The sequence below is a fragment of the Jaculus jaculus genome, chromosome 6 (genome assembly GCF_020740685.1).
Source record: "Jaculus jaculus isolate mJacJac1 chromosome 6, mJacJac1.mat.Y.cur, whole genome shotgun sequence".
Classification (NCBI taxonomy): domain Eukaryota; kingdom Metazoa; phylum Chordata; class Mammalia; order Rodentia; family Dipodidae; genus Jaculus; species Jaculus jaculus.
Window position 1 is genome coordinate 100,475,869 of NC_059107.1, and position 65,408 is coordinate 100,541,276.

At 47.4% G+C, this 65,408-nt stretch overlaps 3 protein-coding genes and 1 pseudogene across 4 annotated transcripts; 2 read left to right on the plus strand and 2 right to left on the minus strand.

The window, feature by feature from the left end:
• Nucleotides 1–22,139: 22,139 nt before the first annotated feature.
• Nucleotides 22,140–32,093, minus strand: LOC123461582 (retinol dehydrogenase 7-like). Its single transcript, XM_045152614.1, has 4 exons — nt 31,623–32,093; nt 25,321–25,579; nt 23,207–23,370; nt 22,140–22,683 (listed from the first exon to the last, which is right to left on the minus strand). The coding sequence occupies exons 1-4, from the start codon at nt 31,933–31,935 to the stop codon at nt 22,466–22,468; spliced, it is 954 nt and encodes a 317-aa protein (XP_045008549.1). The 5' UTR covers nt 31,936–32,093; the 3' UTR covers nt 22,140–22,465.
• Nucleotides 32,094–37,707: 5,614 nt separating this feature from the next.
• Nucleotides 37,708–46,375, minus strand: LOC123461629 (retinol dehydrogenase 7-like). Its single transcript, XM_045153053.1, has 4 exons — nt 46,054–46,375; nt 40,839–41,097; nt 38,728–38,891; nt 37,708–38,204 (listed from the first exon to the last, which is right to left on the minus strand). Exons 1-4 carry the CDS (start codon nt 46,364–46,366, stop codon nt 37,987–37,989), a joined length of 954 nt encoding a protein of 317 aa, XP_045008988.1. The 5' UTR covers nt 46,367–46,375; the 3' UTR covers nt 37,708–37,986.
• A 1,164-nt stretch (nt 46,376–47,539) lies between these two features.
• On the plus strand, nt 47,540–55,309 carry LOC101609226 (annotated as a pseudogene).
• A 6,296-nt stretch (nt 55,310–61,605) lies between these two features.
• Nucleotides 61,606–63,736, plus strand: Gpr182 (G protein-coupled receptor 182). Of its 2 annotated transcripts, none has more exons than XM_004650498.2 (2): nt 61,606–61,754; nt 62,219–63,736. In XM_004650498.2, the coding sequence occupies exon 2, from the start codon at nt 62,235–62,237 to the stop codon at nt 63,432–63,434; it is 1,200 nt and encodes a 399-aa protein (XP_004650555.2). In that variant the 5' UTR covers nt 61,606–61,754; nt 62,219–62,234; the 3' UTR covers nt 63,435–63,736. The 2 variants fall into 2 exon arrangements, with proteins under 2 accessions (XP_004650555.2, XP_045009185.1); XM_045153250.1 differs by having other exon boundaries at nt 61,619–61,730.
• Nucleotides 63,737–65,408: the final 1,672 nt, after the last annotated feature.

Below are 65,408 nucleotides of genomic sequence, written 5' to 3' on the forward strand. Positions count from 1 at the left end.
ATCAGACAAGGTTCAAGGGCGGTGCAGACCCAAGGGTAGACAGGCATCACAGGTCTTGGGACTAAGTGAGATCAAGGGCTCTATTCCCTGGAGAAGAATGACTTGAATTAACCCATTGCAGCCCTGGACTGGATCTGGCCACTTGCTGTGCTTCTCTGCTGACTCGAGCCAAAGCAGTGGTCCCTGGGACTCACATGGAAAATGCAGGCAGTAGTACCATAAGCTGAGGGTTATGGGGTCACATACAGGGCCAGGAGTGTCTACCACGTCTCCCCACTGGCTGGCACTTGAGGACTACATTAGACTAGTGGGTACTCTCCCCTATGCCCACCCTGTTAGAGTCAGAATAACTCCATCTTTGGACTCTGAACCTGGACCATCCACTACCACATTCCTGGAATGACCCAAATTACCTAAGTATCACCACCCCTCCCCATTTCCATGAATTTCTGGCTTTAAAATGATATGCCCCCAAAACTAATACATTCACATTCCCCAATGAGGGCCTCAACCTGAACTCCAGAAACAATCTTTAACTGTAAGATATATTTGTCTGTCTTCCTCAGAGTATCAGGACTGCATAGGTTGAAGTCTGTACTACGAGTGCGCACACATATGAAAACCCGCTACCTTTAAACCCAGCTATCTGGGGTGTCTTCTGCCAGCTATCATGAGTTCTCAAGTATCTGCTCTCTGGCTGTCGTTTCTTCTTCAAAATATTGAGGGCTTCAACCCAACACTCGGGAGGCAGAGGTAGGAGGATCGGCGAGAATTTGAGGCCATCCTGAGACTACATAGTGAATTCTAGATCAGCCTGGGCTAGAGAGAGAACCTACCTTGAAAAACCAAAATAAATAAATAAATAAAACTACCTTTTGGGGCTAGGATACAGCTCAGTGGTAGAGAATTTACCTTGTATGCACAGAGCACTGGATTTGATCTCCAGCATGGAGGTGGGACAAGCCTTCCTTAAATCTAAATACCAGAGCAAGTGTCTGGAGTTGGCTTTCAGTGGCTAAGGCCCTGGAGCGCCTATTCTCTCTCTCTCTCTCTCTCTAAAAAAAATAAAATATAAAAATTAAAAGTTAAATGAAATTTAAAAACCACAGGCTATTTGCTATTGGCTGCTGTTGTGTAGCAATTTCCTCCCTATTGAAATATTGCTTCCCCCAGCTGGGTGTGGTGACACATGCCTTTACTATCCCAGCACTCAACAGGCCGAGGTAGGAGGACCACTGTGAGTTCAAAGCTACCCTGAGACTATTCCAGGTCAGCCTGGGCTGGAGTGAAACCCTACCTCTAAAAGCCAAAAGAAAAAAAAAAGAAAAGAAAAGAAAAACAAGTCAAACAGAAATATTCCGTCCCGGAGGGAGGCTCTTGAGGTAAACAAGTCTAGAAAGCTGAAACTGAAAAAGTTGCAAGACTCCTCCCCAGAGGCGCTATGAAAAGAGTAAACAAGTGCTTGGAAGGGAACTCAGCCCAGCAGCTTGCGGGGTGTGCTCCCGTGTGCTCCCGAGCAGTAGCTTCCACCTATGCTGGGGTGGGCTTGCTTTGCGATACAGGGGCCTTTGAGCCATTCGTGCTCATTAAGCAACCCCTTGTCCTGTTCTGTAAGTAACCCCCATAAACTCACTGGTTCACCAAAACTGGTTTTGGTGCAATCATGCTCTTTGGTCTGTCATTTGAGCCCTGTCTGGGCTGAATAGATACTTTCTTGTGTCATCCCAGGGGAAAAGTTTCACACAACAGTTGCCCACCAGAGCCAGTTGGTAAAATGGTAATACCCCATTGCTGAAGGCACCACATGCTTTTGTTGTAGGATACTGAGAAATCAAGCTGGAGCTTCTCACTCTTGGAGTCTTTTTTGTTTGTTTGTTTGTTTTTTTGAAGCAAGCCTAATAGACTGGCCTTTCTTATTTTATGCAAGAGATGGAGGGGATTGGCATGCCTGGACCTCCAGCTATCATAATCGAACTCCAGATGAGTGTCCACCTTGTGTGCATGTGTGCACTTGTGTGTGTCATCTTGTGTGACTGGCTTACGGGGGATCTGAAGAATTGAACATGGGTCCTTAGGCTTCACAGGCAAGCACCTTAACTGCTAAGCCATCTCTCCAGCCCAACTCTTGGAGTCTTTTATCCAAAAGTGGGCAAGTTGCTTCTAGGAGCAGAGCCCGAGGGATAGGAACTTAACCCTTGGGGTCATTTATACCCTTTTATCCAAGAGTGTGCTAACTGCTAGCTATAGCAGGGCCCCGGGGAAGAAAACTGTCCCTTGCAGTTATCCAAGAGTGAGCTTACTGCCTCCTGCAGCAAGCCTGTGGAAAAGAAGCTAAGTCTTTGGGTGAACCCACTGCATCTTTCATCACTGCTGATGACAGGAACTGTGGCTGTGGCTTTTCACACACAAGCACTCTTTCCTATCTTTTTTTTTTTTTAATTTATTTATTTGAGAGCGACAGACACAGAGAGAAAGACAGATAGAGGGAGAGAGAGAGAATGGGCGCGCCAGGGCTTCCAGCCTCTGCAAACGAGCTCCAGACGCGTGCGCCCCCTTGTGCATCTGGCTAACATGGGACCTGGGGAACCGAGCCTCGAACTGGGGTCCTTAGGCTTCACAGGCAAGCACTTAACCGCTAAGCCATCTCTCCAGCCCTCACTCTTTCCTATTTTTATTGAACAGCCAAAAAACAATAATATGTGAAAAATTAGTATTACATGGACAGAGGACAAGGAACTTTTGACTCTGAATAATGCTTAAGTATTTGTTAAAGGAAGGAATCTGGGATTATGACCTGTTGGACTCTGCTAACCGGGAACACACGTGTGTACACACACATGCCATTCATGTCACCACAGTGAGCCCACCTGTTGGCTTCAGGTGATCTGTGGCAGTTCTGTGGGCAAGTTGTCCCTGACCTCTTTGTCTTTGGCATTGCAGTCAGCACTTCGCACATGTGCACACTTGTTCTGGGTCAAGAGTCTCACCAGGCCACTGAGGAAATTGGACAAAGAGAGCAGTTTAAGATCAGTCAGCAGTTTAAGATCAGTCAGCACCTCTCCACATTGTCAATATTAGTCACCTGGGCTGCTCAGGCCAAAGGTAAAACAAGGCAGAGGAAACTTGTCTCATTGCTTTAAGTGGATGGACTACATGGTTGTAAGCTTAACTTCTGGACAAGTTACAAGTCAGGAATTCAGCATAAAGCAGCTCACAGTGATATTCTCAGAAAAGTTATTTGTAAGGTCCATAAGAAATATTCCAAACAGTTCTTTCCCACACATCATTCCCATATTTTGTTTTTTAATATTTATTTATTTATTTATTTATTTATTTATTTATTTATTTATTTATTTATTAGAGAAAGAGAGAGGGGGAGAGAGAGGGAGGGAATGGCCACACCAAGGCCCCTAGCCACTGTAAAAGAACTCCATACGCATGTGTCACCATGTGCGTCTGGCTTACGTGGGACCTGGAGAATTGAACCTGGCTTCTTAGGCTTTATAGGCATGTGCCTTAACCACTAAGCAATCTCTCCAGCCCCATATTTCATTTTTTAAAAAATTATTAATTATTATTTATTTATTCATTTGCAAGGAGAGAGAGGAGATAAATAATGGGTGCGCCAGGGCCTCTAGCCACCGCAGATGAACTTCAGATGCAGCTAGTCACCAGGGAGGTTTTCAGCTCGGCCCCAGCTTATTTCTCAGTGACCTGCAGCCCGAGCATGTGGAGTCTTCAGCAATAGGGTCTTACCTTCTAGTTCTGGTGGGCAACAAGAGCCTTGGTAATGGACTGTAATGTTTTGGAGGCATCAGGGGCCTCCCTGGCCAACAACTCCCTGGAAGGTATCCCACCCCTAGCACTGAAATGTTTCTATGTGGTCTCTGGAGCTGGCTTTGAACCCGTGGCAGTCCTCCTACCCCTGCTTCCTTTGCAGGATTAAAGGCATGTGCCACCATGACCAGCTTTGAAAGTTTTCCAATAACAATCTACGGCTCTGGGTGCATCATTTTCTATTTTTACTTATTTATTAGAGACAGAGAGGGAGAGAAAGACAGATAGAATGGGCACATCAGGGCCTCCAGCCACTGCAAATGAATTCCAGACGCATGTGCCACCATGTGCGTCTGGCTTATGTGGGACCTGGAGAATTGAACCTGGGTCCGTAGGCTTCACAGGCAAGCAGCTTAACTGCCAAGCCATCTCTCCAGCCTGCCTCCAAACTTCTTTTTTTAACATATGTATTATTGGCTAGCAAAGAACTAGGTTTCCATACAGTTTATTTCATATTTCATTCTTACGGTTCAAACCCACAGAACTGGATACCTCCTCTCTGCTAGTGAACTAAAAAGTGCTATGTAGGCTTCTAGGGAAAAAAAAGTCATCAACAGGCTAAACCAGTAATGAACCTTGCAGGCTATACAACTGGCTAGCCAAAAGAGATGTTTCCAATGGCGTAATAGTGGCATGTCTGTTATGGAGGACTGTCCTCTGAAGAGAGGGAATTCTTGCCTGGTACTACAAAATTAGTCAAAAACTTGTGGCTGGAAAGCTACTACCATTGTGTTGCTAGATATGTTGTGCCCATCAAATTACAATCAAATATTTATACTTATACCCACAAATTAGTCTCTCACTTTTGGTCAGAGAAGCTTCTTCTTGAAGGTGGTAGTGGCTACTGGGGAAACTCATCAAAGTGCTGAGGATGAGTGATGCAGGAATGCTCAGTACTAAATGATACATCTCTATCACACCCTCCAAGCCTCAGGCAACATTATGGAAGAGTGGCGGAAAGAACGTAAAAGCCTGAGGATGGGGAGGAGTGTTTGGGAATGTTGTCCTCAAGACAGGAAATGATCATTGTGTTCATGCCCTCAAAACTTTTGTCATTATCTGCACAATCCCAGATATTGGGCCTATTAACATGTTAACAAAATAAACAAAATGACACCAAAACAGAAGGAGATGTACTAGACAGCCTCACATTACTGGGATGAACGTCCAGAAGAGGCACAGTTATGGAGGAAGGGATTTATTGAAGCTTACAGATCCATGGGAAGCTCCATAATGGCAGAAGAAACTGACCCACTTCCACGCTGATTTCAGAGGAGGGGCGCCATCTCTGTGCTGCAATATGGGGTAGACCAGGCAGAACCCAAACTTCCCCTAAGGAGGAGGGCAGAAGATAAGGCATCCCCATCTGCTCAAAACCAGGGTCGCTAGCGCACACAAACATGTAGTTGACACTTTCTAAACTACGCGGTAGTTACATGCACACAGATAGGTGGTGGCTTTTTCTCTGTTCTGGGAGGGCTCTTTCCAGAGACCTTCTATTCCAAAACACCAAGCAAGGGCCATTGCATGTCCTGCGCATGCAGTACACCACTGCACTTTGTCCCTGTCACCTCCCTCTCACTCCTGGTGTCCCTCCTGTCCAGAGAAGCTCTCAGGACAGCTCCCACCTGGGCCTCTGCGGATGTCTTCGGGGAGTAGTCCCAGAACCCACACTCAGAGCCATCCCGCTCCCTACAGCCACCAGGAATCTGGCCAGAGCGGCTCCCCGATTCAACCGTTCCAAGGGCTGCCCTGCCACTGGCATGACGTACAAGCCTGCCTAGGGCTCTCATGCCCACCACAAGCCCACCAGTGCCCTCCTGTCCAGCCTGCCTCCTGTCCAGTCAGGTCTATGCTTTTCCCAGGAGGACCCAGCAGTGAGACACTCATCTGTGCTCACACTGGGCTGCTGGTGTGTTCCCACCAGGATGTCCCTCCTAACCAGGCTGCCATGTCCTCATGCTCACTCTCAGCTCAGACCCCTTCTATAGTACCCTTCCACGAATATAGTGGCTACCACGGCTGTCTGGTCATGGCCACTTGAATAGTTGACCCTAGTGTTTCTCTTCCCTCACTCTCAGTTGCCAGAGATTTAGGTTAAGGACTAAACACTTTTTGTTTGCTTGTTTGTTTATATATTTGAAAGCAACAGACACAGAGAGAGAAAGAGACAGATAGAGAGAGGAAGAATGGGCATGCCAGAGTCTCCAGCCACTGCAAAAGAACTCCAGACACAAGCGCCCCCTTGTGCATCTGGTTAACGTGGGTCCTGGGGATTCGAGCCTTGACCTGGGGTCCTTAGGCTTCACAGGCATGTGCTTAACCACTAAGCCATTTCTCCAGCCCAGGACTAAATATTTTTTGTTATGTCATCCTGAGGTCACTGCTCTCCAACCAGAGCACAGTACCCATCTGTTGTATTAAGTAAGATGCTCAGCATCACCCCCAACAGGTTGACTTCAAGTACGTTTACAAAGTCCTGTTTGGTCAGCCACTCATTGTCAGTGGAAGGGACAGAGATGCCAGCGTTATTCACCAGGCCCCAGAGTCCTGAGGAAAGGGAAGGTGAGAAGGGCACACTGTATAATGCCTTAATTCACATTCCACCAGGTAGAGTGCATTCAGACATGTGTTGGACAAGGAATAGAGTACAACAAATAAAAATGTGGCATCTGGGCCTGGCGTGATGGCTTAGTGGTTAAGGCACTTGCCTGCAAAGGCAAAGGACCAAGGTTCAATTCCCCAGGACCCATGTGAAGCTAGATGCACAAGCTGGCACATGCATCTGGAGTTCATTTGTAGCAGCTAGAGACCTTGGCATGCCGATTCTCTCTACTGCATCTTTCTCCTGTCTCTCTCTTTCTCTCGCTCTCTCTCAAATAAATAAATAAACACAGAAATTATTCTTTTTTAAATTTTTAAAAATTTATTTGACAGTGACAGACAGAGGGAAAAAGAGACAGAGAGAGAGAATGGGCACGCCAGGGCCTCCAGCTACTGCAAACAAACACGTGCGCCCCCTTGTGCATTGGCTAACGTGGGTCCTGGGGAACTGAGCCTTGAACCCACGGCCTTGAGCTTCATAGGCAAGCGCTTAGCCGCTAAGCCATCTCTCCAGCCCCAGAAATTATTCTTTAAAAAAACGTGGTGTCTGCAGGGCTCAGCTCCTGATCCCAGAAGCTGCTGGCTGACAGCATCACCAATACCTTCCTCTTCCGTTGTCTTCATAGCCAGCTCACTGCTGGGAAATAACAGGAAATCGTTAATATTTGCTAACAGCCAGGACAGATGCTAAAGAGATTCTGGAAGCATGGGAGCAACTGGGTGCTTAGAGAATAGCGTCATCCTTGCAAATATTTTAGTCTTCTTTCACCTCCGTTTTCTGGGCACTTTATACAGAGTGCTGCCCTCTGTCTCTGAAAGAGCAAAGAAAGAGAGGAGAGAGGGAGGAAAAGACAGTGAGGGAACGGAGGAAGGGAAGACATTGGGGGGGGGAGCGAGGAGGAAGAAAAGGCAAGGCAGAATTTGTTTGGGTGGAGTGTGGTTGAGAAACAGAGAGCAGATATCCTGGTAGAATGAGATTTTGGAAACAGTGATTTGTGCTCCAAAGAAAGCTGGTCTGGGAATGAGCACAGGGCTGCAGAAGGAAGCAGGTCCCTGCTGGCTGTCCCTCACAGTTGCTGGACCAGTGCTGTGTGAGCTGCTGAGAAAGAGTGAGACCAAGTGGGGACAAGCCAGGGATCTCACTAACAATGAAATCAACCAGCCAGGCAGCATGCTCATACCCATGCAATAGTTTCACAGCTTGCGGGTGATTAACTATTTTCTGATTGGATCTGAGTCCCGCTCAGTGGAAGACAACACATACCTGGTACTGGGAACCAAGTCAGACTCCTGTGGATAAGCAACACATAGTGTCCAGAGAGGAGCACCCACACAGGCCCTCTAACTGTGCTTGTCTCCTTTAATCCATGCTACTTGCACTCTTTTTATTAAAAATATTTCATTTATTTATTTAAGAGAGAGGAAGAGGCAGATAGAAAAAGAATGGGCACACTTGGGCCTCCAGCCACTGCAAATGAACTCCAGAAGCATGCGCCACCTTGTGCATCCAGCTTACTTGGGTACTGGGGAATTGAACCTGGGTCTTAGGCTTCACAGATAAAAGTGGCCTCACCACTAAACCATCTCTCCAGCCCAATTTGCACTCTTGGTTGAAAAAAATTCTTCTTTGGTTTTTTGAGGTAGGGTCTTGCTATGTAGTCCAGGCTGACCTGGAATTAGTCTCAGGATAGCCTCAAACAGCAATTCACCCACCTCTGCCTCCCGAGTGCTGGGATTAAAGGCATTCACCACCACACCCAGGCTGACCTGAAATTCACTACGTAGTCTCAGGGTGGTCTTGAACTCACGGTGATCCTCCAACCTCTGCCTCCCAAGTGTTGGGATTAAAGGTGTGCACCCCGACTCCTGGCCCTTAAGAATTTTTTTTAATGGCAGTGAATATTGAGGAGAACCAATGTCCATCCATATGAAAAATTAGGTGACTGCCTAACACTAGACAAACCACCTCCATCACATCTGTCAGGGCCCAGGAGACATTACAGAGGACATGCAACTTAAACAAGAGTGTTGGCCTGGAGAGATGGCTTAGTGGTTAAGGTGCTTGCCAGAAAAGCCGAAGGACTCAGGTTCAATTCCCCAGTATCGACGTAAAGTCAGATGCACAAGGTGGCACATGCCTGTGGAGTTCATTTGCAGTGGCTGGAGGTCTTGGTGCTCCCCTTCTCTATCTGCCTCTTTCTCTCTCTCAAATAAGTGAATAAAATAAAATATTTCAACATGAGTGCTGCTCTCAATGATAGCATGCAACCTGCTCCAGGGAAATGTCAACAGACGCCAAGGACACTCAGAACTCATCAAATCAGCAATTCAGGGGTTGCGGAGAACTTAGCACTAAAAGAGACTTATAACCCACCCACCAAGGCTCAGGGGACAGTGCAGAAGAGGGGGCATAAGGATTGAAAGAACCAGATGTGTGACAGGGTTATGTTTTATGGAGTTTTAGGCAAACCCCAAACCTGAGCTCATGTCTGTTTTTAACCAAATAATTGGCTAAAACAAGACTGAGAAGGATATTTATTAGATTTTTTTAATCCAGAAGACAGGATGGGTGGAGAGTTCGTGACCAAAGAAGGGGGATGGATGCACCCACATGGTCTAAGGGCCCGTGTAAAAAGTCCACGAGCCTAGAGAAAAGCTAAAATACGCTCTCCCACCCTGGCAGCTTAGCTGTACAAAATTTTACCAGTGGTGAAAGCGTCAGGTGCTGGGAGATGAACAGACCACGAGCCAGAAAAGAGGAAGAAGGAAGCCCCACTTGTGGGCTCCAACGGGGCTTTTTATTACGGGTCCGGGGCTCAATAAGAAGCCAACATGGATGGAGCATCGGAAAGGGCTGGGCTTGAACTCCCTGCATGCCTGAGTAATTCCAGCTCTGAGCAGCTGGTGCAGACAGCAGGGAGGTAAGCCGCTGCATTTGTTTATGCTCCACTCGGCAGACAGGTATCAGGATTAATATTTCTCTTATGGGCCTTCCTGAGTGCCTCTCCCAAATGCTACCTATCTGCCTCTCACATAAGGTGGAATGGAGTATTCTGAGGCACTGTTCACCCCCAACAAACACTGACTGATGCATTCACGACCCCACCGTGAATGCCAGTGACCCCACTGAAGAGTGTCCTCAGTGGAGGGGGGTTGCGAGAGGAGGGATATTGTGGTGAAAGAAATGTGACAGAGAAACAAGACCCAGACGATGCGCTAAAGCCCTTTTGTCCCGAGGCCACATCCTGCCTTTGGTTTCTATTGTGCAAGTCTTTGCCAGGGAGACAGCATGACCCTGAGTCTCTTCCCAATCTACGCAGCTGCATCCTGCTTGTAATATGTTATCTGGTTAGTGCAGCCATTGAAAAACTTCCCTAGGCTTCTGTAACTTTCCACTTGTGGTCCCCAGTCACAAAGACCAGATGTGTAACCCACCAGTAATGCGAAGATCTCAAGGTGATATAAAACCGCCTGCCACACTGCCTATAAAACCTCCTAGCCAGCATTGCTCAGTGCTCAGGTTCGGAAGAGATGGCCCTGGGCCCGCACTGCAGTGATAATAAATCTTCATTGTGATTCTCCAGTCATCTCTGGTACTGGGCCTGTGTGCCTCAGTTTCCTGTTATATTTGGTGCACTGAACTGGGAAACCCTGTTGTGCACTGTGCCCACAGACAAGGCTGGCCCTTTGAGCCACTGTCATTACAGGACTCTTGTGGCAGGGATAGGCCCAAGGACAACTGGGAGGTGCCAGCCAGCTTTTGTTTGGGATCCTGGGGCTGTGCATGGCTTGTGCTATCAGACCACATTCTGCCCAGCAGACCTGATGAGGAGCGTGGACAATGATCCAGAACATGAGAAACGAGGTAAGACCCCAGGGTCACAGGGTTGAACCCATCCCAGTGGGTGAGACTGGGGGGAGGTTGACCCCCTCTGTTCAGGTCCCTCCCTCAGGTGTCCGAAGAGGCTAGCCCCCTCTTGTTCAGTGGCAGAGGAGTTTCAAGAATCCACTCCTCTTGGTCAGGCCCTGCCTCTGGGTGGAAGAGGTATACTGGAGAAAGTGGGGAAGAATGGTAAAACTTGGCACTGAGTCCCAAACGCATGAATACATGAGTAAGGGAGAAGGCTCAGTAAACTGGGCACCTTTCTTACTTCAGACAGAATTGTTAGGAAAGGGTCAAGGCATTGTGACAGCCACTGAGTGAATGTGGTGTGTGTGTGTGTGTGTGTGTGTTTTTGTGTAGGGTGTGTATATGAAGTGTGTGTGTGAAGTATTGTGTGGGTGTGTGTGTGGGGGGGGACAGTGTATGCATGCCCTGGGTCTGCAAAACTATTTCTGTCCTGAGCTGGGCCTTTGCATTTGTGTCTTTGTGTCTGTTCGGCAACACCAATACAGTGGGAAATTCATCATGGGGTGGGGGTCCTCCACCAAGCCTACTGTTCTAGACTGTATGATCAAAAACTTCAGAAAGGAAGCCAGGCGTGGTGACACATGCCTTTAATCCCAGCACTTGGGAGGCAGAGGTAGGAGGATCACTGTGAGTTCCAGGCCACCCTGAGACACCATAGTGAATTCCAGGTCAGCCTGGGCTAGAGTGAGACCCTACCTCAAAAAACCAAAAAAAAAAAAAAAAAAAAAACCAACTTCAGAAAGGGCCTGGAGAGATTAAGCCCTTGCCCGTGAAGCCTAAGGAGCCCAGTTCGAGGCTCCATTCCCCAAGACCCACATAAGCCAGATGCACAAAGTGGTGAATGCATCGGGAGTTTGATTGCAGTGGCTGGGGCCCTGGCGCATCCATTTTCTCTCTCGCTATCTGCCTCTTTTCTCTCTGTCGCTCTCAAATAAATAAAAATAGACAAAAAAAAATTTTTTTCAGAAAGATTCCAGGTCAGCCTGAGCTTGAGTGAGAACTTACCTCTGGGGTGGGGGGGGGGAGCTTCAGAAACAGGGCTGGAGAGATGGCTTAATGTTGAAGGCACTTGCCTGCAAAGCCAAAGGATCCCAGTTCGATTCCCAGGACCCACCTAAGCCAGATACACATCTGGAGTTCGTTTGCAATGGCTGGAAGCCCTGGTGCACCCATTCTCTTTCTCTCTCTCTCTCTCTGCCTCTTTCTCAAACAAATAAATACATTGTTTTCAAAAACTTTAGATGGGCTGGGGAGATGGCCTAGCGGTTAAGCACTTGCCTATGAAGCCTAAGGATCCTGATTTGAGGCTTGATTCCCTAGGACCCACGTTAGCCAGATGCACAAAGGGGTGCATGCATCTGGAGCTCATTTGCAGTGACTGGAGGCCCTGGTGCACCCATTCTCTCTCTCTTTCTCTGTCTGTCGTTCTCAAATAAATAAATAAAGATAAACAAAAAAATTTTTCTTAAATAACTTCAGAAAGAGATATTCAGATTATGAGAAATTAAAGACCCTGTGTAAATTAAGATGGCCAGCTTTTAATATTGAATGGCCCCCAGAGGGAACTCTGGATGTAACAGATTATAGGCAGGGAAAATACAAGATTCTCCTACCAAAAAAGAAAAGAACAAAAACACTGATCTCCAGCAGGGCTTGTCAGGGGGAGAGGAGCCTTTGTTATCACCTCACAACTCTCCACCAAGGCCAAAGGCCTTCCTGCTTGTTACTGAGAGCCAGCTGCCTCCATGCCCGGGAAGCTGGGCGCAGAGGAAGGGGAGAGGCGGGCTGGCTAGGCTGCAGAGAGGCTGGGTCCAGGCCCACGGGAAGCGGGGACACTGCTGTTGGGGCTCCGGGGAAAGGGCTGGGAGATGGGAGGAGGCAAGTCCGGGGGAAGTCTCGCCCAGGGTTTATGCCAAGGGCTCTGGGCATGGGGGGCACAGGCGGGCTCTGCTGCGAAGCCTGCCTGCATGGAAGTAGGCTGATACCACGAACGCTAGCCTTTGTCCCTCCATGGCATTGGGCCCAGCTGCAGCCCTTCCAAAATTGGCTTTGTCTTCCTGGCTCTGTGGATCTGCCAAAAGGGAACGCAGCTTAAAATTCATTACACTTAGCAGGGCGTGGGGGCGCGCCCCGTCTCTCCCTCAGTCTCTCTCAAAATACATAAATAGCGGGGCGTGGTGGTGCACGCCTTTAATCCCAGCATTTAGGAGGCAGAGGCAGGAGGATTGCTGTGAGGTCAAGGCTGCCCTGCGAGGACATAGTGAATCCCAAGTCAGCCTGGGCTAGAGCCAGACCCTACCTTAGAAAATTAAAAAAAAAAAAAAAAACCTAAAAAAAGTTTTTTTCAGGTAGGGTCTCACTGTAGCCCAGGCTAACCTGGAATTCACTATGTAGTCTCAGGGTGGCCTCAAACTCACAGTGATCCTCCTACCTCTGCCTCTCCAGTGCTGGGATTAAAGGCATGTGCCACCATGCTCTGCTCTAAAAGTTTCAATGCTGTTTTAACCTGCTTCCATACTCTAAAAAATATATTTCAGAGAACTTACTTGAAAGAACATTCCAAAATTCAACAAATGATAAAATCTATATGTGTACACTGTGTAACTATTATAAAACAAGTCTGGCTATTTCCCTGGATTATTACTTTATAAACATTTATTTTGTTTTTAATTTTTTTCTTTATTTATTTGAGAGTGACAGACAGAGAGAGAAAGAGGTAGAAGGAGAGAGAGAGAGAGAATGGGCAGCCAGGGCTTTCAGCCACTGCAAAGGAACTCCAGACGCGTGCGCCCCCTTGTGCATCTGGCTAACCTGGTTCCTGGGGAATTGAGCCTTGAACCAGGGTACTTAGGCTTCATAGGCAAGCACTTAACCGCTAAGCCATCTCTCCAGCCCTTAACATTTATTTTAAAGAGCTTCATAATGATATTAGTGAAGAAGAAACTTTAAGCACTCATGTTAAGATTTTTTTTAGAGACTTCCGGGTAAGATGGTTGCATAGTATCCATGCCAAAGCAACCTAGGAAGGAAAATAAGCACAAAAGCAGCAAGATACACTTCTACAGAAAAGGGATAAGTTATTATCAACTATGGCAGAGAAGCATGAGCGCTTCTGCCAAAACTACCAGCTGTGGAATTAGAATGCCTCATCCACCATCCTACGATCACCTAGCATTGCTTCTGGTCAAGGAACTCGCTTAACAGCTGTAGCTGTTACATCCTTGTTTTTTTTTTTTTTTTTAATAGGATTTTGCTGGGCACAGTGGTGCACACCTTTAATCCCAGCACTTGGGAGGCAGAGGTAAGAGGATCGCCATGAGTTCGAGACCACCCTGAGACTACATAATGAGTTTCAGGTCAGCCTGGTCTAGAGTGAGACCCCACCTAGGGGGAAAAAAAAAGGAAAAAAATAGGATTTTATTTGAGGGAGAGAGATGGATGTGCCAAGGGCTTCTTGCCACGACAAATGAACTCCATGTGCATGTGCCACTTTGTGCATCTGGCTTTATCATCCCGTACGAGAAGGCTTTGTAAGTGATTTTAACTGCTGAACCATCTCCCCAGCCCCACAGTTTACCTTTTTATTGCTGGCGGGGGGTAGGAAAAACACCCAAACAGAAGCAACTTATGAAAGGAAAGAGTTTATTTTAGCTTAGTTTTTGTTGTTTTTATTTTTATTTATTTATTTGTAAGCACACACATACGCACACAAAGGGGGGAGGGCAGAGGCGTGCCAGGCCCTCTTGCCACAGTAAAGGAACTCCAGATGCATGTGCCACTTTGTGCATCTGGCCTTATGTGGGAGCTGGGGAATTGAACCTGATCCATCAGAATTTGCAAACAAAGACTTCAACTGCCAAGCTATCTCTCCAGCCCCAGTTGAGAGTTTTTTGTTTTGTTTTGTTTTTTAGTTTTTTTCTAGGTAGGGTTTTACTGGAACCCAGGCTAACCTGGAACTCACTCTGTAGTTCCTCCTTCCTCTGCCCCCTAGTTGACAGTTTTGAGGGTAAATTTCATCACGGCAGTGGGAGCATGGCATGAGAGGGGCTGGGGGGGGGGCTCACCTATCAGCATCAAGGAAGTAGAAGCAAGAGTGAGCTCTCTCTTGGCTTAGTGGTTAAGGCACTTGCCTGCAAAGCCTAAGAACCCAGGTTCAATGCCCCAGTATCCATGTAAGCCAGGCACATTTGTCAGGAGCTTTTTTTTTTTTTATAAAGGCTGGAGGCCCTGGTGTGCCTATTCCCTCTCTCTCTCTCTCTCTCTCTCTCTCTCTCTCTCTCTCTCTCTCCTCTCTCTCTCAAATAAATAAATTAAATTAAATACTTTTTAAAAAATTTAAAAAGAGTGGGCTATCTCTGGCAAGTGGAACTGAACTATAAAACCCAAAGATCTTCCCGCAATAACAGACCTCCTGCAGCAAGGCTCCACCTCCCACTGATATCACCAGTTGGGGATCAAGTCTGAGACCTTATCACAAGCCCATGGGGCTATGGGGGGCATTCAAACCACAATAGCAGCCAAGGAAGTGTGGCAGTGGGATCATGCTTATGGAATTCATTGGTCTTACCAAGTTTCCCAGCATCCTGAAGCAGCTAACTGGATAGGTTGGCTGAATGGCATTTTAAAGAGACAGTGGCAATAGCCTGGAGGGCTGGGATAAGCTTTTGTTTGTTTGTTTTTCAAGGTAGGGTCTCCCTCTAGCCCAGGCTGACCTGGAATTCACTAGTTAGTCTCAAGGTGGCCTCGAACTCACAGCAATCCTCCTACTTCTGCCTCCCGAGTGCTGGGATTAAAGGCATGCACCACCACATCCGGCTTGGTTTGTATGGTTTTTGTTTGTTTGTTTTAAATATTTCATTTTTACTTATTTATTTGAGAGAGGGAAAGAGGCAGAGAGGGAGAATGGGCGCACCAGGTCCTCCAGCCACTGCAAATGAACTCCAGATGCATGCACCCCCTTGTGCATCTGGCTTATGTGGGTACTGGGGAATCGAACCGAGGTCCTTTGGCTTTCCAGGCAAGCACCTTAACCATTAAGCAATCTCTCCAGCCCCAGTTGGTATGTTTTGATTCCAAAGTGGGGAGTGCTTTTCCCAGGGAGTGCCTTTTCCTTTGAACTGATAGCTGAGGGCTAGAGAGATGACTCAGTGGTTGAAAATCCTGCTTGTCCCAGTTCAATTCCACAGCACTCACACAAAAAGCAGACACAAGCCGGGCGTGGTGGCGCATGCCTTTAATCCCAGCACTCGGGAGGCAGAGGTAGGAGGATTGCCATGAGTTCAAGGCCACCCTGAGACTCCATAGTGAATTCCAGGTCAGCCTGGGCTAGAGTGAGAACCTACCTTGAAAACAAAACAAAACAAAAAAGCAGACACAAAAGTGGAACAGGGCTTGCCTGCAAAGCCTAAGGACCCATATTTCAACTCTCCACGTAAGCACAATGGTGAGGCAAGCGCAAAGTCGCACATGCCCACCAAATGGCATAAGCGTCTGGCAGTCAATTGCAGTGGCTGAGGCCCTAGTGTGCCAATTCTCTCTCTCTCTCTCCTCTCTAAAATAAAAAATAAAATTAAAAGTGGAACATATATCTTAGTGTCAAGAGACTCTGGTATGCTCATACACAATCACACACAGCCCACACAGGAGCAAATAAGTACAAATATGTTAAATGCTTGGACTTTCCCTTGGCCACTTTGGACTCCTGAGGCCCTTGAGTCAATAGGCTGAGAAAGGAGTTACAGAACTAGCAGGAGGAGTTGATCCAAACTACCAGGGTGAGACTGAACTGCTCCTCTACAATGGAGGCAAGGGTATTAGTCAGGGGTCTCCGGAGGAACAGAACTGATGCAATAAATAGGTATTACAAAGAGGATTTATTAGGGCTGGAGAGATGTCTCATCAGTTACAGCACTTGCCTGCACAGCCTAAGGACCCAGATTCAGTTCTCCAGTACCCACATAAAGCCAGATGCACAAGGTGGTGCATGTGTCTGGAGTTTGTTTGCAGTGGATAGTTGCCCTGGCATGTCCATTCCCCACCCCCATCTCTCTGCCTCTTTCTCTATCTCAAATAAATAACTATTTTAAAAGAGTGTATTTTTCCAGACGTAGTGGTACACACCTTTAATCCCAGCACTGGGGAGGCAGAGGTAGGAGGATCTCTGTGTGTTCGAGGCCACCCTGAGACTATATACTGAATTCCAGGTCAGCCTGGCTAGAGTGAGACCCTACCTCGAAAATCAAAAAAAAAAAAAGTCTATTTTAAAGAGGCTTCGTTAGACTGGCTTACAGGATAGGGACCAGGCTTGGACATCAGAGAATCCAGTAGCTGTTCAGTCCACAGGAGTGGATGCCTCAGCAGTCCCCGTCTGCCACTGACGGCCTGGACTATTCCTGGAGAGCCACTGGGCTTCTGTCCACACTGGAAAGCTGATGATGTTGAGTTTCAATGTCTATGAAGGGTTGCAGCAACAGATGGGTGCCCACACCAGGGAGAAGCACGGGCAGCCAGGCAAGATGATCTGTGATCTCTTAGAGCTTCTGCTTATAGTCCATCACCAGCAGGACCCCTGAGGAAGGACTTCCTCCCTCAGTTAGTCCTTCCTGGACACGCCCTCTCAGCCCTGCCAGTAACATGTCTGGAGTGCAAGAGAACCCTTAGGTGCTTCTTCTTCTTCTTTTTCCTTCCTTCTTTCTTTCCTTTTTACTTTTCTAAAAGACAACTTCCATAAATATAAACAATATACCATCATCATAATGGCAGATTGGGACTGCTGAAGCAATAGCCTCATGGACTCAGCAGCTACCTGGTCCTCTAGCCTGTAGGCAGCCATTGCTGGACTGCCCCACCCATGTGCTGTAAGCTAATTTAATAAGTCCCCTTCATCAGACATATTCATTCTATCTGTTTTGTTCTTCTAGGGAACGCTGACTAATATATATGATAAACTGGAGATTCTCTCTAAAAACCAGTCCAAGCCAGATGGCCACTTCTCCTGATCAGATATATCTAAGAACCTACTTGAATGGAAACTAACCACAAGAGGGGGAGAAACTAATGGTCACTAGGGGAGGATACGCTTATTGCATTATTTGTGGTGGGGTGTATGAGCAGGTCCATGCAGTTGGGGATCCCAAGTTGCCAGCACATTGCTAGATGCATTGTGAAGTGAAAGGGCATATTTACTGCCCATGCCAGGTGGCATCCCAGCTTGCTAAGCTGTCTCCTGTGCTTGCCCGTCTCATTCGGGCAACTCTTCGGGCCAGTGCTGGGCTCCTTCCTGCCTCCGGCTCTGTCCACGTGCGCCTGGCCCTTCCACCTCACCTGCTCAAGCCTCTGCGCCCAGCCTCCTCCTGCCCACGTCCTCGTCCTGGTTCTTGTTCTCCTGCCGTTTCTTCACCAGCTCTGCTCCTCCTCCAGCCTGATCCCTGCTCCTGCACTTGTCCTGGTGCTGTTCTGTCCCTGAGCCAGGCTCTTCTCCCCCTCCTGCGCCTGCTCTGGAGGGTGTTGTCCCAACCCTCCTTCATAGACTTGTTAGAACAATGGAGATAAACGGTCTCGAAATAGTCTCAGAGACCAAAGTGCTGGCATTCATTCTGTAAAAGGAAGACCCAGGCTTTCTTGGCCTGGAACAAATTTCAGACATTTTTCTCAGTTACTGCCTTTTCCTTCCATTATAAATTCCCATCCATGCATGGCAACATTACCCAATTCTCACACGACGGTTCCCTTCTTTCTCATCCGGACAGCACTATGCACTCATGCTGAGATCCACAGACTTTCAGAATACTCCAGGATCTGGGGAGCCCCTGGAAGTTCCCAAACCAAAGTGGACTCTGGATCTGATTCCCTCCCACTGAGACACAGGACTGAAGACAAACCTCCCGCACATGGCCTGTCTGTGGACAGTGGCCCGGTGCCATGCTTCCTTGCTTATCTCTCTCTTTCCTTCCTTCCCTCCCTCTCTCCTTACCTCCCTCCATCCTTGGAAGGTAAATACAGGTGGAGAGAATTTTTTGAGTTTTCCTTTTTAAAAATCTATTTTATTAGCCGGGCGTGGTGGTGCGTGCCTTTAATCCCAGCACTCAGGAGGCAGAGGTAGGAGGATTGCCGAGTTCAAGGCCACCCTGAGACTCCATAATGAATTCCAGGTCAGCCTGGGCTAGAGTGAGACCCTACCTCGAAAAACCAAAAAAAAAAAAAAAAAATCTATTTTATTGACAATTTTATACACATGTATATAATTTATTTTGATCATTATCTTCTCTTATCTCCCCCCCCCACCAACTGAACTCCTGCTTCTTCCCAACTAATGCCAGTTCTACTGGGATGTCCTTTTATGTGATGCATTGAGTGAATTAGGTTTACTTGCATAAGGATGGATGGGATGGTATTTACCGGAGCATAGGCATCTTACTAATGAATACGCCCCTGAAGAAAATGTGTCTCCTCCCCCAGGCAAACATTACCTGCCAGGAGCACCTCAGGGTGGGGTGAGGGCTTCATGAGATCCTGTACCGTGAATGACAGAAAGTGGATGGCACTAACTGCCTCTTGACAATTACCAGTTGCTCCTCTTCTCTGTGATGGTGAGGGTGGGTCAGGCCCTGCAAGAGGGCTGAACTGAGTGCCACAGCGTCTGTGCAGAGCCACCTGCTGGGATCAGGGCCCCAGGGAGTCCAGGTCACCCACATGGTAAAGCCGCATTCTCTCCAGAGAAGATCTGTGTCACCCCACACATTCCCCCATCTCCACTCAGGAAGGGGATGAATGAAGACAAAAAGAACTGGAAGGGCAAGAACTGTGGGCACATTGTGCCAGTCTATTTCTAGTTATGGGCACGCAGTGCCTACTCAATTATATCTGAGTGCCCAGAAAGGATGAGAAATGTGTGTCCTTGAATGGTAAAGATTTCGGGGTTGGAGACCTGAGGTTGGGACTCAATGACCCTGTTCTCAACACTAAGGACCGTGACACCAGAGTGAGGTGGTTTCTTGTGACATGTGATGAATTGGGCTCTAGTTCCTGCACAGGTCCCTCTCTCTCTCTTTCTCGGTGCACTCACTCTGCCCTTTACCCAGGAAGGACAGCTAGAAAGGAGAGGAAAAAGGATCCGCCAAGAGTCTGGGATATGGATTTGGACCACTTTAAATGGCACTTATTTTTGTTTGTTGGTTTGTTTTGGTTTTTTCAAGTTGGGGTCTCACTCTAGCCTAGGTGAACCTGGAACTCAGTCTGTAGTCCCAGGCTGGCCTTAAACTCATGGTGATCCTCCTACCTCAGCCTCCTGAGCACTGGCATTGAAGGTCATGCATCTCTGTGCCTGTCTCATGGTTCTTAATTTTAAAGCCATTAGTATTCAGGCGTGACCATGAGAGCCTTGAGTCACTATCCATGCTAACAGCAATAAGCTGGCCTGGGTACAAACCTAATCCCCAACACAAGAGACGGTGACTTAACACCTCACAGCTCTCTGCTCCTCTGGAGAGGACTCTTGGGGACAGAACAAACCTCCCGAGCCCCTACCTCACCAGGCCACAAACTGAATGGGTGGGTAATCATTATTTTTCCTTCAGGAGCTCTGTGAGAATGTGCAATTGAGCTTCTGCAGAAGGTGCTGTTCTTGTGTGTGCGTGTGTACAGACAGTTATACAACTCGGGAGGCCTCAGGTTGAATACTGAGCTCTTGTTCTGCTATCATCTGCTTATTTTCAAACAGGCCTCAAAGTCATGATGAGGCCACTGCTTTGCTTGTTCTCCTCAGTTTGCTGGGATGACAGGTGTGCACCGTTGTGCATAGCTCTTAGTCTGCTTTTCCGAGGACAAGATGGCTGGACCTCGGTGACGTGCACGAGAGCATTCAGAGGCGACAAACTGTTTGAGAACCGTTTTCAGTCCTTCGGTTTATTCATCCATTCAGATGTTGGAGCCAACACTCACTGTAAGTTCTCAAGTGAGCTGGGCGTGGTGATGCATGCAGGATAGCCCAGGCCTCCAGTCATGGAAGCAGTGGGATAAAGACAGCAATGTGTATTGTCACTGATCTCTCATCCTCTGGAGTGAACTCCTAGGGATAGTCCAAATTTCCTAAACACCTGAACTCATCCTGTCTTGAAAGAAAGAGACAGAGAGAGAGAGAGAGGGAAACAAGAAAGGAAGAAAAGGCTAGGCGTGGTGGGCACATGCCTTTAATCCCAGCACTCAGGAGGCAGAGGTAAGAATATCACCATGAGCTTGAGGCCACTCTGGAATTTGAACCAGAGTGAGACCCTACCTCAAAAAAAAAAAAAAAAAAAAAGAGGGAGAAGGAGAAAAGAAAAGAAAAGATGGCCATGGTGGCATGGGGCTTTCATCCCAGAACCAGAGAGGGCAAGGTAGAAGGATCAATATGAGTTCGAGACCAGCCAGAGCTACAGAGTGAGTCCCCAGGTCTTCCTGGGCTAGAGTGAGACCCTGCTTCACAAATTAAGAACAAAACACAAAACCAATAATAAAATCAATGGTCTGTGACATTGGGTATCACAGAAATCTCTCCTTTCATTGTGGACACTGGTCATTGTTCAGCTAAAACACATTCCCTAAAGACATCATATTCTCGATTTTTTTCAATTGAGGGAAGAAAACGAAGACATCTGGGGAGTCACTCCCAAGGCTAATTTTGTCCTGAGCCCAGAACTCTCTACCACTTCCTACAAACGCTCTCTCTGTTTAGAACATTATCACAAACCTGGCAACTTAAGCAACACAGAGAGCCGGGTCCCAGAAAGTCAGGGGTAATTCAAGGGCATCCCTGTCCTTAATCGACAAACACGAAGCAGAAAATACAAGAGCAGAGTCTAGAAGTGACTCTCACTCCATTCCCCTTGACGGCGTGTGGGAAGGGAGCAGAGGGAGGAGGACCTGAGGACAGACACAAGACAGAATCACAGTGACGTGAAATGGGTGGTCAGTGAAGCTGAGGGAGGTGCCGCAGGGGAGGAGCGCTTCAGCTCTCCAGAAAAGAGATCTGGGCCGGCCCGTCCCCTCTGGACATCGGGTAAACCCGTTGTTCTCCCTCACACTGTGGGGTGTGTTATGTGCAAGTATTGGAAGGGGAGCATTTGGCCTCCAACTCTGTGGCAGGAAGCCCTGAGAGACAGCAGGGTTAATCCCGTACTAACCCTCTTCAATTCGTTCCTCTCCTCCGTCTCCATTCACTCATTCCTCTCCTTCCCTGACGCTTCCTCCCATGACACAGGACATGATTCAAATCACAGGGCGAAGGTGTCCTTTTCAATATTTATTCTAAAGTGAAGTAATCTATAAGAATTAGCCAAGCAAAATTCATTTCTCTAGTCTGTACAGAGAACTAGCTGAGGTGGCACCAAAGGCCTGAGGCCCAATATCATGGGCCAGGTGATTTCAGAGAAGGGGCTCCATTTCTATAATAAGGGAGGGGTAGACTACCCAGATCCTATGCTTCCCCTGAGGAGGGCAAGATCCGGGACACCCACCCCCCACAACTTGCTTAAAACCATCCTACTTGTGGGGATTCCTCATGATGGACCATGACTCTCAGAACTCTGGGGATCTGCCCATCTGGCCATCTGCAAGTGCTTTTAGATTCTGAGTTCCGAGGCTGGAGAGATGGCTTAGCAGTTAAGGGCTTGCCTATGAAACCTAAGAACCCCAGTTCAAGGCTCGATTCCCCAGGCCCCACATAAGCCAGATGCACAAGGTGGGACATGCATCTGGAATTTGTTTGCAGTGGCTGGAGGCCCTGGCACGCCCATTCTCATTCTCTATCTATCTATCTATCTATCTATCTATCTATCTATCTTCCTCTTTCTCTCTCAGTCAGCCTGTCTCTCTCAAATAAATAAATAAAAATAAACAAAAATAAAATTTTTAAGGATTCTGAGTTCCTACCCCTTAACAGAATTCCTGGTTGCCTTCCTCCTGACTTCACCAGTATTAACTAGTGTCACAGCAGAATTCTTTGCATGAAGAACGTGGGCTGGGTCCCTGATGGCATGAAAGCACCTTTGTTCCACCATACTGCCCTTTCCTACAGAATTCTCTCCCCCAATACTGTATTCATTTTCTTCTAACCGTGCATCGAACCCAAGTGTTGGTTCACAGAGCCTTGGCTGGCTTGACAGAGCGCCAACCGATGATGACATCTACCAGGCAGGTGGGCAGGTAACTCAAGGGGAGGTAGAAGAGCTTGGCATCCCAGCCAGGTGAGTAGCGGGTGCGGGGACGACAGGCAGTCAGGGCGTGCTCCATGCAGTCCGTCACCAAGGACAGGTCCCCTGTGGACTCTTCACTGAATGATTTTACTCCTGTCAGGTCTGTACAGAATAAACAATGATGAGCACCTCCTACCACTCCTGCTCTAGTATTAAGGTAGGGGGGAAAGATTCTCTAAGAATTCAAGCTTTTCCCCCTCTGAAGCCACAACCCAAACCTAATCCATCCCAATTCTTCAGTAAGTGCCACAACCCAGCCAAAAGGGCAAACTGCTCCACACCGAGCCACCTGTCCCTTGCTCATAGGAACATCTGGGCTGTACCGATCAAAGATCTCTCAAACAGCGGAAGCAAACCCAGCACATGGGAGGTGGCTGTCCTCAAGCCCCCACTCTTCTCTGGCTTCACTCTCCCCCTCATGGTAGTGAGGGGTTCTGATGAAACAGGGCACCATGTTCTAAAGAGCCAGGTCGCTTCCTCGTGTGATCAGATGCCCACGCACCACCGAGGTAAGGGAGCTGAATGGCCCTACTGTGAGGAGGCAGAGCCTGGGAGGACTTTGGACTATGTGCAGCATGAAGGATTTTGCACTGGACTTTCCTTTGTTTGCCCATAGCTCACTTACAGGATGCCAGAAAGTTCTCGCCATAGACGTGCTTGACCTCCGAGCTGGCCTTATCCCACATCCTCTTTAAGCCCAGTGATAGTGTGTCAGAATTGGTCACAGCGGTCTTGAAATAGCCAGGCTCTATGATAGCCACCTTCACTCCAAAATAGGAGAGCTCTCTCCTGTGAGGCAGACAGGCGGAGGTCAAGGATTTCAGAAGGAAAAAAAAAAAAAATCACATGATAAATAGTACAGTAACATACCAAAACAAGATTGAGATAAGAAATGTTCCTGTGTTAGTTTGATTCAGATGTCCCCCATAAACTTACATGTTTTGAATACTAGGTTCCCAGCTGATGGAGATTTGGGAATTAACACATCTCAGAGGCAGTGTATTGTTGGGGGTGGGCTTATGGGTGTTATAGCCAGTTTCCCCTTGCCAGTGCTTGACACAGTCTCTGTCCTGTTGCTCACCTGATGTTGGCCAGGAGGTGATGCCCACCCTCTGCTCATGCCATCATTTTTCTCTGCCATCATGGAGTACCCCCTTGAGTCTGTAAGCCAAAATAAACCCTTGTTTCCCACAAGCTGCTCTGGGGTGATTTCTGGCAGCAATGCAAACCTGACTGCAACAGTTGGAAAGCTTGAATCTGGCATGACAGCAGATGGGCTAAAAGTTTTGATAACGGCATTTGCTCTGCACCTTTGAACATGGCTCCAAGTATTTGCCATATTCCAGATCACTGATATAAAATGACCTTATGTTCCAATATACCAAGTCAGAGCCATTCCATGTCCTGCACATGCAGTAGATCACTGGACTTTAACGCTGTCACCTCCCTCTCACTCCCAGTGTCCCTCCTGTCCAGGGAAGCTCTCAGGACAGCTCCCACCTGGGCCTCTGTTACAGTCAGCTTTGCATTGCTGCCAGAAAACACTTGACCAAGAGCAGCTTGCGGGGGGGGAATAAAAGGATTTATTTTTTGGCTTACAGGCTCAAGGGGAAGCTCCATGATGGCAGGGAAAAAAAATGGCATGAGCAGAAGGTGAACATCACCCCCTGGCCAACATCAGGTAGACAAGAGCAACAGGAGAGTGTGCCAAACACTGGCAAGGGGAAACTGGCTATAAAGCCCATAAGCCCGCCCCCAACAATACACTGCCTCCAGGAGGCATTAATTCCCAAATCTCCATCAGCTGGGAACCTAGCATTTATGGGGCACACCTGAATCAAACCACCACAGCCTGTGTGGGTGTCTTTGGGGAGTAGTCTCAGAACCCACACTCAGAGCCATCCCGCTCCCTACAGCCACCAGGAACCTGGCCAGAGCAGCTCCCCGATTCAACCATTCCAAGGGCTGCCCTGCCACTGGCATGACGTACAAGCCTGCCTAGGGCTCTCACGCCCACCACAAGCCACCAGTGCCCTCCTGTCCAGCCTCCTCCTGTCCAGTCAGGTCTATGCTTTTCCCAGGAGGACCCAGCAGTGAGACACTCATCTGTGCTCACACTGGGCTGCTGGCGTGTTCCCACCAGGATGTCCCTCCTAACCAGGCTGCCACGTCCTCATGCTCACTCTCAGCTCAGACCCCTTCTACAGTACCCTTCCACGAATATAGTGGCTACCACGGCTGTCTGGTCATGGCCACTCAAAGGGTTGACCACAGTGTTTTTCTTCCCTCACTCTTTTGGCTGCCAGAGTTTTAGGTGAAGGTCTACATTTTTTTGTCATGTCATCCTGAGGTCACTGCACTCTTACAAGAGCACAGTACCCATCTGTTGCATTGAGTAAGAGGCTCAGCTCACATCAAGGACTTTTTTAAGTGAGCCTCATAGATCTCATAGGACTGGACTCATGACTCTAATCATCCCACTTCCAATGTGGCCTCCAGATAATTTCTAAGTGTAGACCTCCTCCTGGCAGGGCAAGTTTAAATGAACGCACACCTGGGTCCTTCCTCTACAAAAGACATGGAAAGTGGGTCCCAGTGAACGCCCACCTAAATCCAGAAACGGGACTGTATGAGAGTTACAAAAGCTAGCCCAGATGCCCCTCTGTGATGGAGTCTTTCAAGCTGAATTCAATAAGCCTTCCAAAGGCTCCCCCAGAGCATCCCATTCCTGTTCCATACCTGAGGGAATCAGAGAAGGCCTCTACGCCATACTTGGAGATGCAGTAACCACCTCCAAAGAGCGACACCCTGCCCATGACGCTGGAGACATTGACCACGCGGCCCCTCGCCTTCCTCACTAAGGACAGCATGCTCAGTGTCACCTCGATCACCCCCAACAGGTTGACTTCAAGTATGTTTACAAAGTCCTGTTTGGTCAGCCACTCATTGGGAGCGGTAGGGACGGAGATGCCGGCGTTATTCACCAGGCCCCAGAGTCCTGAGGAGAGGGAAGATGAGAGAGGCGCACTATGTTATGCCTGCACAGTGGGGTCACCACTACGCCTTAATTCACATCCCACCAGGCGAAGAGCAGTCACGCGTCCACCGGACGGGGAGTAGAGGACAGCAAATAAAAATGTGTCTGCAAAGCTGGGCTACTGATCCCAGGGCTGCTGGCTGACTTTCCCCTTCCCTTGAATCTTCACGGGCAGCTCACTGCTGGGAACAACAGGAAATCCTTCATATCTGCTACCAGCAAGGACAGATGCTGAAGAGATTCGTGCCTCCGCTTATCTGGAAGCATGGGAGCGGCTGGAGAAGAGCGCTGTCCTCGTAGACATGTGGTTCTTTCACCTGTGTTTTCTGGGCAGTTTATGCAGAGTGCTGCCCTCTGTCTCTGCAAGAGCAAAGACAGAGGAGAGAGGGAGGAATACACAGTGAGGGAACGGAGGAAGGGAAGACATGGGGGAAAGGAAGAAAAGGCAAGGCAAGAGCTGAGCGTGGCACACAACTATAATCCCAGCACTCACGAGGCAGAGGTAGGAGGATCGCCACAAGTTCAAGGCCACCCTGAGAGTACAGAGTGAATGCCAGGTCAACTTCGGCTAGAGTGAAACCCTACCTCGAAAAGAACAAAAACAAAACAACAATAAATAAATAAATAAGGTAAGGCGGAATTTGGTCGGGTGGAGTTTGCTTGAACAATGCAGAACCGATGTCCTGGTAGCAGATTTTGGAAATAGTGCTGTTTGCGCTGCAAAGAAAGCTGACATGGGAAACCGTCAGCATCAGCATTGAGCAACTTTTCTGAGGTAGAGCTTGCAAAACCCAGCAGGCCGTCTGAGGGAGGAGGCAATGCTTCCGTCCCCACCTACAGCATGAGCTCCACCCTCTACCCAGAGTATAGTTGCCCCTCTTCCTTCTCTCAGCCAGTGTCGGTGTCGAGGTCATGGGTGTTGAGGTAACCACTCTGGCAGACCAAACACCAACTTTGGACTGAACAGCCCTTTCTACACTGTTGACTGCACGCAGCGGGAGCTGGAGGCTGGTGATTCAAAGCAAGGGGCGCCTTGTGATCTGGAAGAAGGGGCCCAATAAGTTGGGTGCCTACTCTGCTCTAAACCATGCCCTGCTCCATGGGGATGCATATTTTTTTAATTCATTCAATTCTTATTTGCATGCGCGAATGCATGTGTGTGTGTCTTTTTGCCCACTAGGTCCTCTTGCTGCTGGGCTTGCACCGCTTTTTGCTTCTGCCTTACATGGGAATGACTTGGGAATTGAACCTGACATGTCAAGCTTTTTATGAAAGTATCTTTAACTGCTGAAACATCCACCCAGCCCCCCAGATGTACATTTTTGGGGGGTCTCACTCTTGCTCAGACTGACCTGGACTTTTTTTTTTTTGGTTTTTTGAGGTAGGGTCTCACTCTGGTCCAGGCTGACCTGGAATTCATCTCAGGGTGGCCTTGAACTCAAGGCAATCCTCCTACCTCTGCTTCCCGAGTGCTGGGATTAAAGGCATACGCCACCACACCTGGCTTTGACCTGGAATTTGCTATGTAGTCTCAGGGTGGCCTACAACTCACAGCAATCCTCCTTACTTCTGTCTCCCAAGTGCTATGATTGAAGGCATGTGTCACCATGCCCAGCTAGATGTCCTTTTTGTTGATGTTGTTTTTGGTTTTTTGGTTTTGGTTTTCAAGGTATAGTTTCACTCTGGCCCAAGCTGACCTGGAATTCATTATGTATTCTCAGGGTGCCCTCGAACTCCTGGAGATCCTCCTACCTCTACCACCCAAGTGCTGGGATTAAAGGCATAGATGTATATTTTTTAACCAAGATATTTTATTTCTCAGAACTAACCATCAACATCCTAGTATAGACTGAAGTCAATAGAAGTTTACCAGACAGTTGTTGTATGGCATTTGTTTTTTATCTAGGCATAACATCATGCCATCTTGGAGAAGAGAAGACTTTGGCCACACAGCCATGGCAACTTTGGAGCAGACCAACACAGTGATGGCCAGATCTCTTGCTTTAGTAACGGTGCTACTGATGCTCCCTAGTAGATAGAGGATGGAAGGGTCACAGGCCGTTCACCTGGGAGCCCAGCTATTGATCCCCCCTGCCCTCCTCCAGCTGCAAGTGATCTTGGAAGAAGCTGGACTACACAGGAGGTAGAAGGTGAACCAGAGGGGGACTTGGTAATACAGCTTCCGTGAGGTCACCATCCAGGATTAAATGGGACTTTGTGGCGACACAGCTGCCTCTGATTCACCCACGCGCCTGTAAGCACCCCATCACCTGTGCTCTGTAGGGACCCAAACAAACTTATTGGTCCACTGACACTGGATTTTGGAGCAAATCACGCTTTGGTCCGTCATCTGAGCCTGTCTGGGGCAAACAGATACTTGTTCACATCTCCCCAGCTAAGAAGTTTTATGCGACAAGTATTTATGACAATTAATATAGAAAACAAGTAAGGCATGATGCCACATGCCAATAAATAACCCACCACAAGGGAGGTTGAGTCAGGAGGATGATAAGTTCAAGGCCAGCCTGGGCTCCATACCAGAACTTGTCTAAAAAAAAAATAAATCTTGGGCTGGAGAGATGGCTTAGCAGTTAAGGTGCCTGTGAAGCCTAAAGACAGAGATTGGATTCCCCAGTACCCACGTAAACCAGATGCACAAAGTGGCGCATGTCTCTGGAGTTTGTTTACAGTGGCCAGAGGCTCTGGATCACCCATTCTCTCTTGAGTGTCTCCCTTCTCTGTATCTTTCTCTCTGCTTACAAATAAATAAATATTTTCAAATCCCAGATCAAATGTGCTGAAAATAAGTAATTGCTGAGTGCCCAACCCTAATGAGACAAATATATCATCGTCTCCAGGGCTCTGGGAACATCCCAGAAGATGGGATAGAAAGAATGAAATAGCTGAAGGATGGGGCGGAATGCTATGGAACTTAAGCATCTGGACGTGACAAGGCCACTCACTATACTCATTAACTCACAGCAGATGTGGTCACCTGCACAAGATGTGCACATGATGGGACTGGTAAACATTCTGGTTATAAACAAGGGCGGGGCTTAGGCAGCCCTGCCCCTCCCCAATGAGCTAGTGGCAAGGGCGGGTTGCCTGGAGGAGGAGTTCTCATCTACAGCATAGCCGCTGTTGAGGGATGAGAAGTTCAGAGAAACTGAAGAGAACAGAGTAGGGTAATGCAGGGTACATATGATCAAGATGTAATATTTGTGTGAAAATGCCAAAAATAATTAAAGCCAGGAGTTGTGGTTCACACCTTGAATCTCAGCCCTTGGAAGGCAGAAGTAGGAGGATCGCTGTGAGTTCCAGGTCAACCTAAGCTAGAGTGAGACTCTACCTGCAAAAAAAAAAAAAAAAAAAAAAAACAAATAAAGATAATTTTGAAAAATTAAATAAATTAAGTTTTAAAATTCCAAACCAAAGAAGAAAGGGTTCCATGAAAGGGTATGGGGAAGCAAGAGAATATAATGGGAGATTATCTTCAAAATATGTTACATATATGTATACAAATTGTTAATAAACAATACACTTAAAAATTCCAAACCAAAAGGTAGGAGGATCGCTATGAGTTCGAGACCACCCTGAGACTACATAGTGAATTCTAGGTCAGTCTGGGCTAAAGCGAGACCCAACCTCAAAAAACCAAAACAAAACAAAAATTCCAAACCAAAGCCAGGCATATTTACACACACCTTTAACCCCAGCAGTCAGGAGGCAGAGGAGGTAGAAGGAGCACTGTGAGTTGGAAGCCAGCCCAGGATTACAGAGCAAGTATTAGCTCAGCCTGGGCTAGAGTAAGACTCTACCTAAAAAAAAAAAAAAAAAAAAAAATTCCAGAGCCAGGCATAGTGGCACATGCCTTGAATCCCAGCACTCAGGAGGCAGAGGTAGGAGGACTGCTGTGAGTTCGAGGCCAACCTGAGACTACACTGAGTTACAAGTCAGACTGAGCTAGAGTGAGACCTTACCTTGAAAAAAAATCCAAACCAAGCAAACAAACAAAGTATACAAAACAATTCCATTATCCAACCACTAGGAATGTTTAATAGGATTTTGTTTAAATAATAGATTATTCTAAATCATTGAATACTATCATTTGAAGAAATTTTCGCTTGTGGGCAAAATTAAGCAATTTTTTTGGGGGGGGGGGACAGAGCCTCTTGAGTCTCCGATTGATGTCAAGTTTGCTGTATAACAGGAGAAAGCCTTGAATTCCTAATCTCTTTGCTTCTAGTTCCCCAGTGCTAAGATTACAGGTGTGAGCTGCCGTGTTCAATTTATGTGGTGCCGAGGGTAAAACTCGGGGTCTTGTCCATAGCAGACAAGTCTTTTACTAACTAAGCTGCATCCCAAAACTACACACTTTTTTTTGTTGTTTGTTTGGGTTTTGTTGTTGTTTTTGAGCTAGGGTTTCACTGTAGCTCTGGCTGACCTGGAATTCACTATGGAGTCTCAGGGTGGCCCTGAATTCACAGTGGTACTCCTACCTCTGCCTCCCCACTGCTGGGATTAAAGGTGCGCACCACCACATGCAACTTGTGTTTTATTTTATTTTATTTATTTATTTTGATTTTTTAAGGTAGGGTCTCGCTCTAGCTCAGGCTGACCTGGAATTCACTACGAAGTCTCAGGGTGGCCTGGGACTCACAGTGATCGTCCTACCTGTACCTCTGGAGTATTGGGATTAAAGGTGTCCGCCATCACTCCTGGCTCTTTTTCTTTTTTTTTTTTTTTTTTTTCTGAGGTAGGGTCTCACTCTAACTCAGGCTGACCTGGAACTCACTACATAGTCTTAGGGTGGCCTTAAGCTCATGGCAATCCTCCTTTCTTTGCCTCTGAGTGCTGGGATTAAAGGTGTGTGCCACCATGCCTGGCCTACACATTTTTGAGTGAAAAGGATAAATATTTTCTAATCCCATGTAGGTCAAAATGTTAGCAATTTTTATTTCTGGTAGCTGAAATGATAGATTAATTTGATTGTGATTTTACATCAGTATTTCTCACAAAAATATTTTACATTTAAAAAAATCTTTATTTATTTGAGGTGGGGGAGAGAGAGAGAGAGAGGATGGCTATGCCGGGACCTCTAGCCACAGCAAATGAACTCCAGACACATGCACCACCATGTGCATCTGGCTTATGTGGAGAATCGAAGTCTGGGTTCTTAGGCTTCACAGGCAGGCACTTTAACCACTAAGCCATCTCTGCAGCCCTACATTTATTTCTAATACATTAATCATTTATTTAGTTCAGCTAGAGTAAAAGCGCAGTAGTGCCTCCTGCCATTGAAACCGAGTGGCCAATGCATGTGTCACTTCGTGCATTTGCTTTCTAGTGGAACTCGGGAATCAAACTCTGGCCAACAGACTTTGCAAGCCGCCTCCTGTAAACTCTGAGCCATCTCTCCAGCCCTACATTTATTTTATGATACACAAAATGAATGTTTTCTTCCCCCATGATAATTCTGACAAAACAGTGTATTCAAATAAAGAAAATATGACCCCTTCCTACTTTGGCTCTTATCTAAGCCAATCCTTAAGCTCATCAGGTCCCTCACTTAGCATGGAATGATCTTGCCTGATGACAGGTGACAGTAAGAACAGGTTACTGAGCTGAGACAGGAAATCCACTGCAGCACGGTCGCAGGCCCTCCGCACACTGTAGCCCAGGGCCCCTCTCCTGTCTCCCCCATCTCAAAAGAGTGCCCTGTTAAGAAGCCAGTCAGCCTGTAGCAGTCCCGATGTTCAGCACAGAGAAGAGGGAAAAGGACAGAGAGGAGTGTTCAAGACAACCTCTCACCTGGGCACCTGCTCTGCAAGCGTAGAGAGCTCCCAGGACAGAAGACGGGCCTCGGCCTCTGTGCGGGGAGGAATCCTGCTGTTATTTTGGGCCCCTGAGGCCCTCTAGGGATCTCGACAAGGAGCACGCAGGAGGTGTCCTCCTCACACACAGAGAGAAAAGCAACAGACACAGACAGGAATGCGGGTGATACCTCTGTCTCCCACGCGTTCCTTCACCCACTGGGCGGCTGCAGCGACGCTCTCTGTCTTGGTGACGTCCAGGATCACCGTCTCCAGCCGGTCGGACGTCTTGCTCCTCAGCTGCTCAGCCCCCTTCTCCGTCAGACAGGCAGCCAGCACCCTCAAGCCTCGCAAGTCCAGCTGTCTGGCTAGCAGGTTCCCAAAGCCCGAGTCACACCCCGTGATGAAGACATACTTGTCTTGCAGGTGGCTCACCACCTGCCTCTCACGGTACCAACGCAGGAGGTACCATAAGCCCATCAGGGCTGCCAGGTAGAGCCACATGGCTGGCAAAGGGCAAGCAGGAGTGCACTGGGTGAAAGCGACCCTGGCTTTGGCTCTCGAAGGAAGGAGTAGGGACACAGAGGCCTGAGGTAGGCGCAGCCTGCAGGTTTCTGGAATGGAGAGCTCCCTCTCCCGTGTGATCGCTTTCTGGAAGTGTTTGTTATCATGCCCCACCTCTGTGCTCTTTGGCCTGCTTCTGGGTGCTAATGTGCAAATGCCCTTGTTAATCTTCTACTCAGCATCACCTCCCTAGTCCATCAGTTCTTCTCCCTTTTCCTGTCCCCTCATGATCTGTACATGCCATATAACACATGCCCCAGCCTGATCAAAATCCAGGCTCAGTTTGTGTCTTTGCATCTTGCATGCCAGCATCCATGTAGCGGGGACTTTCGGAACACAGGCACACACCACTGGGATAGCACATTAGAGAGGAATCCCATTCTGTATGCAGGTTTCCTCACCAGGCGCAGCTCAGCTCCATTCCTCACACTACGAAGTGACCTCATTCTCTGTAGCACTATAGGAAAAGGGCAGAAGAGAGGGCAGAGGACTTTGGTGCCCTCCACGTAGAGTAAGTATCTGGAGAGGAGTGAGGGACCCTGTCGCAGTCAGCTCCACACAGCTGGGATGAACCTCCAAACCAGACCCAGGTGCAGGAGGAACGGGATTTATTCGTGCCTTGCAGATCCAGGGGAAGTCCCGTAATGGTGGAAGATGCTGGCTCCCTTTCACAGATCCACACACACAGAGAGAAACCACCAGCAGCACCACCAAGCGCAACGCTGAACACCAGCGGCACCAGGCAGGACTCACTCTGCATGCCTTAGGCTGGAGTTCAGATGCACCCCAAACACAACTTGGGGCTGGACCCCAGGATATGCCCCCATGGACATGGCTTCCAGCCAGGCGGCTGGAAATCCAAGTTACAAGCTTTAATAAAACACCTACAGCCGGTTGTGGTTGTTCACGCCTTTAATCCCAGCATTCAGGAGGCAGAGGTAGGAGGACTGCAGTGAGTTCAAGGCCATCCCAAAACTACACAGTGAATTCCAGGTCAGCCTGGGCTAGAGTGAGACCCTACCTCAAGAAAAATAATAATAATAATAATAATAATAAACTCCAGAGGTGAGAGAGGAGGCTTAGTGGTTAAGGTACTTGCCTGCAAAGCCTAAGGACACAGGTTCTGCTCCCCAGAACCCACATAAGCACGATGCACATGGTGAGGCATGTGTCTGGAGTTCATTTGCAGTGGCTAGAGTCCCTGGGGTACCCATTCTCTTTCTCTTTTTTTTTAAAACTTTTTTTTTTTTTTTTATTTGAGAGTGACAGAGACAGAAAGAGGCAGAGAGAGAAAGGAATGGGCACACCAGGGCTTCCAGCCACTGCAAACAAACTCCAGATGTATGTGCCCCCTTGTGCATCTGGCTAACACATGGGTCCTGGGGAATCAGCCTCGAACTGGGGTCCTTAGGCTTCACAGGCAAGCGCTTAACCGCTAAGCCATCTCTCCAGCCCTCTCTCTCTCTCTCTCTCTTAATAAATAAATAAACAATATTTTTGAAACTCCTGAGTCTATTGGGGGACGTATATTCAAACTAATACAAACCCTAAACAGGACATGTGATCTCAGAGTGGTGGGAGCTGGGAACCCTGGAAACAAAACTCCAAGTTGCTGGGAAGGACGTACCCCCTCAAGATGCGCTCTCCAAGCTGTATGATTCAACTGGACATGTGCGCAGTCATTTTGAGTTGTGACTGCCCAGACCAACCTGAGCCACTTTTCCTTCATAGTTTCCCAGCAAACCATGAGCACACAAAACCGCTAGCATGGAACGTAGAGGTGTTCAACTGGCTCCTGGCCATAGGGATGTGCGTGACTGATTGAAGCTTAAAACAAACAAACCAGGTACCCAGGTAATTCCAGCCAGGATAAAATCTTTTTTTTTTTTTTTTTTTTTTTTTGGTTTTTCAAGGTAGGGTCTCACTCTAGTCTAGGCTGACCTGGAATTCACTCTGTAGTCTCAGGGTGGCCTCGAACTCACGGCGATCCTCCTACCTCTGCCTCCCGAGTGCTGGGATTAAAGGTGTGTGCTACCACGCCCAGCTTGGATGAAGTCATTTTTATTCTAACCCATCCTTTACACCCTTTTTAATTTTTTTTTATTTATTTGACAGTGGGGTTAGGCAAATAGAGGACAAGAATGGTTGAGTCAGGGCCTCTAGCCACTACAAACAAACTCCAGATGCACATGGCACCTTGTAGAGGCGGCTTACAAGTGTACTGTGAAATTGGGCCTAGGTTCACAGGCTTCCCAGGAAAACGCCTTCACCGCTAAGCCATCACTCCAGCCCCTTCCCACCCTTTTCTGAACCAAATTAAAGCAATCAAACTCTTTATTTATTTATTTATTTATTTATTGATTTGGCCAATGACCACACTTCTGTCAGCAAGCCTCCCAACAAATTGTACTCATGCACCCTGATATCTGTCAGCCTTGCTTTCTTTTTTTGTTTTGTTTTTCGAGGTACAGCTTCACTTTAGCCCAGGCTGGCCTGGAATTCACTATGTAGTCTCAAGGTGGCCTCAAACTCAGGGCAATCCTCCTACCTCTGCCTCCCCAGTGCTGGGATCAAAGACGTGCACCACTACACCTGGCTCATCTTGCTTTCTTAGTACTCTTGGTGCTGTGGAGCTGATCCTCCTATATATTGCTATATTCCTCAAGGGCCACAGGAAGTTGCAGGGTGTATTTTTTTTTAGGAGCTCTGAAAAGGAGGGGTAGTTGCTAAGAGGTGTAGATCGGCTGGTTCTCTATTTTGATTGACAGTCTTGAATTATATAACCCTTCCCTCTACTATGCATATGTTTCTGATTTTAATGAAATGTACACCCCATTATTCATAAATATAAGATGGTATGACAATTAAGCTCTGTTGTCAACTGGATCAGCTTATTAATTAAGAGATATGCCTATACAATGATTGAGATGGGGAGGTAATATGATGGAGAATGGAATTTCAAAGGGGAAAGTGTCAGGGGGGAGGGAGGGAATTACCATGGGATATCTTTTTATAATCATGGAAAATGTTAATAAAAATTTAAAAATTTTAAAAATATTTAAAATTTTTTTTAAAAAAAGAGACGTGCCTAGTTGGGCGTGGTGTCACATGCCGTTAATCCCAGCACTCAGGAGGCAGAAGATCACCATGAGTTCAAGACCAGCCTGAGACTACATAGTGAATTCTGGGTCAGCCTGGACTAGAACAAGACCCTATTTCAAAAAACTACAAAAGGAAAAGAGAAAAAAGAGACATGCCTAAGGTGGGCGTGGGAGGGTATTTCCAGGAAGGATTGTTGGAGAGAGCAACACTTTTCCTCACAGTAGACAGTACTTATGATGACAATCCATGTATCAAGAAGCTTCCAGAGAACACAGCCTTTGCCTAGGTGTCCGTGCTACCTGCTCACGTGCACATGTACCCCGTTCCTACTGTTCTTCACAGACACTGGAGCCAGGTTCACCCGCCTGCCAACGCAGACTGAAGACTAGTGGCTGTCCAAGACCCAGTCCTCCAGGACTTCAGTGCCAGATGGGACTGCTGAGGCGTCCAGCTTGTGAACGTGGTTGTCCAGCTCTCCACCCTGCAGACAGCCCTTGTTGGACTGCCCAGGCCATCTTCTGTAAGCTAATTTCACAAATTCCCTTTACAATATGTAGTCATTTTATTAGTTCTGTCTCTCCAGAGAACCTTGAAAAAAAAACTTGGTACCAGGAAAGATTTTAAAAAACCAGACTTGTAAGGATGAATTTCTAGTGGGCTTGGTATTTTCTGGGCCTGGCTTTCCAAGTCTAGTACAACTAAACACTCTCCTGGTAGCAAGATCACTGATGCACCATGGTGTGAACTATTTATTTATTTTATTTTATTTTTGAATAAGTTTAAGAACCATTCAAGATAGATGTGTTTGATGATGCTGATTTACCTCTGATGAGTGAGGAGCAAGAAATTTAGTGATTCTGAAAATAAAGCTTGAATATTTATGGAAAATTAAGAAACATGTTGGCCAGTTGCTTCTAGCATCCTGGATAAAGTAACAAGGGAAAAGTATAAGCTCGCCAATGAAATGTCCCATCTCAAGGTGCACAGAAATGATCTAGAGGCTTCTAAGTGTGCCCTGGAAGAAACTCTCTCAACAGCCATGAGGCTCTGGTTGCAGAGAGAGAGAGAAAGGGAAGAAAAGAGGTAGGTAGGAAGAGAGGAACCTAGCCATGGTGACACATGCCTTTAATCCCAGCACCAGGAAGGCCAGAGCAGAAGGATCATCGTGAGTTTAAGACTCGTCTGAGCTACAGATTGCATTCTCAGGTCAGCCTGGCCTACAGTGTAGCCCTACTTCAGAGAATTAAAAAATAAAAATAAAAAATAAAATACAATACTAAAATGAGTTGCCTGTAATATTAGGTATCACAGAAATTTCTCCTTTCATTGTGGACACTGGTCATTGTTCAGCTAAAACACATTCCCTAAGGACATCATATTCTCGTTTTTTTTCAATTAAAGGAAGCAAACGAAGACATCTGGGGAGTCACTCCCAAGGCTAATTTTGTCCTGAGCCCAGAACTCTCTACCACTTCCTACAAACGCTCTCTCTGTTTAGAACATTATCACAAACCTGGCAACTTAAGCAACACAGAGAGCCGGGTCCCAGAAAGTCAGGGGTAATTCAAGGGCATCCCTGTCCTTAATCGACAAACACGAAGCAGAAAATACAAGAGCAGAGTCTAGAAGTGACTCTCACTCCATTCCCCTTGACGGCGTGTGGGAAGGGAGCAGAGGGAGGAGGACCTGAGGACAGACACAAGACAGAATCACAGTGACGTGAAATGGGTGGTCAGTGAAGCTGAGGGAGGTGCCGCAGGGGAGGAGCGCTTCAGCTCTCCAGAAAAGAGATCTGGGCTGGCCCGTCCCCTCTGGACATCGGGTAAACCCGTTGTTCTCCCTCACACTGTGGGGTGTGTTATGTGCAAGTATTGGAAGGGGAGCATTTGGCCTCCAACTCTATGGCAGGAAGCCTTGAGAGAGAGCAGGGTTAATCCCGTACTAACCCTCTTCAATTCGTTCCTCTCCTCCGTCTCCATTCACTCATTCCTCTCCTTCCCTGACGCTTCCTCCCATGACACAGGACATGATTCAAATCACAGGGCGAAGGTGTCCTTTTCAATATTTATTCTAAAGTGAAGTAATCTATAAAAATTAGCCAAGCAAAATTCATTTCTCTAGTCTGTACAGAGAACTAGCTGAGGTGGCACCAAAGGCCTGAGGCCCAATATCATGGGCCAGGTGATTTCAGAGAAGGGGCTCCATTTCTATAATAAGGGAGGGGTAGACTACCCAGATCCTATGCTTCCCCTGAGGAGGGCAAGATCCGGGACACCCACCCCCCACAACTTGCTTAAAACCATCCTACTTGTGGGGATTCCTCATGATGGACCATGACTCTCAGAACTCTGGGGATCTGCCCATCTGGCCATCTGCAAGTGCTTTTAGATTCTGAGTTCCTAGGCTGGAGAGATGGCTTAGCAGTTAAGGGCTTGCCTATGAAACCTAAGAACCCCAGTTCAAGGCTCGATTCCCCAGGCCCCACATAAGCCAGATGCACAAGGTGGGACATGCATCTGGAATTTGTTTGCAGTGGCTGGAGGCCCTGGCACGCCCATTCTCATTCTCTATCTATCTATCTATCTATCTATCTTCCTCTTTCTCTCTCAGTCGGCCTGTCTCTCTCAAATAAATAAATAAAAATAAACAAAAATAAAATTTTTAAGGATTCTGAGTTCCTACCCCTTAACAGAATTGCTGGTTGCCTTCCTCCTGACTTCACCAGTATTAACTAGCGTCACAGCAGAATTCTTTGCATGAAGAACGTGGGCTGGGTCCCTGATGGCATGAAAGCACCTTTGTTCCACCATACTGCCCTTTCCTACAGAATTCTCTCCCCCAATACTGTATTCATTTTCTTCTAACCGTGCATCGAACCCAAGTGTTGGTTCACAGAGCCTTGGCTGGCTTGACAGAGCCCCAACCGATGATGACATCTACCAGGCAGGTGGGCAGGTAACTCAAGGAGAGGTAGAAGAGCTTGGCATCCCAGCCAGGTGAGTAGCGGGTGCGGGGATGACAGGCAGTCAGGGCATGCTCCATGCAGTCCGTCACCAAGGACAGGTCCCCTGTTGACTCTTCACTGAATGATTTTACTCCTGTCAGGTCTGTACAGAATAAACAATGATGAGCACCTCCTACCACTCCTGCTCTAGTATTAAGGTAGGGGGGAAAGATTCTCTAAGAATTCAAGCTTTTCCCCCTCTGAAGCCACAACCCAAACCTAATCCACCCCAATTCTTCAGTAAGTGCCACAACCCAGCCAAAAGGGCAAACTGCTCCACACCGAGCCACCTGTCCCTTGCTCATAGGAACATCTGGGCTGTACCGATCAAAGATCTCTCAAACAGCGGAAGCAAACCCAGCACATGGGAGGTGGCTGTCCTCAAGCCCCCGCTCTTCTCTGGCTTCACTCTCCCCCTCATGGTAGTGAGGGGTTCTGATGAAACAGGGCACCATGTTCTAAAGAGCCAGGTCGCTTCCTCGTGTGATCAGATGCCCACGCACCACCGAGGTAAGGGAGCTGAATGGCCCTACTGTGAGGAGGCAGAGCCTGGGAGGACTTTGGACTATGTGCAGCATGAAGGATTTTGCACTGGACTTTCCTTTGTTTGCCCATAGCTCACTTACAGGATGCCAGAAAGTTCTCGCCATAGACGTGCTTGACCTCCGAGCTGGCCTTATCCCACATCCTCTTTAAGCCCAGTGATAGTGTGTCAGAATTGGTCACAGCGGTCTTGAAATAGCCAGGCTCTATGATAGCCACCTTCACTCCAAAATAGGAGAGCTCTCTCCTGTGAGGCAGACAGGCGGAGGTCAAGGATTTCAGAGGGAAAAAAAAAAAAAATCACATGATAAATAGTACAGTAACATACCAAAACAAGATTGAGATAAGAAATGTTCCTGTGTTAGTTTGATTCAGGTGTCCCCCATAAACTTACATGTTTTGAATACTAGGTTCCCAGCTGATGGAGATTTGGGAATTAACACATCTCAGAGGCAGTGTATTGTTGGGGGTGGGCTTATGGGTGTTATAGCCAGTTTCCCCTTGCCAGTGCTTGACACAGTCTCTGTCCTGTTGCTCACCTGATGTTGGCCAGGAGGTGATGCCCACCCTCTGCTCATGCCATCATTTTTCTCTGCCATCATGGAGTACCCCCTTGAGTCTGTAAGCCAAAATAAACCCTTGTTTCCCACAAGCTGCTCTGGGGTGATTTCTGGCAGCAATGCAAACCTGACTGCAACACTTGGAAAGCTTGAATCTGGCATGACAGCAGATGGGCTAAAAGTTTTGATAACGGCATTTGCTCTGCACATTTGAACATGGCTCCAAGTATTTGGCATATTCCAGATCACTGATATAAAATGACCTTATGTTCCAATATACCAAGTCAGAGCCATTCCATGTCCTGCACATGCAGTAGATCACTGGACTTTAACGCTGTCACCTCCCTCTCACTCCCAGTGTCCCTCCTGTCCAGGGAAGCTCTCAGGACAGCTCCCACCTGGGCCTCTGTTACAGTCAACTTTGCATTGCTGCCAGAAAACACTTGACCAAGAGCAGCTTGCGGGGAGGAATAAAAGGATTTATTTTCGCTTACAGGCTCAAGGGGAAGCTCCATGATGGCAGGGAAAAAAAATGGCATGAGCAGAAGGTGAACATCACCCCCTGGCCAACATCAGGTAGACAAGAGCAACAGGAGAGTGTGCCAAACACTGGCAAGGGGAAACTGGCTATAAAGCCCATAAGCCCGCCCCCAACAATACACTGCCTCCAGGAGGCATTAATTCCCAAATCTCCATCAGCTGGGAACCTAGCATTTATGGGGCACACCTGAATCAAACCACCACAGCCTGTGTGGGTGTCTTTGGGGAGTAGTCTCAGAACCCACACTCAGAGCCATCCCGCTCCCTACAGCCACCAGGAACCTGGCCAGAGCAGCTCCCCGATTCAACCATTCCAAGGGCTGCCCTGCCACTGGCATGACGTACAAGCCTGCCTAGGGCTCTCACGCCCACCACAAGCCACCAGTGCCCTCCTGTCCAGCCTCCTCCTGTCCAGTCAGGTCTATGCTTTTCCCAGGAGGACCCAGCAGTGAGACACTCATCTGTGCTCACACTGGGCTGCTGGTGTGTTCCCACCAGGATGTCCCTTCTAACCAGGCTGCCACGTCCTCATGTTCACTCTCAGCTCAGACCCCTTCTACAGTACCCTTCCCCGAATATAGTGGCTACCACGGCTGTCTGGTCATGGCCACTCAAAGGGTTGACCACAGTGTTTTTCTTCCCTCACTCTTTTGGCTGCCAGAGTTTTAGGTGAAGGTCTACATTTTTTTGTCATGTCATCCTGAGGTCACTGCACTCTTACAAGAGCACAGTACCCATCTGTTGCATTGAGTAAGAGGCTCAGCTCACATCAAGGACTTTTTTAAGTGAGCCTCATAGATGTCATAGGACTGGACTCAAGACTCTAATCATCCCACTTCCAATGTGGCCTCCAGATAATTTCTAAGTGTAGACCTCCTCCTGGCAGGGCAAGTTTAAATGAACACACACCTGGGTCCTTCCTCTACAAAAGACATGGAAAGTGGGTCCCAGTGAACGCCCACCTAAACCCAGAAACGGGACTGTATGAGAGTTACAAAAGCTAGCCCAGACGCCCCTCTGTGACGGAGTCTTTCAAGCTGGATTCAATAAGCCTTCCAAAGGCTCCCCCAGAGCATCCCATTCCTGTTCCATACCTGAGGGAATCAGAGAAGGCCTCTACACCATACTTGGAGATGCAGTAACCACCTCCAAAGAGCGACACCCTGCCCATGACGCTGGAGACATTGACCACGCGGCCCCTCGCCTTCCTCACTAAGGACAGCATGCTCAGTGTCACCTCGATCACCCCCAACAGGTTGACTTCAAGTATGTTTACAAAGTCCTGTTTGGTCAGCCACTCATTGGGAGCGGTAGGGACGGAGATGCCGGCGTTATTCACCAGGCCCCAGAGTCCTGAGGAGAGGGAAGATGAGAGAGGCGCACTATGTTATGCCTGCACAGTGGGGTCACCACTACGCCTTAATTCACATCCCACCAGGCGAAGAGCAGTCACGCGTCCACCGGACGGGGAGTAGAGGACAGCAAATAAAAATGTGTCTGCAAAGCCGGGCACGGTGGTGCACGCCTTTAATCCCAGCACTCGGGGAGGCAGAGGTAGGAGGATCGCTGAGAGTTCGAGGCCACCCTGAATATACATAGTGAATTCCAGGTCAGCCTGAGCTAGAGTGAGACCCTACCTTAGGGGGAAAAAAAAATGTGTCTGCAGGGCTGGGCTACTGATCCCAGGGCAGCTGGCTGACTTCCCCCTTCCCTTGAGTCTTCACGGGCAGCTCACTACTGGGAACAACAGGAAATCCTTCATATCTGCTAACAGCAAGGACAGATGCTGAAGAGATTCGTGCCTCCGCTTATCTGGAAGCATGGGAGCGGCTGGAGAAGAGCGCTGTCCTCGTAGACATGTGGTTCTTTCACCTGTATTTTCTGGGCAGTTTATGCAGAGTGCTGCCCTCTGTCTCTGCAAGAGCAAAGACAGAGGAGAGAGGGAGGAATACACAGTGAGGGATCGGAGGAAGGGAAGACATGGGGGAAAGGAAGAAAAGGCAAGGTGGAATTTGTTTGGATGGAATCTGGTTGAGAAACAGAGAGCAGATATCTTGGTAGAAGCAGATTTTAGGCTGGAGCTGGAGAGAAGGCTCAGCAGTTAAGGTGCTTGCCTGCAAAACCTTAACAACTTAGGTTCAACTCCCCAGTACTCACGTGAAGCCAGATGCAGAAGTTGGCACACACATATGGAGTTCGTTTGCAGTGGCTAGAGGTCCCGACATACCCATATATATTCTGTCTCGCCCAATCTCTCTCTCTCCTCTCTCTGCTTACAAATAACTAAATAGAAATTATTTTTAAAACAAACAAGCTTCGCATGGTGGCGCATGCCTTTAATCCCAGCACTCAGGAGGCAGAGGTAGGAGGATTGCCATGAGTTCGAGGTCACCTTAAGACTACATAGTAAATTCCAGATCAACCTGGGCTAGAGTGAGACCCTCCCTCGAAAAAAAACGAACAAACTAGCTAACTTTTTAACAACAGTGGGCAGGAAAGATGGCTCAAGGGTTAAAGGCGTAGAAAACAATGCTGTGATGCTTGTGATGTGAAAAGCGCTGGCCTGGAAACCGCCAGCCTCAAGGTTGAGAAACTTTCCTGAGATAAAGCTTGCAAAACCCCAATGGCACCCTCAGGAGGAGGCGATGCTCCCTCTCCACCTACAGCCCAAGCTCCACCCTCTGCCCCAGCATGTGGTGCCCCTTCTGCTCATCCATGGCCCTTCTTCTTCAGCCCTACCGGCATCGAGGTCACTGGTCTTCAGGGAACTGTGATGTAAGTCTAGTCACAGCTGAGGGGTGAACGGCTTTTCTACAGTGCTGACTGCCCCATGCAGTGTGTGCAAGACACAAGGTGATTCAGGGCAAGGGAACACTTGATCTGGACAATTGGCCCAACAAGCCACGGACTCCTTCACCCAAAGCCGTGTCCTGCCCTTGTTGGGATGTATACTTGTTTTTGCTTTGCCCTGCCCCACCCAAGGTAGGGTCGTTCTCTAGCCCCGGCTGATGTGGAATTCACTACGTCGTCTCAGGGTGACCAAACTCACAGAGATCCTCCTACCTCTGTCTGCCAAGTGCTGGGGCTAAAGGTGTGCACCAGCATGCCTGGCTCTTGGTAGGACACTTATAAGTCTGTTTAAGTCTGAGTTTCCCTCTTTTCTTGGTTTTGTCTAGGTAAGGTCTCACTCTAGCCCAGGTTGATCTGGAATTTACTGTGTATTCCCAGGCTGGCCTTGAACTCACAGAGATTCTCCTACCACTACCTTCCAAATGCACCCAGCTCAAGTGATGCATGCTTTTTTAAAATAACATATGTATATATATTTTTTAATTTTTATTTATTTGAGAGCAACAGACACAGAGAGAAAGACAGATAGAGGGAGAGAGAGAGAATGGGCGCGCCAGGGCTTCTAGCCTCTGCAAATGAACTCCAGACGCGTGCGCCCCCTTGTGCATCTGGCTAACGTGGGACCTGGGGAACCGAGCCTCGAACCGGGGTCCTAAGGCTTCACAGGCAAGCGCTTAACCGCTAAGCCATCTCTCCAGCCCAACATATGTATATTTTTATTTACTTGCAAGCAGAGAGAGATAGAAAAGAGAATGGGCACACCGGAGCCTCCAGTCACTGCAAATGAGTCATGCCCCACTTTGTGCATCTGACTTTATGTGGGGAACTGAACCCACGTCATAAATCTTTGCAGACATGTGCCTTAACCACTGAGCCATTTCTCCAGCCTGGAGGCATACTTTTTGACCAAGACATTTTAATTCTCAGAACCCAACCATGAGCATACTTATATAGATGGAAACAAATGTAAGTTTACCAAGACAATGCTTACGGCAATAAATGTAGGAAACAACAGGGCGTAGTAGTGCATGCCTGTATTCTGAGCTAAAATGAGGCTGAGGCAGAAGAGGCATGAGTTCAAAGCCAGCCTGGATTTCATAGCAAGATCCTCAAAAAAGGCATCCTAGAGCCGGGCGTGGTGGTGCACGCCTTTAATCCCAGCACTTGGGTGGCAGAGGAGGAGGATCGCTGTGAGTTTGAGGCCACCCTGAGACTACATAGTGAATTCCAGGTCAGCCTGGACCAGAGTGAGACCCTACCTCAAAAAAACAAACAAACAAAAAAGGCATCCTAAAAAATAAAAAAGACAAAAAGACAACCTAAGCCAAACAAAAATGTATAAAGCAATTCCATTATGCAATCTCTAGGAATACTTAACAGGGTTTTTACTAAAGAGTATTCTAAATCATTGAATTTTATCATTTGAAGAAATTATATTTAGGTGATAAAATGCTTAAGTGAAAAAGTTCATATATGTATTTTTATTATTTATATATATAAATTTATTATTTATTATTTTTTTTTAATTTTTTATTTATTTATTTGAGAGCGACAGACACAGAGAGAAAGACAGATAGAGGGAGAGAGAGAGAATGGGCGCGCCAGGGCTTCCAGCCTCTGCAAACGAACTCCAGACGCTTGCGCCCCCTTGTGCATCTGGCTAACGTGGGACCTGGGGAACCGAGCCTCGAACCGGGGTCCTTAGGCTTCACAGGCAAGCGCTTAACCGCTAAGCCATCTCTCCAGCCCTAAATTTATTATTTATTTGCAAAGAGAGAGAGAATGAGAATTTTACAATAAGACCTTTGCCACTCAAATGAATTCCAGACATATGTGCCACTTTGTGCATCTGGCTTTATGTAGGTACTAGGGAATTGAACCTGGACCAGCAGGCTTTGCCAACAAGTGCCTTTAACCACTGAGTTGTCTCTCCAGCTCAGAAAACTCAACTTTTAATCATATGTAGGTCAAAATATTAGCAATTTTTATCTATTGTGGCTGAGATTATAGGTTACTTTTGTTGTGATTTTACATATTTTAGTATTTCTGATATTTTTGTGGTTATTGTTTTTTGTTTTTTGAAGTAGGGTTTCGCTCTAGCACAGGCTGACCTGGAATCCACTCTGTAGTCTCAGGATGGCCTTGAACTCACAGCAATCCTCCTACCTCTGCCTCATGAGTGCTGAGATTAAAGGTGTGCACTACCATGCCCGGCAGCTGTATTTCTGATTTTTAAATTTCATTATTTCAAACAATAATCATTATTCTTTGACAAATCAATGTTCTTTTCTTCCCCTATTAAAAAAAAAAAAAAAAACCACAGAAAAAACAGTGTATCCAAAGAAAGAAAATGGGACCTATTCCTGGTTTTGAACTTTTCTAAGTCAATCCTTAAACCCATCATGCCCCTGTCTAAACATGTTCCTCCTTCTTGGCATGGAGGATGACAGGTGACAAGTAAGAACAAGTTACTCCGTAGGAGTGTAACATCTGCTGCTGTCTGGCTAAATGTATATACAGTGCTCACCAAACTGCCCAGTAAGCACTTCTCTTAATGTTCATAGGCATATATTAATGCTACTCTCACTTTTGATTAGAGAAGCTTCTCTTTTCAGATGGCAGTGACCTTGGGACAGAGCAGTGCTCCGCACTGAAATTTCCCTATCACACCTTCCATGGCTCAAGGTCCATTGCGGAAGAGGTGGCAGCAGAAAGAATGTAAGAGCCAAAGGAAGGGCAGGACTCCTTACAACGTGCTCCTCCAGACACAAAATGGCCTGGGTATCCATGACCTCACAGTGCCTGACACTACCTACACAAGACCATCATAAGAGGAGGAAAAGATCATGACATCAAAATAAAAGAGACTGATTGAGAGGGGGAGGGGATATGATGGAGAGTGGAGTGTCAAAGGGGAAAGTGGGGGGAGGGAGGGAGGGAATTACCGTGGGATATTGTTAACAATCATGGAAGTTGTCACAAAAGAAGAAAAGAAGAAGGAGGAGGAGGAAGAAGAAGAGGAGGAAGAAGGAGGAGGAGGAGGAGGTGAAGGAGGAGGAAGAAGAAGAAGGAGGAGGAGGAGGAGGAGGTGAAGGAGAAAAACAGCAAGTTACAGAGCTGAGACAGCAGAGCCACTCCATCATGGTCCCAGCCACCTTGCACACTGCAGCCCAGGAACCCAGTCCTGTCTCCTCCCCCAGTGAGAGTCATTTGGGAGGGCAAATCCTCAACCAGGGCAGCTTCTTCTCACCAAGCCTAAAAAGCTCCCAGTACAGGAGACAAAGGATAGCGAGAGAAGGGGTTGGGCTGCTGGGTATATTGGGACACTGTGTTGCTTAAAGACCCCAGAGCATCTTCAGGGATCTTTCCAGGGAGCAGGAGGGGAGTGGAAGGAGACAGGAGGTGTCCTCCTCACACACAGAGAAAAGCAACAGATACAGACAGGAATGTGGGTGATACCTCTGTCTCCCACGCGTTCCTTCACCCACTGGGCAGCTGCAGCGACGCTCTCTGTCTTGGTGACGTCCAGGATCACCGTCTCCAGCCGGTCGGACGTCTTGCTCCTCAGCTGCTCAGCCCCCTTCTCCGTCAGACAGGCAGCCAGCACCCTCAAGCCTCGCAAGTCCAGCCGTCTGGCCAGCAGGTTCCCAAAGCCCGAGTCACACCCCGTGATGAAGACATACTTGTCTTGCAGGTGGCTCACCACCTGCCTCTCACGGTACCAACGCAGGAGGTACCATAAGCCCATCAGGGCTGCCAGGTAGAGCCACATGGCTGGCAAAGGGCAAGCAGGGTGCACTGGGTGAAAGCGACCCTGGCTTTGGCTCTCGAAGGAAGGAGTAGGGACACAGAGGCCTGAGGTAGGCACAGCCTGCAGGTTTCTGGAATGGAGAGCTCCCTCTCCTGTGTGATCACTGTCTTTCAGTAAGTGTTTGTAATCTTGCCTCACCTCTGAGCTCTTCAGACTACTTCTCCATGCTGATATACAAATGTCTGTGGTATGCAATCTCTTGCTCAATACCTCCTTAACCTATTGATTCCTCTCTTCCCACACAAGAATCCATACCATACATGCCACATAACGCATGATCCCACTGGTCATGCCAGACTCAGGCTACGTCTATGGTAATACTTCTGGACCGGGGACGTTTTATACATAGGTAGGTGCTCTTGGGAATCTACACTTGGAATGAGAACACATTTATAAGGAAATCTGTCCCTGAACCCAGATTCCCTCACTGGTCTCAGCACCCACAATCATGCCTCAGAAAACTGACTCAATATCATTCCCTCTAACACTACAAGAAAAGGCTTAAGGAAAGAACAGGAAGTCTTTAGTGCCTTCCTGGTATCGTAGCCTAGAAAGCTACCAGGAAATCCCAAACAGGGCATCTTATCACAGAAGCATACAACGCATAAAAAGAAAGGAGCACAGCATGGTGGCACATACCTTTAATGCCAGTGCTCAGGAGGCAGAGGTGGGAGGATTGCTATGAGTTCGAGGCCAGCCAGAGGCTACATAGTGAATTCCAGGCTAGCCAGTGCTACATGGAAACCCTACCTCGAAAAAGACAAAAAGAGAGAAGGAGAGGAGGGAGAAAGGAAAAAGGGAATAAGAATTATGAACATTCAGGAATAAAAAAAACTCCCAGGTCTAATATTGGAAAGAACAGAATGACTTGCATAAAGCCAATATAATGGGAGCTGGAGAGATGGCTCAGCGGATAAGGCGCTTAACCTACTGGCCTGATTCAGGAGCTTAGTTCCCCAGTACCAACATAAAGCCAGGTGCACAAAGTGGTGCATGCATCTGGACTTATTAGCAGATGGAGGTTCTGGCACACCCATTCTCTCTGTCTTCTGTCTCTCTCTGCTTGAAAATAAATAAATAATTTTTTTTTAAATTAAAAGCCAATATAATGGTACAAACTATCACCACCTCAAGATGCACTTGCACCTGCTGTACCGACGCAGCCAGGCACGACCGGAGCACCTTGAGTTGTAGTTACCAGCACTACTCCGAGCGAACCTGAGCCAGTTTTTCCCGAATCATTTTCCAGTAAAGCAGACACAACCTCCAGGGTGGTTTGTGGAGCTCGGCCACCTGTTCCGGGCTCCAGGGGTGCGCCTGGCTCTGATTCCAGCTCACGTATCTTCCAGCTCAGACCGAGTCATGCTCACACCAACTCGCATTCATGGCCTTCTTTCTGAGACTAATTGCAAGGGATCTATCTTCTCTCATTGCTGCCTAGGACCAGGCTTCTGGCATTAAATCCCTTTATTAATTTTCTCATTGCTGTGACAAAATACCTGATCAATGCGACTTAAGGAACAAAGGCCTCTTCTGGCTCAGTGTGAGGGCATGGTCCATCATGACCAAGTGCACGAAAGGGCTGGTCATACTGCATTTACAGTCAAGAAGAGGAGAAAGATGAATACTGATGCCTCTCTCCTCTCTCTCTCCCTCTCTCTGCAGTTTTGAAGCTGGGTCTGCTCTAGCCCTGGCTGAGTTGGAACTCATTCTATAGCCCCAGGCTGGCCTTGAACTCACAGCAATCCTCCTATCTCTTCTTCTCTCTCTTCCCAGCTGCCTTCTCATTTTTAAAAATATTCTTAATTAATTTATTTATTTGCCAGCAGAGAGAGAATAGGCATACCAGGGTTTCCAACTGCTGCAAATGAACTCCAGACACATGTGCCGCTTTGTGCATTGCCTTTATGTAGGTACTGGGGAATCAAACCCAGGTTGTTAGACTTTGCAGGCAAACTGCTGAGTGGTCTCTCCAGCCCCTGCCTGCTTGTTTATAAAATATTCATTTTATTTTATTTTTATTTATTTATTGAGAAAGAGAGAGACAGAGAAAACGGGCATGCCAGGACCTCTAGCCAAATGAACTCCAGACGCATGCGCCACCTTGTGTATCTGGCTTATGCGGGTTCTGGGGAGTTGAGCCTGGGTCCTTAGGCTTCACAGGCAAATGTCTTAACCATTAAGCCATCTCTCCAGGCCTTGCCTTCTCATTTTTATTTAGTCCAGGACACCAACCTGGGATGCAGTGGTGCTATTCACATTCAGAGTGAGAGCTCCATCTTTAGTCAAACCTGACTAGAAACACTCCCACAAACATACCCAAAGATTTGTCTCCTACATGATCCTAAATCTTTGCAAGCTGACAAGATTAACTATCATAGTCCCCAACAAACTGCACTCTTGTGATTTGAATCCAAAATTCCCTCAGAAGTTTATGTTTGGATTGCTGCTTTGAGGAAGCTGTGGAACATTTAGGACGTGAGAGGCGGGGACTGAAGAAGTTGGGCTACTAGGAGTGGCCCTTTGGATGTGATAGCCCAGCCCTGGGTTCCGATCCTGCTCCAACGGAGTCCCAATGCCATACACTCCTTCCAGCAGGGACGGAGTTATTATTTATTTATTTATTTTTGTCTTTCAAGGCAGGGTCTCACTGTAGCCCAGGCTGACCTGGAATTCACTATGGAGTCTCAGGGTGGCTTCAAACACATGGCGATCCTCCTACCTCTGCCTCCGGAGTGCTGGGATTAAGGTGTGTGTCAGCATGCCTGGTTTATTTCCTTATTTGAAAGAGAATGGGCACACCAGGGCCTTCAGCCACTGCAAATGAGCTCCAGATGCATGCGCCACCTTGTGCATCCACCTTCATGTGGGTCCTGGGGAATCAAGCCTGGGTCCTTTGGCTTTGCTAGTAAGTGCCTTACCTGCTAAGCCCCCCTTCCTCTTTTAAGTTGTTTCTGTTGGGCATTTTGGTCATAGTATCACATGGGGTGGGGCATCACAAAGGTCCAGGGGACCCTGGGGCCTGAGGAGATCATCAGACTTCCTTGTCCACCTGCTCCTTGAGGAACCAAATGCAAGGCCAGGCCATTGAACTGCAGCTGCTGTTGGACTCCTGCACAGCATTCAGGGTCTGTGTCCATCAGGAAGAGACTCACAGCTCACTTCCCTGACACTCTTGGGAAGGACTCACACCTCTGCAACACCAGTGTCATTCTCAAAGAAGAAAATAAGGCTAACTCTCAGGCTGAAGAGATGGCAAGGTACTTAAGGTGCTTGCCTGCAAAGCCAAAGGACCCAGGTTTGATTTCCTAGGACCTACGTAAGCCAGATGCAAAAGGTGGCACATGCACCTGGAGTTCATTTGCAGTGGCTGGATGCCCTGGTGTGCTCTTTCTCTCTCTCTTTCTGTCTCTCTTTCCCTCTTTCTCTCTCAAATAAATAAATAAAAGTAAAAAAAAAATTTTTTTTAATGCTAGCTCACAGCCAGGCATGGTGGTGCACACCTTTAATCCCAGCATTCGGGAGGCAAAGGTAGGAGGAGCACCATGAGTTCAAGGCCATCCTAAGATTTCATTTAAGCCCAAGGTGATGATTTCATCTGAACAAAGCATCATGGATTGTGTCTTGAGGGTGCCAACCACTAGAGCTTTGATGGACACGGAGCCCCTGAGGACAGGACGGGCTGTTGAGGTAGAAAGCCCTGTACCATCTGGCTTTGCCCTTGATTTGCACTTGTATTTCACATACTGTCTGACAGTATGACAGTCCCTAAAGCCTCCATCTTTGTAATGAAGGAGGAGAATTAGGATGGTTTTGCAAGTCCTTCCAACTCTAACCTTTGCGGAATCTTACTATATGTTTTTATCAAAATGGTGGAAACTGGCATTGAAGGCCACAGGAAGCACTGGAGAATTCACGAGAAAATCCTGTCCAACACACATCATGTGCCCAACACAAGTTAGCAGGAACTGAAGAAGTCTAGAGTCAGCAAGGGACTGTCACCACACCCACAGAGATGGTGGGGGAGGCAAAAGATTCAGGAGGTGGGCGAAGTGGACAGAGACAAGAGCTGGGGAGGGACAGGAAACCAAAGGAGAGCACAAGAATGGAGCCTTCGGGAGCTTTCTGAGTGCTATTGTGAGGAAGGGAGCCTTTTTAGTCTGTTATCAGTCTTTCTAAGCTTTCTCTTCCTCAGGCTGAGGTGGCTCCTTCCTTTCCCACTCAGGAAGTCAAGTAAACAGTTGTCCTTCATCAGGTTCCCTTCTCAAGCCTCTCCCCAGACCATGTCACTAACCCTCAGGTAGCTGTGAACATTCCCCAGAATTCCCAGGCTGAGACATATCCAGAAGCAGATACCCAACGCTGCCTTTTTGTCCTTGCTGCTTCTATGAGAAGCTCTTCAAAGGCAGTCCTTTATAACACTTTTGGACATTGTGGAGACTCTAAAGTCTCATAAAATGCTCATTGTCAGAAGACAAAATTTACGTACTTTGTAAGGGTTTGTGCTTAAAATCATTAAGTGCAAGGAATCCTGGGTAAGAACCCATGTAAGTTCATTGGACCCCTAGCAGCGTGACCTGTGCAAGCTAGGTAGCACCTCTGCATTTGTTTGCTCGTGTTTATGATAGCATTCTTCTTGTAAGGGTTCAGTGAGAACAGCCTTTACAACTTTGTCTCAAAATTGGTGGAGAAGCCGGGCGTGGTGGCGCATGCCTTTAATCCCAGCACTCGGGAGGCAGAGGTAGGAGGATCGCCGAGAGTTCGAGGCCATCCTGAGACTACATAGTGAATTCCAGGTCAGCCTGAGCCAGAGTGAGACCCTACCTCGAAAAACCAAAAAAAAAAAAAAAAAAAAAAAAAATTGGTGGAGAGCCGGGCGTGGTGGCGCACGCCTTTAATCCCAGCACTCGGGAGGCAGAGGTAGAAGGATCCCTGACAGTTCGAGGCCACCCTGAGACTACATGTGAATTCCAGGTCAGCCTGCACTAGAGTGAAACCCTACCTTGAAAAAAAAATAAAAAGAAAAAAAATTGGTGAAGACCAGGTGTGGTGGCGCACACCTTTAATCCCAGCACTCGGGAGGCAGAGGTATGAGGATCACTATGAGTTCAAGGCCACTCTGAGACTACATAGTGAACTCTAGGACAGCCTAGGCTAGAGTGAGACTCTGACCCGAACAAAAAAAAAAAAAAAAAGAAAAGAAAAGAAAAAAGAAAGAAAGAAAAGAAAGAGGAAAAAACTGGTGAATACGGACTAGAGAGATGGCTCAGCAGTTAAACTGTTGCCTCCAGAACCTAACAACCAGGGTTCAACTTCCCCAGCGCCCACATAAACCAGACGCACAAAGTGGCACATGTATCTAGAGTCTGTGGTGTCTGGAGGTCTTGACACCCCCATATTCTCTGTGTGTGTACGTGTGTGTGTTTCTCTCTCACACACACTTTATCTCTGTTTGCAAACAAATAAATGAAATATTAATATGTAAAAAAATCTTTTAGGCCGGGCGTGGTGGCGCACGCCTTTCATCCCAGCACTCGGGAGGCAGAGGTAGGAGGATCGCCGTGAGTTCAAGGCCACACCGAGACTCCATAATGAATTCCAGGTCAGCCTGGACCAGAGTGAGACCCTACCTCGAAAAACAAACAAAAAAACAAAAACAAAAAAAATCTTTTAGGCTGAGTGGTAGCACACACCTTTAATCTCAGCACTCGGGAGGCAGAGGTAGGAGGATTGCTGTGAGTTTGAGGCCACCCTAAGACTACATAGTGAATTCTAGGTCAGCCTGGGCTACAGCGAGACCCTACTTTGGGGCGGAGGGGGGAGTAAACAACTTTAAAAAAATGGTGAATATTCAAGTAATATTAGCTGTCATTATGACTACATTCCTTCTATGGTGACTTATAGTAGCATTTGGGGATGTTTCCACCTTTGTGTATAAGAAGTACAACCCCAGACAACTAAATAAAAGAGGAAGTTGGTATTGATGTAATTTAGAGAAAAGTGGTTGGTGACAGAGGCAGGATTGGAGAGCGGACTCTCCAAGCTCATGCCAAGTGTTTTTCATTTCCTATCCCATGCATTTACTTCTGTAAGAGAAGCATCATCATCCTCTCCTTCCATATAAACAGACTCTGAGAGCTGAAGTGACCTGCACAACGCCGCAGGGCTACTCAGAGGTGGTGCAAAGTGACAAAACCAGCTCTGATCCCCAAACTAGTGTCTCCTGAAAAGTCAATGGGCAGAAAGAGCTGAGCACAAAGAGCCCAGGACGAGGACACACCAATCTTTGAGGAGCAGGAGGGCAGAGTAACGTCCACGGTCACTTAGCTTATCTACTCAGTGACCCGCTAAAAGTTCATGCTGGCAGAAGGGAGTACAATCATTGCCAAACCCCTCAGCCTTGGCCTTTCTGCTGTCCACCTGCCCCACAGGCCAGGCAAGTCAAGGAAGTCCCGGGACAGCTTGTCTCGGCCTTTTTCCAGGGTCAAAGTCCAAGCTTCTTGCTTAGCCCCAACTCTGGAGAGCTGCTTCACTTTATCTCTGCTTCTCAATATCTCTTTCCCCCACCTTCCTTCCTTTCCAATTGTTGATCATACTGCCTTGTCTACAGTTTTGGAGGAAAGAACGTGCTGTGGGGGAAGGAGAAGGTAAATTTCCAGGAATTGTTTCAAGGCAATGGCTCCTGCTGCCCAGAGTAAAACTGTGTGCCCCATGCTTGCCCAGACTGGCAAAGGATCCCAGCCTCCTGCCCTTCCCTCTTTTTTATTTATTTTTTTCCTGCCAGTCCTTGTCATTTCAGCTGCCCACACAAAGGAGAGAAGGAAAAAAAACACACAAAAAACTAGAGGTAGGAGGATCACTGTGAGTTCAAGGCCAGCCTGAGACTATATAGTGAACTCCAGGTCAGCCTGCTGGGGTCTGTGGTGTTGCATACCTTTAATCCCAGCCGTCAGGAGGCAGAGGTAGGTGGATCGCCATGAGTTCAAGGTCAGCCTGAGCCTACATAGTGAATTCCAGGTCAGCCTAGGCTAAAGGGAAACACTACCTTGCGGGGTGGGGGGAGCGGGGAACTGACAGAAAAAGTGCAGATTCTTACTCATTTCTTACTGAGGGAGCAGCTGTCCTGGGTGTCTGCCAAAAGGAACTACCTCCTGCTACACATGGGTGAGAGGCAGAAGTAGGGTTAAAGCAGGCAGAGGCGAGGCTGCCACAAGTGATGTCTCCAGGTGAGAGGAGAGTCAGAGATCTAGGAGACAAGAGCCACTAAGATAGCACATTGAAAGGAACGATTGGTCAGAGGTGTGTGGTCCACGCAGAACCAGAGCAAGGGTCTTCCTTCAGGGAAGTTTGGTCTAGCAGAGGCTCCCACCAGTGCGGCTCAAAGGTATGGACAGGAAAGTGAAAATTCTCAGATGCCTCCTCCATGCAAAATAAAACACCAATGCGAAAGAAATCAGACAGAAAATACCAAACTGTGTGACAAATAAATAGCCACATTTCACATTCTCACAGCTCATGGTAGGTTTTTTTTGACCTAGATATGGTCTTATAGGTAAAGAGCGGGTCTATAAAAACTACAACATTAGGACTAGGCACGGTGGCTCATACCTATAATCCCAGCATTAGGGAAGCAGAGGCAGGAGGATCAAAAGTACAAGGCCAGGGCTGGAGAGATGGCTTAGTGGTTAAGGCAGCTGCCTTCAAAGCCAAAGGACCCAGGTTCGGTTCCCAAGGACCTATGTAAACCAGATGTACAAGGCAGTGTATGTGTCTGGAGTTCATTTGCAGCTGCTGAAGGCCCTGGCACACCCATTCTGTCTATATATATCTGCCTCTTCCTTGCTCTCTCAAAGAAATAAAATTTATAATAAAATAACAGATAGGTTAATTTAAAAAGAGTTCAGGGGCTCTGGGTGGGGCCTGGCCAGGGACCAAAGGGATGCTTTAGGCTGTGGGGTGTGGGGTGTGGCTGGTCAGCGCCTTGGTTGAGCTGCGGCGCCGGTACCACGAGGTGCTGGTATTGAAGAGATTATGACATCTAAAGCCAACAATGTTAACTAACTGGACTCTGGTACTAACACTGAGGATCATTCCATTGATCTTCCTAGGAAAGGGATCTCTAATTTCACTAACAAGAACATGAAGGAGGTTAAGAAATCTCCAAAACGGTTGGCTGCTTGCACAAGAAGGACATCTGGGCAAGTCGTGAAAAGCCCAGATAAAGTACGCGAGGTGATCGTCGCAGAAAGAAAGGTCATCACCCATTTCTTAGTGCCTGTTACAGAAACAAACAGCCCTCTAAAATGGGGACCGTGACATGGCAAATAAAGAAAATGAACTGGCTTGTGCACACCATGATAGGTGAGCAGTTTGGGTTAACTCTTGTGATTCTGGTTCTTCACAAACAGAAAGCCCATCATCAGAATATAGCAGCTTTTTTCTCCTGAGGTTTCTCGGGATCATGAAACAATGGCCCAGGTTTTATTCAGCAGGAATTTGAGATTAAATGAAGCTTTAGCTTTCTGGAGAAGAAGAAATATAAATGAACTTGTTGCCTGTCTGGTGAGGACGGAAGATCTTGGGGTTGTGATAGATTGCCTTCCTGTTCTAATAGTTTGCAAGAAGAAAAGCAGGATGTCTCACTGGGCTGTGTAGATTTGTTGCCTCTGGTAAAGTCATTACTAAAAAGCAAATTTGAAGAATATGTAATAGTTGGGTTTAAACTGACTTCAAGCAGTAATAAAAAGGTGGTGGTCAGAACTATCATACAAAACAGAAATTATAAATAGAAATATTAAAATTTTGAAGCAACGGTGGAAACAGGAACACCATCTTACTTTGGCTCCAGGACATACTGGTAATATAGCTAAGGATCTAGATGCTTATTTATTACAGATGCATTGAGAAATTTCATCTACTACAGAGCTTTTGGCTATTGAAAACATCACCAGATTAAATGATTTCCAAAAGTGGGTCTCTTCTGGGAACTGCGGACTATGGGAGAAATCAAATCTTTTTTTTTTTTCTTTTAAAAGCCACATGGTGAAACTACTAATGAAGCCCTAACAACCTACTTCACAGTGAAGTGGAAAGACAGCCAAAAGGAGCAGCTTCTGTCCCACCGAGCTGACCACGCACAGGAGGCCGTTCACTTTTGCTGTGTATCAGTTTTACGTGGCTCTGTGCAGCGTGACGTGAGAACTGCTGGGTCTTCATGCAGTCCTGCGTGAGACTGCAATTTATGCTATGAGGGAAAATAAGACGGGACTTACTACTAGGAACTACAAACACACACACACACACACACACACACACACATATATATATTTTTTTTCCAAGGTAGGGTCTCACTCTAGCTGAGGCTGACCTGCAATTCACTATGTAGTCTCAGGGTGGCTTTGAACTCACGGTGATCCTCCTACCTCTGCCTCCTGAGTGCTGGGATTAAAGGCGTGCACCACCACACCCAGTTTTCCAATCATTAATTTTATTGTGTGTTTTTTTTTAAAGACATTTCAATGTCTGTAGGCACTTCTGTTGAAAGACTTTGAAAGTTTAAAGCATAAAGTAAATAATCAGTATAAAATTGTTTTAGTCCACACTGGCACTGTGTATACAAAATGCCTTAATTATTAACAAGCCAATGTATTTATTATACCAGTATCTCTTTTTAAAAAAATAAGAAGCCGGGCACTTGGGAGGCAGAAGTAGGAGGATCTCTATGAGTTCAAGGTTACCCTGAGACTACATAGTGAGTTCCAGATCAGCCTGGGCTAGAGTGAGACCCTACCTTGAAAAATAAATAAATTAATTAATTAAATAAATAAAAAATAAGAAGACCTAATGCTTCTGGCATAATAAAATCATGGAATTAAATCAAGGATTTAACATTCATAAAGGATGTTATTGAAATATATCCCACACCAGTTTTTAAACTTGAGAATATTTTTAGTGGCTGTTTCTTTTTTCCCAGAATCTTCATATTATATTTGTATGTTTGTTGTATCCTTATATAAAGATAAAAGGTTACTATGTATTTGTATGAATGTTTAACTGGAAATATCCATGGATTTGGCTAATTTATATTCACTTATTATATATAGATTTCTAATACTTTTCATTTCTGTAATATTTAAACTTCTTTCATTTCAGTAAATTTGCTAATTAGTTCTATTTTTTCTTTTTTAATTGATTTTATATAAATTCTGATGCTTTTTCACTACATGGGCTTTTTAAGATTATCTACAATGCTTCAGAATCATTCACAGTATTCTGATGTATTTTAAGTTCTGACACATTAAATTACTGCCTCCTCTAATAGTATAAAATTCCAGCAATTGTATATACTTTTTGTTTTGTTTTTAATACCACTGTAGTGTCAGTGAAACCAGTTTGAGAATGCTTTAACAGCTCTGGATTGGGGTTTAATACCACTGTTGGTTCATCCATCCTTTCTTGAATAACCTTAGTAGATCTCTGCACAAAGATAATCAAATTACTCTTCATACCACAGTGAACATTAACATTTACCTACTTAGTGACAAATCATCAAGATGGGATGTTTTGAATCCTAAACCGGTGATATCTCTGTGAAACCTTAAGGTGATGAAATACAACCTTTTTTCTTTCTTTAAAAAGAGAGAGAGAAAGAGAGAAAGGTAACCTTGGAATAAGCCTAACCAAGGAAGTGAAGGATCTCTACAACGAAAACTTTAACACACTTAAGCGATAAATTGCAGAAGACTCTAGGAAATGGAAAGACACCCTTTGTTCTTGTATTAGAAGAACCAATATTGTGAAAACGTCAATCTTACCAAAAGCAATCTAATTCCAGGTCAGCCTGGGCTAAAGTGAGACCCTACCTCAAAAACTCAAAAAACAGGGCTGGATAGATGGCTTAGTGGTTAAACACTTGCCTGTGAAGCCTAAGGATCCCGGTTCGGGGTTCCGTTCCCCAGGACCCATGTTGGCCAGATGCACAAGGGGGAGCACGTGTCTGGAGTTCGTTTGCAGTGGCTGGAGGCCCTGGCGCGCCTATTCTTTCTCTCTCTCTCTCTCTGCCTCTTTCTCTCTCTCTGTCACTCTCAAATAAATAAATTAAAATAAACAAAAAAAATTTTAATCAAAAAACAAAAAAACAAAAAGTAGGTTCACAAGGTCACCTGTTCTGTGGTTCCATTTACAGTCAACGTCCACATGGATGAATAACAGAGGCCAAGAGCAGATTGGCAATGTCCACACTGGGTAAATAAACAGAGGCCATGAGCAGACTGGCAATGGCCAGTTCACTCAGCCATGCTCAAGATCACACCCTCCAAGTGGCCTTGGGACCTGTGAGCAGAGGAAGTTCTGTTACACCCATAAGGGAAGTGCCACAAGGACACCACACACAGGGCCATTGACTTCCCCAAGACTCCGCACTAAGGGCACAGGGAAGAGCGGTGGGAATAAGAAGGAAATGGAAGACAGGCGTGGTGGCGCACGCCTTTATTCCCAGCACTCGGGAGGCAGAGGTAGGAGGATCACTGTGAGTTCAAGGCCACCCTGAGACTCCATAGTGAATTCCAGGTTAGCCTGGGCTAGAGTGAGACCCTACCTGGAAAAACCAAAAAACAAACAAACAAACAAACAAGAAAAGTGGCCTGGAGAAATCGCTAGTGGATAAAGCACTTGTCCACAACTCTAGGCACCTGAGATCAGATGCCCAGCACCCATGTGGAACTTGCAAGCTGTAGCGTCACTCCTGTAATCCCAGTGTGCCCACAACAAAAGGGGAGATGGAGACAGAAAAATTTTCCAGAAGTTTGTAAATAGTGTGATTAACTAGTATGTAAAGAAGCTCAAACACACTGGGGCTAGAGAGATGGCTTAGTGGTTAAGGCACTCACCTGCAAAGCCCAACATCCCAGGTTTGATTCCCCAGTACCCATGTAAGCCACATGCACAAGGCACGTGTGTCTGGAGTTCATTTGCGTTGGCTGGAGGCCCAGGCACACCCATTCTCTCTCTATCTGCCTCTTTCTCTGTCTCTCTCAAATAAATAAATACAATTAATTTAAAAAAAAGAAGTCCAAACACAGTAGAAGGTGAGGGTTGACCTGAGAGTCATTCTCCGATTTCCACATATGCTGTAGCATGCACATGCACACACAAAATAAACAATAAATAAATAACATTTTACAGTCTTTCTTTAGTTGAGAGAAATAGAGGGGGAAGGAAAGAATGGGTGTGCCAGGGCCTCCTGAACTGCAAATGCACTCCAGATGCAGGTACTGAGGACTTGAACCTGGGCTACCAGGCTTTGCAAGCAAGTACCTTTAGCCACTGAACCATCTCTCCAGCCCCATAAATAAATATTTTAAAGAGAGAGAGAAAGAGGCTGAAACAATAGGGAGTGACTTACTGAGTGCAAGGATTTTCTTTTAGGGTGACGAAAATGATCAGGACCTAGACACAGGTTGGCACTACACAACAATATGCAAATACTAGATGTCACCAGATTATACACTTTATTCTTTTTTTATTTTTATTTTTTGGGTTTTGCAAGGTAGGGTCTCAGTTAGCCCAGGCTAACCTGGACTTCACTATGTAGTCTCAGGCTGGCCTCAAATTCATGGTGATCCTCCTACCTCTGCCACCCGGGTGCTGAGACTAAAGGTGTGTACCACCATGCCCAGCTGTACATTTTTTTTTTTTTTTCCTGAGGTAGGGTCACTCTAGTCCAGGCTGACCTGGAATTCACTCAGTAGTCTCAGGGTGGCCTTAAACTCAAAGCAATCCTCCTACCTCTACCTCCCAAGTGCTAGGATTAAATGTATGCACCACCATGCCCAGCTCAAACTGCACACTCTAAATGAAAAGGTGGCTTAGGGGTTAAGATGCTTGCCTGCAAAGCCAAAAGACCCAGATTCAATTCCCCAGGACCCACAAGGTGGCTCATGCATCTGCAGTTCATTTGCAGTGGCTAGATGCCCTGATACACCATTCTCTCTCTCTCTCTGTCTCTCCCTCCCTCCCTCACCCTCACTCTGCCTTTCTCTCTCTCAAATAAATTAATTAATTTAATGGCTAATTTTGAGGCTGGAGAGCTAACTCAGTGGTCAAAGGTGCTTGCTGACAAACCCTGTTGACCCAAGTTCAATTCCCCAGCACCCATAAATGCAAAGTGGCACATGCATCTGTAATCCCAATGCACCTATAACAATAGGAGGTGGAGCTAGGAATCCAATGCTCAAGGGGCTCAAGGGCTCAAGGCCAATTAAGCTATTGGTGTTTTGTTTTTGTTTTTGCTTTTTTGTTTTGTTTTGTTTTTTTTAGGTAAGGTCTCACTCCAGCACAGGCTGACCTGGAATTCAGTTTTTTGGTTTTATTGAGGTAGGGTCTCACTCTAGTCCAGGCTGACCTGGAATTCACTATGTAGTGTCAAGGTGGCCTTGAACTCACTGCAATCCTCCTACCTCTGCCTCCCAAGTTCTGGGATTAAAGGTGTGCGCCACCACGCCGGCTTGTTATTGGTGTTCTTTTGCAGCAGTAAGAGACCCAGTCTCAAAGGAGGTGAAAAAGAGCAGACACCTGAGATTGTCTTCAGACCTCCACATGTGCACCTTGCCATGCACACACATGCAGATAAATAGATAAAATTTAAAAATAATAAAGTGGGTAATTATTTTAAATTTAATTTATTTATTTATTTGAAAGAAAAAGAGGGAGATGGACAGAATGGGTGTGCCAGGGCTTCCCGCTGCTACATACAAATTCCAGATGCATGCGCCACCTTGTGCATCTGGTTTTATGTTATTACTAGGGAATTGAACCTGGGTCCTTTGGCTTTGCTGGCAAGCATTTTAAGCACTACTCCATCTCTCCAGCCCTATCATTATTTTTAATATTTTTTTAAAATTTTTGTTCAATTTTTATTTATTTGAGAGTGACAGAGAGAGAAAGGCAGATAGAGAGAGAGAATGGGCATGCCAGGGCCTCCAGCCACTGCAAACAAACTCCAGATGCATGCGCCCCCTTGTGCATCTGGCTAACGTGGGTCCTGGGGAATCAAACCTCAAACCGGGGTCCTTAGGCTTCACAGGCAAGCGCTTAACTGCTAAGTCATCTCTCCAGCCCAATATTTATTTATTTTTATTTGATAGAGAAAGAATGGGTGCAATAGGACCTCCTGCCACTGCAACTGAACACCAAATGCATGTGTCACTTTGTGTATCTGGCTTTACATGGGAACTGGGAAACACAGCTCAGGCATGAGGCTTTGCAAGCAAGCACCTTTAGCCCCTCTCCAGCCCCACTGACTCTATCTTTACTTCCTTCCTGCTAACATACAGCATCCTTGGCCCCACATCTTGCAAAACATGAGTCCATGTTCAGACAGCTCTGCCATGTGTACAGTGTGACTTGTGTAAGACAGACAATCTTGAGCCCCAAAGGGTGTAAAGTAGTTCATCCTTCCCAAAGAAATGTCTACAGGATCAATGGAGATAGCTGAGGTAGGTCCTTGGCTCTGATCACAAAATGGAACCCCCTGGAGTGTGATGGGGGTAGTGACTGAACCCAGCAGGGATGCCACAAATCATTGAAAGTGACTTTCGGATGTGGTTTAGCCCTGACTCCCTGTCCCCTAGTTCTACTTGAGGAAGAATCAAGACAGACAGGGGAAGTGAATCTCCAAGCCGCTGGGAAAGGAGCGCTCCATTTGTGTGCTCACGGGAGCCATTTGCCATGGCGGGGCCTGTGAGGAACATTTTGTCTTCAAGGCCCATTTAGATCTTACAACACGACTTCTACTAGATATTATGGTTACCCCTATTTTGCACAGGCAAGAGCTAAGGCTTAAAGAGGCCAACTCATACAGCTGTGTTTGGGGCGGGGTGGATGGCGCAGTGGTTGATTAAAGGCACTTGCTGACAAAACCTAAAGGGCTGGGTTCAATTCCCCAGTATCCACATAAAGCCAGACACATGAAGTGTTACATATGCCTGGAGCTTATTTGCAAGAGGCCCTGGCACACCCATTTCCTCTCTCCCTCTTTCTCTGCTTGCAAATAAAGAGATAAAAATATTTTTTAAAAAGAAGTCTGTGTTTCAATGCTTGCAGCCTGACCTCCCACCTCTGGTCTTTTACTGGGACATCCCCCCTAAGTGGATTGGAAGAATGCAGGAAGAACTCCAGCCCTTTCCCACAGAGCCTCAGCCAGTGACAGCTACTTCCCGGAGGCAAGGCAACCAGAAGCTAACAGCAAAGCCAGCCCCTCGGTCACAGTCCTTGTGGCCTCCGCGGCAGCTGAAGGTCCCTACCTGCAGGCTCTCCAGGAGGAGAGGTATTTTTTTCAAAGGAGATCTACGTGAGTTCTGCCCTTTCCCTGGGAAGACAGGAGTGTTGGGTTGGGTTTGAAGACAAGTGGCTTTCTTATAGGAGCATCAGATTCTCCCAGGTGGCAAATGAGATGGGGAGGGATGTATATGCGCATGTGCACCCCATACCTGTGACCAAATAGGAAGACACAGCATGAAGTGGAGGTTGGAGACCATCTAGGGCTGGAGGCCGGGTGGGACTAGCCAGGGCTAGGAAAAAACCTTGTGGGGTTACAAACAGCACTGAAATTCTTTAACCGGGAATGTCTCTGCTCTTGGATCAAAGCGAAGCCACGGTTTGAAATGCTAAACATCCCTTTCTTGTTCCTTCAGCCCCAGAATCCATCCCAAAGCTCCCAGTCCCTGTGCTTTTTACTGGGCGGGAGGGGGGGGTACATAGGCCACCTCTGAGGTCTCCTTTCTCTTCTTCCCAATCCTCCCTTCTTGCCAACAGGCATAAGTTGTCCCTCATGTCAGTCAAACCCAGCCCTGGGCCGAGCCCCACTACAGCGTCTGACCATAATTTTGGGGAGATCCACAACTTGACAGAGCTGCTCCACTTCTTTAACCTTACCTTCTCTGAGTGCCATCTGGAACTCAGCGAGGAAATCAAGCAAGTGGTCCTCTTTGTCCTCTACCTGGCCATCTTCGTGGTGGGGCTGGTGGAGAACCTCCTGGTGATATGCGTCAACTGGCGCCACCGCCGCTCGGGCCACATGGGGCTACTGAACCTCTACATCCTCAACATGGCCATCGCGGACCTGGGCATGATCCTGTCCCTGCCCGTGTGGATGCTGGAGGTCATGCTGGACTACACCTGGCTCTGGGGCAGCTTCTCCTGCCGCTTCACTCACTACTTCTACCTTGTGAACATGCACAGCAGTATCTTCTTCCTCACCTGCCTCAGCGTTGACCGCTACGTCACTCTCTCCAGTGCCTCCCCATCCTGGCAGCGCCAGCAGCACCGAGCGAGGAGGGCCCTCTGCGCAGGCGTGTGGGTCCTCTCGGTCATCATCCCACTGCCCGAGGTGGTGCACATGCAGCTGGTGGACGTCTCCGAGCCCATGTGTATCTTCCTGGCACCTTTTGAAACATACAGCATGTGGGCCATGGTGGTCTCCCTGGCCACCGTCATCCTGGGCTTCCTGGTGCCCTTCCCGCTCATCCTCGTCTTCAACGTGCTCACAGCCTGCAGGCTCCGGAGGCAAGGGCAGCGGGACGGCAGGCGCCACTGCCTGCTGATGGGCGCCTACGTAGCCGTCTTCATCGTCTGCTGGCTGCCGTACCATCTGACTCTGCTGCTGTTCACCCTGAGCTCAACACACATCTCCATGCACTGCAACCTAACCAACCTGCTCTACTTCTTCTATGAAATCATTGACTGTTTCTCCATGCTGCACTGTGTAGCCAACCCAATCCTATACAATTTTCTCAGCCCAAGCTTCCGGGGCCGGCTGCTGAGCATTGTGGTCCGTTACCTTCCCAAGGACCAGGCCAGGGCTGGCGACCGGGCTTCCTCTTCCTCCTCCACCCAGCACTCCATCGTCATTACCAAGGAGGGCGGCCTGCCCGCTGCACCAGACCCCCATCCCCAACCCAACCTGAACTCCCGGACACCCTCTCCGCCTCCAAACACTGCGTCTTCACTCGGCAGTCCAACAGCCAGCTAAGGTAGACGGACTCCAAGCTTCTTCCGCCAGCAACGCTAAGGGTCAGAGGGGGAAGTGAGTGATACGGGAATGGGGGAATCTAAGGGATCGCTGAGGACACCTCAAGATTAGCTTACTGGGCTTTGTGTATGATTGTTGATTATGTCATTTCAGATGTGTACATTACACCTCAAAAGGTTGCACTGGGGAGAAGGAAAGGGAACGGGAGGGATACAGGTCCTTGGTATTTTGTTTTAGTCATTGTGCCCAAGATCTGCACAGAAAAAAAAAAAAAAGTGAAATAAAGACAGCCACGCTCTGAATGTGAGGGCTGTGCACTTCCGTCGGCACTGAGGAAAGCAGCTGAGGCGAAGGGATGCTCTGCAGAGGGAACTAGACACCCTCATTTCATAAATCACCCTGGCTGGAAAGAATGAGCCCGCAGGAACCTTGCAGCTCTCATGTTTGTGCTTGCTGATCTTCCAGCTCACTGCACAGGTTGTGGGGACAAGAGACCAGAGGTCAAGGGACCAGGCTTGAGCAGCGCGATCCCTGTGTATCCTCTGCGCTGTGATAAGTGGAGGGGATGGGAGGTGGAGGGAAAGCTGGGTTTGAGGCAGGCACCCTGCAGCTGGGTCAGCAGGATGGTCTCCCCACCCAGCCAACCAGGAAACGGCTTCACTTCCTTGCAGATATTCTCCCTCCCCCTCCCCCTCCCACAGGCACTGTCCCAGTCAAGGCTCCTCCCTCACAGATGACCTTCCAGCTTTTGGATGTAGCACACACTGTCTCTAAGGAGTCTAGTTGGGGACAGCCTTTATCCCTTGCCAGGGATGGGTAAGGCCCAAGTGAAACTCCCATTTCCAGAGCTCTGGCAACTGTGTTTATTAACGTTTACTCTACAGATGGGGCAACATGTCCTGTTAAAGTCAGTCTAGAGAGCCAAGTACATGAACCCTGGTTTAAAAATGTCACAATAGGCCCTAGTTTCTGCCCTCCAATCCCATGCACTTGGCCTGCAGAAATCCCGCTGGTAGAGAGCCAAGGTCTTACAGGTGCATTCACCAGTCTCTGAATCTCAGTTCTGCTCACTGGCAGTCCCTAGGGAACTACCACCTACCTAGAGACCATCTTTCTTAGAAATCTCAACCTAGCCATTTGCCACATGCTGCAACACATGCAGACTAGGTTTATCAGGCCTATAGAGGTAAATCACTGGGCTCACTGGGCCCCAAAACAGCTACACAGCCAAAAGCTTTTTAGACAGGGAGTCTGGGTTGTGGCTCAGGGGCACCATGAAGCCTTAACTGGACAATGCACTTTCCTCCCTTGTCCCCACTTAGAAAAAACCTACCTGGGCAGTATGAACCACTGTAGGACCCTTCCAGCCACAGGGGATGGGTGGGTGGGAATTAGCTATGGTGGCTACAACATGGCTGTTCTGCTCAGCAAACACTTAACCAAGGACAGGTGACAGCCAGCCCTGGACCAAATTACCCCTCCCCACTACTGGCTTGTCCTCTGCGGGAATACAAAATGCCAAACCGCTGCCTCTCTCCACTAACATACTTAACCCACAGCACCGATGGCAAGATATGTGGCCAGATCCCTCCTGGCCTAATGTTGGAATGAGAAATCTATAGATCCCTGTTTGCTCTGGGCTGCCAGAAGACACCCTTCGGTGATGTCCCCATGAAGAGCTTGAACCTTTGACTTGACATCCCACTAAAAACTGAGCATATGCACCCAGGAGGCAGGAGTAGGCGGGTCACTGTGAGTTCGGGGACAGCCTGGACTAGAGTGAATTCCAGGTCAGCTTGGACTAGAGCAAGACCCTACATCAAAAAAGTAAAAACAGAGCCAGGCATGGTGGCGCACACCTTTAATCCCAGCACTCGGGAGGCGGAGGTAGAAGGATCACCATGAGTTCGAGGCCACCCTGAGACTAGAGTTAATTCCAGGTCAGCCTGGACCAAAGTGAAAACCTACCTTGAA

Coding starts and splice junctions, on each gene's coding strand:
- LOC123461629 (XM_045153053.1), bottom strand. CDS start 46,366: ATGTGGCTCTACCTGGCAGCCCTGATGGGCTTATGGTACCTCCTGCGT. Junction 41,098..46,053: donor GGAACGCGTGGGAGACAGAG/GTATCACCCACA, acceptor CCCTCTCCTCAG/GACTCTGGGGCCTGGTGAAT. Junction 38,892..40,838: donor GCCTTCTCTGATTCCCTCAG/GTATGGAACAGG, acceptor TCTGCCTCACAG/GAGAGAGCTCTCCTATTTTG.
- LOC123461582 (XM_045152614.1), bottom strand. CDS start 31,935: ATGTGGCTCTACCTGGCAGCCCTGATGGGCTTATGGTACCTCCTGCGT. Junction 25,580..31,622: donor GGAACGCGTGGGAGACAGAG/GTATCACCCGCA, acceptor CCCTCTCCTCAG/GACTCTGGGGCCTGGTGAAT. Junction 23,371..25,320: donor GCCTTCTCTGATTCCCTCAG/GTATGGAACAGG, acceptor TCTGCCTCACAG/GAGAGAGCTCTCCTATTTTG.
- Gpr182 (XM_004650498.2), top strand. CDS start 62,235: ATGTCAGTCAAACCCAGCCCTGGGCCGAGCCCCACTACAGCGTCTGAC.